The sequence below is a fragment of the Chanos chanos genome, chromosome 1 (genome assembly GCF_902362185.1).
Source record: "Chanos chanos chromosome 1, fChaCha1.1, whole genome shotgun sequence".
Lineage (NCBI taxonomy): Eukaryota > Metazoa > Chordata > Actinopteri > Gonorynchiformes > Chanidae > Chanos > Chanos chanos.
The window spans coordinates 6809711-6860707 of NC_044495.1; the positions used below are offsets into that span (position 1 = coordinate 6809711).

At 40.9% G+C, this 50997-nt stretch overlaps 3 protein-coding genes across 3 annotated transcripts; 2 read left to right on the top strand and 1 right to left on the bottom strand.

The window, feature by feature from the left end:
* Positions 1-10546: 10546 nt before the first annotated feature.
* On the bottom strand, positions 10547-14615 carry exd1 (exonuclease 3'-5' domain containing 1). Its single transcript, XM_030787419.1, has 9 exons — positions 14483-14615; positions 14113-14181; positions 13238-13308; positions 12929-13015; positions 12718-12822; positions 12547-12627; positions 12175-12318; positions 11504-11695; positions 10547-11302 (listed from the first exon to the last, which is right to left on the bottom strand). The coding sequence occupies exons 1-9, from the start codon at positions 14613-14615 to the stop codon at positions 10547-10549; spliced, it is 1638 nt and encodes a 545-aa protein (XP_030643279.1).
* Positions 14616-17819: 3204 nt separating this feature from the next.
* Positions 17820-33935, top strand: LOC115813390 (RAS guanyl-releasing protein 1-like). The gene is made up of 17 exons (XM_030776039.1): positions 17820-17932; positions 18627-18802; positions 23134-23239; positions 25448-25510; positions 25944-26075; positions 26378-26531; positions 26825-26998; positions 27966-28082; positions 28644-28919; positions 29354-29434; positions 29773-29877; positions 30194-30303; positions 31010-31154; positions 31342-31378; positions 32114-32251; positions 33153-33502; positions 33801-33935. The coding sequence occupies exons 1-17, from the start codon at positions 17820-17822 to the stop codon at positions 33933-33935; spliced, it is 2412 nt and encodes an 803-aa protein (XP_030631899.1).
* A 3328-nt stretch (positions 33936-37263) lies between these two features.
* LOC115823390 (synapse differentiation-inducing gene protein 1-like) lies at positions 37264-44699 on the top strand. The gene is made up of 3 exons (XM_030787441.1): positions 37264-37677; positions 42621-42758; positions 44541-44699. Exons 1-3 carry the CDS (start codon positions 37264-37266, stop codon positions 44697-44699), a joined length of 711 nt encoding a protein of 236 aa, XP_030643301.1.
* The last annotated feature ends 6298 nt before the right edge of the window (positions 44700-50997 follow it).

Below are 50997 nucleotides of genomic sequence, written 5' to 3' on the forward strand. Positions count from 1 at the left end.
TGAGTCACCAGCCTTTTAGGATGTTCAGGAAGGGATTTAAAAGCTGGCCCTCAGTCCTGTTCTCCGTCGGCGTCAACCTCCCCTCCCCCTTTCTCCCCGTCCCCTCCCCTCCCTCGATTCTCACCGTGTAGCTCACGTCTGGCCACGCAGAGATGATTAAAAAGCAGGGAGTTATCGAATATCAAAAAGACCTTAATTGCATGTGAGAGCGCACTCAATAAACTCTGAAGTTCAGCTCCCTTTTCAAAGAGAGGGAGAGAGTGAAGCACTTAGATTTTAGCTGATCCATCTGGGAAAGATCCAGGTTGTTTTGTTTTCCCATATAAGTCACTGAAGTTATTGAAACTAGCAGCTCTCTGAGAACAGAGCTGTGTTTTAAATGTAGTTGTGAGGCAGACCAGACCAGCTGTGTCTTTTAATGGCTGTTATGGAAGCAGAACTACATGGGAACCATATTTTATCTACTATTTTCCCTTACCACATCGGGGAACCTCTCTATTGTATAGTACAATGGGACACAGCACAATGGCCTAATGGGACATAGGTTTCCTGTTTGGACCCATACTTTAATGCTGATAAGAGGTAGTATAGTGACTCTTATAGTGGTGACTTCCTAGATACGCTGTGTCATTGGCAGCATTAAACATATACAGCAAATTCCCTCCTTTGCCTCTATGTGTAAGCTGTGATAATGAAAGCCTCATTACAGCTAACAATGTGTTCTCCCATCATCAGAGAGGAAAGTTTGCCCACACAAGTCCTCCCTTAGCGGGCTCACTGGCTCATTTTACATTTTTTCTCTCTCTCTCTCTCTCTCACTCTCTCTCTCTCTCTCTCTCTCTCTCTCTCTCTCTCTCTCTTTTTCTTTTATTCAGAGAGACCATCTGCTCTTTTTGAACAGTTCCCATTAAAAAAAAACCCAAAACAAAATAAAACAAACAAACAACTAAAGAATAAAAAAAAAACAAAAAAAACCCCACTCTGCTCTGGTCAGATGTGCCAGCTTTATCACCAGTGGCCAGGAAGTTGTTAATCAAACATCTCTCCTTTTTCTTCCAGATCTTAGGAGCTTTTATGGAACCGCGTAACACTCGGGATTTCTAAGCCGTGCTTTGTTCCAATGACACGACTGTGTCCAAGCAAAAAAGCTCCTGCCATATTTTTTTTTTTCCCCTTTACGTTTGGCAGGGAAAGAACCGTACCAGTGAAGCAAAACCACTCAGGGATGCTGGAACGATCCGGAGCATTGACACGTCTTGTAAACCAGATTTTACTCCACTTCGTCTCCAGTCAGGCCAGATGTAATGAACATAAAGAAACATTTCGGGATGAAAACGCTTTGGGGGTATCTTATGTTTGGTTTTTTTCCCTCAGATAAAATATTTAAAATCCAATTTCATGTTAATTGTACTCATAGATCTGTACCGTAATGCTTTTACTAGTACTTCATTCACTAGTACTGAGAATATTCCTCTGCTTAAAGGTCACATTCACTTGTATCTGAAGCGAGCAGAGGTTGATCTGTGCAACATTTTCAAGTTTGATCTGTTTACAGTGCAACATTTTTTTCAAGCTATTGCAATTGCAGTTATGCACGTTGTATGTTTTTATTTGACTCCACAAGTCCGAAACGTTCCAGATAAGTGAAGTGATTTGAGTGAGGTCCATTTTTGTTTGAACTTTAGGAGACAGAAACCAGGCTCAGAGCTCACTGAGTCCAGGTCCACATCAGTTATTTTGCTATTGTCTAACACATGGAGCACACATGAACCAAACCTCCAGTGAATGGGCCAGTGTGGAAACCTTGGAAAGCCCTGAATTGATAGTGCACTGCTCTCACTCTCTCTCTCTCTCTCTCTCTCTCTCTCTCTCTCTCTCTCTCTCTGTAGTTTGATCAAGCCATCAAACTCTTAAGAAAGAGACGGTGTTCTACCGACACAACGCGGCGAAGTGGGCCCCGACAGATGTGGTCTTTGAGCCTCAGGCAGCGGCCCGTTCTCGCCGGGCCCTTGGCTGAACCAGGTGGGATTGAACAACAAAAAAAAAAAAAACATGCTTTAATCTGCACCGTGCCATGAATATTCACGCACAACTGTCTGGGCCTGGGAGATAGCAGCTGGCCGCTCGGATCCCGCTGATACACCGGTGCCATCTCTGGACAGGATCCCCTGCATCTGGGGCTGCTCTTAGCCAATGCTGACCTGGCCCTAGCCCAGGACTACACCCCTTCCCCGCCGACCCCCCCCCCAAACACCACCACCACCACCGCTTCCCTCCCGACCCCTTACCCCACCAAAATCAAAGCCTTAAACACAACTTTAGCCCACACTGTTTACATGCCAGGGGTCAAAGACTCAGTTGGCTACGACAGATGTGGAAACCTGCTAGCGAAGATCAGACAATCAAAGACGGTTGTATCTTGGTGATGGGTTTATGTTAATTGTTAGTTTTGTGCTTAGCATGGACCATTATGACTGGACTAGTGTTTTTACAGTAAATCATTTTGTGATGCTGAAGTTGTGGCGTTAGCAGGCTAGGTATAAGGGTGTATATCCCATTTATGAAAATGATAGATGGTAACGTAAGACGAAACAGAAAAGCTGTTGTCAGACAAAGATTTTACGTTATTCATGGGCTTGAAGTAAAGCATCTATCATCAAAGAACATTGAAATGAAGATGAAAGATCAAAAACTAAATGTAATCGTTAAATTCATTCATCTGTTCACACATATGGTTTAAAGACCACGGTTGATTGGCATTTCCTGAATGAGCCTGTCTGTGCGTTGCATGTGTTGTACAGTCACATTTGTCACTATGGGCTAAATGTCACTGAGGCGTACTGTGGCATTTGCATTGGTTTCCCATGTGAGGTCTACCTGATTTGCCCTTTATAATTGCCAAACTTAATCCCACGTTAATCCAATAATATTGCCAAGACAAGAAGAGAAAGAACATTGAAAGGATAAAGAGACAAAGGCCTACAAGAAGGAGAGCGGGCATGAGGGGTCTTTTTTTTGGAGGGGGGGGGGGGGGGTGGTCTGGCACTGGCACACCCCTCAGGCAGCATGCTGGTTGGCCTTGGCAGTCTGGCATGATTGTGCCAGGCTGTCTCTGTGCCAAGATGAGGACGCAGCTGCCAGGCAAAACACAGCAAGCACTAATTCACTGGTCCACGGGGAGCCATCCCACACTCCTCCTCTGCCTAGCGGGAGGCCAGCCTAAATCACCACACAGGCACACACACACACACACGCACACACTCACACACACACACACACAGACACACACACACCAAGCACTATAATTATAATCTGTGCAGGTTGGCCAAACCCAAAATCCAGCATCTCTTTCTGTTTTTTTTTTTTGTTGAGGTTGGGGGGGGGGGGGGGGGGCAGATATTTGTAGCTCAGGATGAAGCCAATGTCCAGATGACTAATTACTGTACCAGATATCCCAGTGAATGAACACATCCCCTGTTGACTATCACCCACGGTGCTCAGCAAAACTCAACGCTCCTCTTCATCTCAACACAATTCTACTGATCCCGCTGATCAAACTGATCAAACAGGATGTGTCTGTGATGAAACTGGACATACCTGTGAAAAGATTTGCTGAAAGATATATTATAGATCATAACCAATAACTCATCAATGACAGAAATGCTGAGCAAACATTTCTTTGTTGATTTTATCCGTTTGAAGTCGCCGATAGTCTATTCCACGATTCCGTATTACAAGTAACATTTTTAACTGTCTTGTTTCAAGTCATTGTTTTCAAACAGATGTCAGAAATTTATCCAGAAGATTTGTTTTTCCATTTATGGTTTTATGATAATTGTTTAGCAAAACCATGTGCTTATTGATAATGCATGACATAGATATAGGTTGGGCGGTGTTCAAGTTGGAATTGGAATTTGAATGGTTTTCAGTTTGAGTTTGAGATTTAGTCTGAGCCGCTGTGCTTTGCTTTGATATTAAATGGTTTTGGGTGGATTGGTTTGGGTGGATGTTTTTGTTTTCTTTGTTGGATAACAGCTTATCTTTTCATAAGATATGACCCTACAACGTATTGTATAATCACAACCAATTACCTTATCTTGCAAATAGTTTTAAAATCATGGCCTTTGTACAGATTTTCACCCTCTCTCTCTCACTCCCTCGCCCTCTCTCTCTCCCTCCCTCTCTCTCTCTCTCTCTCTTTCTCTCTCTCTCTCTCTCTCTTTCTCTCTCTCTCTCTCTCTCTCTCTCACGCATGCATTCCCATTATCATCGTTCATTAACATGCGGTTTTTGTAGTTGAGTAACACAGGCAGGGTCATAATGAGTAAAAATGCCTGACTGTGAAGATACCCTCAAACACCCTGTTTGATGCCAGGGCCACAGATTGGCATTCAGATATTTTGTGTACCCTTCTGTGGGCCTGCCCTCTGTCTAAAACAGCACAGCTCATCTGCTCTCTCACCTGTCACTCAATCTGTTCGTGCCAGATACTGATCCCATCTGCTCGCAGAGGTCACAATATGGCAACATGATCTTGGCTAGCATCGCTGTGAATCCACCAGCGTGATTCTAACCGCGATCTCTGATCTGCTCCTTTTAGATCAAAGATCAATCCATGGCAAAATGACTGCACTGACTCACTGAAGAAAAGGCTGGAAACCTTATCAGTAGATTCGTCGACATCGACACCATTTTCGTGGCTGTGAAGTATTTGTTTGATTCCCGAAAACTGTTTTTCTAATTGTGTTGCAAGTACATAAGAGTGTCAAATTTGAGGTAGATAATATTAAATAATATTTTACAGTGTACGGGAGTGTTTGGGAAGTACCTTGTGACATACATGGGAAATACCCGTGTTGGGAAAGAAGAAAGGCTCCACTTCATCCAAACAAAGTAAAGCCGGATACACAAGCATGTGATGTTAACACCAGATATCGCACATTGCCATAAATTAGAAAGTGCTGATCTGCCCCAGAATTGATTCTTTCATGAATAGAATTTCTCCAGAGACTTAACACCAACGGATAACAAGCCGGTGTCCGACATTCGGTTTTAAAATCATCGTAAATCACGTTTCCTGTTCCTTCAGGGCCTGGTTAATCTGTGTAGCATACAGACCTTGATCCAAGCAAAGTCAACCAGCTCTCTATAATGCCCTTGCTTTTGTGTGCTAGTGTGTGTGTGCGCGCGCGTGAATATGTGTGAGTGTGCGAATTAGAGTATCTGCCATCTGGGTTTCAGTCAAGTTAACATGTTGAATATAAATTGTCAGTATTTTATTTGGATCCAGGCACTGAGAAGTGCATACGCTAGTCAACCACATTATTCCCAAGGGATCCCTTACTGACAGAGAGAAAGAGAAACTGAATGTATGAGGGAGGCTACAGACAGCAGGTCTTTGGATCCAAACAGTAATATAACTTTTAGCACCAGCAAGTGGGTTTCACTTCCATGGCATAAAGGTAAAAGTCTATTAGTCCGGACATGGAAAACTAGAGTTATATAGTCACGTAATCAAACTCTTTGATCTGTATCCAAGGACGTCAGCAAGTCGCATAAGGAAATCTCAACTGTTATTCACAAATTCATTGAAGTTGCTGCTTTGTTAGAAGACAGAGCTCAGGTTCCTTTGTGTAAAATTTGCATTTCTTTCTTTCTTTCTTTCTTTCTTAAACATAAATCGCTATGACAGGAATTTTGTGATCTTTCCAACATTCCAAACTGAGTGGACGTTTGATATTTAGGCGGATTCTCAGAGTTTGAAAATAAACCACGGAACATTCAAAGGGCCACTGGGCGACATTTCAAAATGCTGAAACCCCCTAAATCTATTCTTTTCCTAACTTACAGCATCAGGAACCGTACGTGAAGAACAGACAAAACGTAGTGTCCCTCGTAGAGCACACCGGATCACTGATATACTGATGCTGTGTTTTGTGCTGAATTTGAAGCCCACCTGAGCAGGGACCATCTGGGATACCAAAGGCAGTTCCCATGTTCAAATATTCATTTTCCTCCCAATGTGACAAAGGCTCCTGTGTTTTTAGTATAGGGGGGAAAGTATAATGAGAGAGGTACAGTGCACAGGGTTAGAAAGCCAGATGGGTTATGGTACACACCTGAGTCTTTTACTCTTGTTTCAAACCCCCGCACAAACTGAAACAAGACCATCAGTGTATCAAGGCTATGCGATAAAACTGAATGGTGCTTCTAGCAAACGGATATAGGGGTCATGGATATTCATGAAGAAATCCCTCTTATGACTCCATCCCTACACTGTTTTATTTTTTACCCAGAATAATTCACATGGCCTTTGTTGTAACCGTGAGACAATAAACTTTTATGAGTTGCATCGCCATAAGAAGGTCTCTTAAAGATACATGGAGCAATTGACACGATCATGGTTAACAATGTTGTCCATTTGTGCTGAGGATGATTGCCACACACACCAATGTAAACAACTGTGGTCCATGTTATTTAATCAGATCTCCATGGTTCAATACAGCAAATGCTTCTGCTTGACTGTTGATTCCTAGTGTGGTGACCAAAAACTTATCAGGGCCGTCAAATCCCAGTAGTACAATTAAGTCACCTAGCTAGCAGCTTTAGCTAAATCTGCTGTTGAAAGCAACTGAAATGAGCACAACATGTTAGCAAAGACAATGGACATTAGCAGCCAGATAAACGTACTGAGTCAGGGAGGGATTAAGCAGCGAGGTGCTTACAGCATGACTTTCTGAGTCCCGCTGGTCCGGCGGTTATCCGTCAAATAAACTGCCCAGAAATCCTCTGGGTTTGAGGAATTCGCACGCAAGCGAAACTGTGACCATCAATAAGCCAAGCCCTGCTAATTTCTGCTTCGTGTTTCTTTATTAAATTTGTTTATTGACCGGATCACTGCACACAAGCTGTTGTGTCAGACTTGGATGTGCGTGTTGATGAGCGTAAACAAACAGCCTGATGCTCTGACAGAGGCTAAAGGATTAGGTGTAAGTAAAATATCCCTCGTCAATAATAAATATTTAATGAAACCCTCTATATTATGCACAGATCGGTAATCTAATACTGACTAGTTAAGGAGGATGGTGGTTCCCAAACAACAGTGACACATTTACAATGCCTGCCCAGCTGGACTCAGAAGACCTCCACTAATAATGTACAAATAAAAAAAAAATTACTGTTTTTCTTTTTTTTTTTTTCTGACTTTTTTCAATGAATAAAAAGATATGTAAATTTGGGATGAACTGTTTTATTTTATCTGAGGTGAACAGAAGATTTCAGCTTCTGCTGTTAATATTATAGTTTTTATATCCGCCCTATAATTCATTTATTTTAATATTGAATAATTTGCACACAAAATCAACTCAGCAGGACCCAGTTCGTAAATTTGTTTGGAACCAATGTCCTAGGAAGTCCCGCTGCTGATTTTTCCAAAGCTCCAAAGAAGCAATATCTTTTCTCTCTCTCTCTCTCTCTCTCTCTCTCTCTCTCTCTCTCTCTCTCTCTCTCTGTCCCTGCCTATCTTTCTCTCTCTCTCTCTTTTCCTCTCTCACTGTCCAGAAAACAACACTCTGCTCATCTCTTGTAAACAGCTCTGGCCAAGGTTCTGTTTACGTCCTTGTAATACTTTTCCGACCTGCGGATAAAAATAACCTGGAAGAAAGGATGTATCTGTGGACATATCCTGGCAGAGTGTTAAAGAGTCAGTTGTGTCTTCTCATGGATGTGCGGAGAAGGAGAGGAGTTGAGGAAACCATGACTACCGTGTGACAAGCATTGTTCCTTCCTGCCTGGCCTGAGAAACAGGAAGACCTGCTCAGTGCTGCATTATTGAGACTGGGAGGAAATGCAAAGTCCTCTAAAAAAGGGGCCTACACAGCATCATTCAGCTGTCAAGATGATGTCTTACGGCTCCATGAGGGACAATGCACTGACACGAATTCTCTCTTTGTTAGGGATATAGCTGGTCTGGAGAGTGGGCTGACATTAGGGCAAAAGAGATAAGAGAGAGAATGAGAGACAAAGCTTTTTTTTTTTTTCTTGGTAGGCTTCTTCTAGATTCTACAATGTAAGAATGGATTCTAGAACATGAATGTAATTTTCTGGTTCCCTAGAAACTAAGAATGGATTCTAAGAACATGAATGTAATTTTCTGGTTCGGTAGAGCTTAGTTCATAGGTGATATTTCTCATTGCAAACCAAAATCAAACAAAAACAAACAAACAAGCAAAAACTGGTCGTCTATCAAATTGTGGGAATTCAAAGTTTGGCTTGAGTATAATAAGGCTGTTCTTAGGTGAGTCAGTCATATTTCCCCTGTACCAGGTATTCCACATCATCCATCATGGCATATCTTACCCTTGGGAATTAAAAACAAATATTAGGAACAATTGGTCTTTAGCAGAAAGCGACAAGTTTTTTTTTATGGATGTCTTTGAAACAGAATGTCTTTGTGACAGACAATGGGTGGTGACATGTGATTTACACTGTTTTCATGTGTATCTTTCTGTGGGGAATGTGACAGATCAGGATGAATAAACACTATAGAACCGACCCAAACAAAAAAAGAGAAAAGAAAGTAAATAAAACTCCCGGGCAGCTGTGTTTGCTCTGATGGAAATAATCTCATCGCTGTAAACTCCATCCTAAATATGTATTCTCGTTTTCCAGAAACTCTCTGGGCCTCAGTGAGTCAAACTGACAAAGAAACACTGTTGTTACAAATACTGGACACAAATAACATTTCTGGCCATAAAAACGTGTTTTCTCAGCGTCTTACTTTTTTTTTTTTTTTTTACAATTATACATATTCTGACCAAATAAAAAGTCTTTTGTTTTTATTTTTAGCAGTGCCCGTCTCAGTCTTGAATGATTGGTCATTTGAATCGGAGCTTCTGTGTATCCAGACGCGTCACTAACTACCATCTAATATTCTTCTCACGCAATTCAACAAATCCTGCCGTGGTTCGTGAGTTATGGAAAAAGACGAGGCTAAAATTTCTACACGGGGGTTCAATGATTTCTCTGAAACGCTTCTGTGCTTGGGGGGAGGATGTCGCCCCTGGCTTTATATTTGGCTCGGGAGTCTCTTCGTCTTTATCTCTTAGTTAATTAAAAACCTACTTCATCTGCTTCGTGCTTTCAATTACTGCCCACGGCAAGGGTCCGGCCTTCCATATGAAGATAAACACCACAATAAAACGTGATAAATGAGGCGCTATTAGTCATACCATTCCCACTATTATACATTCTCTCTTTCTTTTAATATCCTGTTTCCATTCTTTAAAAAAAAAGATTCCTCGGGAAAAAAACCCAAAAACCTTTCAGTCCGTTTAACGCGAGTGTAATATCCGTGTCAGTCTATCTCAGGAAGGTGTTTATAGGTTGATGATACAATCTTCTTGTCCCTCGTGAAGCACAGCAGGTGTTGGTGCACTTGATTGTCATTACAAGGACAACAAGGCGTAATTAATCGTGCTGGAGGCTAACATCGGTCTAATAACAAATCTAGACCAGGCCTGCAGTTAACTGCCAACTAAAGTGCCCTCTCAAGTCAAGTTATCTGTGACGGAAAGAGCGTTGCAGAACAACTGTTTTTGTTAAACATACAAGTTTTTTGTTTCCAGCTTTACTAACTCCGACTGTAAGGACATATGAGCGTCCATTCATTTTAACTGATGCATCCTCCCTCTTAGACAGAGTTTCGTGATGAAAGTTCGAATTCTAAATTTAAATAACGGCAGATCAGACGTAAAAGCGTTCTTTAACAACATCTGCAATGGTACTTTCAATTCTGTAACTTGTGTTTACTCTTTCAATGTTCGCCTATCTTAAATTAATATTATGAAACCCCATTTTCCACAAAGAGCATGGCACCTTGCCTAATGGTAGCCATGCATCACTCTAAAAAATGTTTTCCTTAATCTACCAACAACCACAGTCATGGATCATAAACTGTCACACGTAATATGTGTGTGAGGACTTTATTCCCATTTAATTGTAGGAAGTATCTGGATTATAATCATTGCTCATATGCACCCAAATTTCAACAGAACCCCAGTGGAACCAAACTCAAACGTGAGTTTATTGAACAGGTATTAAACAGCAAACACAAGCCAGCACCAACATAAAGTCAACATAAACACATAAGGTCATTATAAAGAAACTGTTTCTCTCCTCTTTCTATCAGTGTGTTACACTGCTGAAAGTAATGATCTGCCATGAAACAACAAAAGATTGAGACAAAAGTGATCCAAAGTGATATGTATTATACATACATACATACATACATATATATATATGTGTGTGTGTGTGTGTGTGTGTGTGTATATCCCCCCCCTTTCTTTTAAGCCAACACCGCCATCTGCTGGTCACTTATACAACATGAACACATATGCTCAAAGGGTCCACAGCCTAAGTAAACTGAAATAAATAACGAACACTGTCGCGTATATGCAGTAATCTTAGCTCAGTAAACATACGATAAAATACACAGGTGAACAAGTTAATCTGTAAAAAAAAAAAAATTATATTCTCTGCTTCCTCCTTATTTGTCATTTCTGAAGGTGCAAAAGGAGAGATTGAGAGGTGAAGTCAAGATTTGAGGTCTCTGGTGGAGCCTGCTTTCAGCAGCTGGCATGGGAGCGAGGCAGACATCCTGTTTGGTCACTCCTTCCATGGTGGAGAGGGGCTTTGAGATAGAGGAGCCCACCATTACCTCTGTCTCTGCCTTCTCTCCCACGCTCCGGGTCTGCACAGGGCCCTGGGCCAGGATGGGGAGGGAGAGTCCTCGTCCTATGCTGGGTAAGGTGGCGAGTTTCGGGGCAAGGGTGAATGTAGAGGTGGGCACGGGTGTGTGGGCGCATGTCGTCTCGTCATCTGATAGTGTTGCGCTCCTCATTGTGTCCATCACTGCCTCCAACAGTCCTGAGCCTCCTGTTGAAGATACTGGTGTGTCTGCCAAGCATGTCTCCTTCCTGGGGCCCACGGTGGTTGCCCCTAGCGATAGGGTTGTGGGTGAAAGATAACCGCTCTGACCTGTGATGTCACTGTTGTTGTCTGCCGACGCCTGTAGTCCTGTCTGTGCTTTGGTTTCCTCTGGCTGGGATCCAGGACTGAGTTGACCATGCTCACTCGGGCCAGAGGTCCGTGAGATCGAAGCCTCTGGGTGGGGTGAGGGTTTTGGGTTGGAGCGGTCCAACAGGCCCTCCTCAGTCATAGGATAGCGCTCCACTGCCCAATCCCGGCGTTCCCGCCAAATCACCAGAAGCTCCTGAAGCTCTTTCGGAAGCTTAAGGCCACTCTGATTCAGAAGGAATACAAAATTGAGACACGTATGAGAAATAACATGTCAACAGCAAGAAACCTGCTATTTCAGCTAACAACTAGCACATGCTATCTTCTTCTCCTCTCCCCCTAGAAAAACGAAATTCAACACAGTATGAAATATTCATTTGTCATGTCTTTATCTCACCTTTTTTCTTTTGCTTAACCTTTACTTTACCTTGCCAATGTACTGCACGTGGACGTACTCATCTTTGCTGCAGCCCAAGTAAGAATCAACCAGACTGGTGTAATCGTACATCAGTGCATCCAGAAGCACCAGACGTAAAGGTTGCAGATGGACAACTGACAAGGACATGACCTTCAACAGGGACACGGGGCAAGGTCGAACATACCACAGCTCTTTGTCCTCCTGTCAGTCAAAGTCATCAAAGGCAACAAAGAGACATGAACTATGAACACTTACATCTTATACTGTTCTTCTCTCAGCCTGGCCAAGGGAGTTTTCAGAGGTCAGTTTTAGACTTTTCATATGCATTTCAAAGACTGATGTAAGGTGAAGATGCGATATAACTAAAAACACTACCCTTCACAGAGTAACTCTCTACTTCTCACAAAGCAGACCACAAAATTTCATACAGACTAATCCTGACCCTTTCGCTGAAGCCCAATTCAAGCAGCTTCAAATAGGTTCAATAAACTTATTTAATATGGGAGTCACCATTAAGCCAAAAGTATAAGGGAGTACATTACAAATGGTAATACTGATGATACCCAAAGAGTCAATTCATATTCATTAGAAGGTACCTGGGAAAAGGAACCATCCAAAATATCCATACAGATGAATGAAGTCCAGGGGCAAAAAAAAACAAACCCTGAATGTGTTTGTACCTTAGTGAGCTGAGACTTGGTTTTCAGAGAGGAGGTGTGACTGGCTGGTATTTTTAAGTAAAGACTGAGGACTTCCTGTAGGGTGCTAAGCCTGTCTGGCAGAAAGCCTCCGGTCTCTGTGTAGAAGTACATCACATCAGCAACCTGTCAGAGAAAACAGGAATCAGGACCCCCACGACAACACTGCAAATCTGAGACGCTTTAAGGAAAGAAACACAAAAAAGTCTAATGTTCTAAGGCTCCATGAAAGAAAAAAGAAAAAAAACCCAAAAAAATCAAAACCTCCCCAAAAAGGGTGCGATTAGAAGACAGTGTTATATTAATCTTATGTTAATGTTCTTGAAATAATGTTCTTGTGGGTTCCTCTGGTACCTGTGTGTCGAACACATTGGTGAGATTCACCCCAAATTGAGCAACGAGACATCTGGCAATACCCCGGCAGTCGTGAACGACCTACAGGCACACCACACATCGGTCAGAAACACTTCATATCTTAAGTCGAGAAAACATCACTTATTTCATTCTAATCTGTACATAACTGACCTTCAATATGTGGTTGTTCTCCAGAATCATGGACAAGCCATTCTTAAAAGCTCTGGCTCCTAGCAACAGGATGTCAAAGAGGTAAACCTTCTTCTTAGTGGCAATCTGTGTGTTAAACCATAAGGTTATACCAAGTCGAGGTGTTTAAAATATGTCACATGTAGTTATTGGTAAGTGGACGTGAGGTCGGACGGATAGTTTGCTTACTGACCTGAAGCCAGCAGAGTCTCTCCTGGTGAAATTCTCCAACACCGTCAGTTCCTATTCCGATAACCTGCTGTTTACGAATATGCATCACCTGAGAAAGGAGACCAGACACATTATGAATGTACTGACGCAGAAGATAATTATCTGCCCTACATTCAAATTACTCAGCTCTTCTTCTTCCCTTTTTTTTTTTTTTTTTAAAAAGGAAATTCAGCCCACATATTTTCTGCACTAATACGTGGTTGGGTATTAACATGAGATAAGATAGTTTTTGATTGGACAGTGCGATTAACCAAAGGTTCAAAGCACTCACAGCAGGTCCAAACATCTCACGGAAATCATCAATGACCGCAAAGCTGACACACTCTTCATCATCGTCAACATCTAGGACAGGAGATGCCACAGTCACTACATCATTTAACCTGATGCGTGAAGACAATCGAGTATTACTTCCAAACTGCGAAGGCTGAAGTAATGTAAAAGAAAAGAAAGGTGGGAGCTGCATTCTGTGTGAATGAATACATCCAAAGAGTGCACGCACACTTGTTTTTCATATTGTTGTAACATTTGAACAACCAACAATGAGGATTAAATCTGCTTCACTGGATGAAAGAGCAGAGTTTCAAGACTCTAATAATTAGCATTCTCGTTTGGGCAGCAGGGCTACAACATGGAGATAAGGTTTGGCCGCTAACTGAAATCTTGTTTTAGTTAGTATGAACTACAAGGCATGTAAAAATGTAAACTGACCAAATATTCTATTCTTTGCGAAGGGTTGACACTCTGGTATGGTGAACTGGCCGTCAAGACAGTAATCACCTGCACAGTCGCTGTCAGAGATCCATTTCAGAGAAAGAAAGGAAGACAGAGAGAAAGACAGAAAATGGATAGACGAATGAGCGAATTAATGGATGGATGGACTTATGTTTGGATGCCTGACTGGATGATGACTGTTAGATGTGCATGCGGTGATCGAACAATACAGATAAGTAATCAGTCTTCAATATGGCCCGTCATGAAAACTTAATTACTTACGGACGTTCCTGGTTAACACCATTAAGCAATTCCACTGTAAACACAAAACACACAAACAAGTCAATAAGTCTGATAGGAGCAAAATGATCACACGTTTTGGTTTAACCCAGGATGGAAACGGGTACGTTTTTAAAAACTTGACTGTCTACTTGCCATTCTGAATTTCGTGTCCAAAGAACAGTTTCACACCTGGGAATTTTCTTCCGCTGTTCACCTCTTCGACTATAACAGACACATATCTAACTGTTAGGCAAATTTCGCAACGATCGGACGATGGCCTGCTTTTCTGACAGGGACAACTTATGACGAAACGTATTTCTTAGTTTTCTCAGATCTGCTTGCTGATTTTTCCTGATTGCTGGATGAGATCAATGCTGCATCTAAATGCTGAGTCTATGCTGCAAAATGCTAATGGCGGGCCTAGTTTAAGTACTATCATTACATTAGTTGACCACTAAAGCAGAATTATCGTTGTGTGGCAGCTAGCCATCACTTGCACTTGATAAACAGGACATGATCTTACCACTTTCTAAAATAATTGTTTTGTTGAGGTTGATTCGTTGAATAATTCCCACGAATGTCGCACTCTTAAGAGTAAGTTTGACACGTTTTCTCTTGAAGCTCTCTAGAAACTGGTGGTCTTCCAGACAATCCATTTTGAGGTAGTCCTACTGAGTTTTTGTTTTTGATCTTGCTGTGAGTGGAGCTGCAGTCGTAACGTATGAGTTAATGTATGTCAAAGCGATTGACGTAACGCTGTATTGGTATTGCGTCCTTACAGCCCATTGTTATATGAAATGCATTTACATCCGTAATATTTACGATAACGGCTTTTAGTAACTTTCGAAAGTTGCATTGCTTTATTTTCCCGACTGATGGATACGACGAATTCGTGCCCATAAAAAGACCGTAAAACCCCTCACACTCATCTCCCCCCTCCCACCAAAAGCTTCTGTCCTAACGGTTAACTGTTGGCTTATTGCATGCTTTTCATATATTTGCTTATTCACTCATCTCATTAAAGTATTCCTATTAGACTAAATAAATATCTTTGCTGTCCGAAAAGCCTGCAAATTGTTTTAAAAAAAAATTAAAGTAAATATTTAAGGCCACCAACACTATGCTACTAAAGCTCTGGACATAAGGTAGAGTATCTTTAAACAAGATAATGAAAATAGAAAGGAAACGGTTATTTAAAAATTGCAAACCTTCATGAATTAATTTACAATGATTCAGAAAACTGATCCACTTATTAAAGGCATTGATTTACCCTGTAGAGGTCCCTGTTGAGCAAATACTGACACAAGTTTGATTTTTGTTTTTAAATCTCAGTTTACAGGACCCTCTTTATAACATCTTGCCGTTCTAACCCAGCAGTAACACACCTTATTTGAATTGTCTGCCTCTAATTAAGCCCTTGGTTAGCACAACCGGGCATATTAATATTGGGATACACAAAATGGGCTTTTCTTTTGCTTTACAACGCTATTTGACTCTCAAGTACATGACAGATAAGTAAATAATTACTTTTCCATACAAGGGAATGTCATACAACACCAAGTGTTAAGTAATTTGCTTAAGTATTTGCTTGAATGGTTTTGTGTGACTGAATTTCTTGCATTCTGAAACAGACACCTGAAAGTTTCTGAAAGAAAAAGCTAAAATGTTATGTTTACTCTGTGCTTTGTGGGCCCAAATGAATTTGCATAGCACAACTTTAGCCTACACTAAGAAGGTGTAGACGTGACTCAGTGCAACCTTCAGTTTTGATGCAGAGGAGGTAGTACCTATTCCCAAACGTTTTTCAAAATGAAACCACAAACGTCACACATTTAAAATGTCAAGACATGAGTGAAAGCAAGCTTGGGAACCATCTTTGCTTGTGAGTGAGGCGTTTTGGATAAATATCGCCTTTACAGGTTGTTGAATTATTGTATGACCACTATGAGAAAAAAAAAAATAAAGGTTTTGATAAAATATATTGAAATCAGAGGACAATTTAATAGACTGCTAATTAAGTAAGGTTTGGATTCAGCCTGGGCTGGCTTTTTCAGAGGTTTGCTCTTACAGTATCCTCCACAGGAAGTCAACGTGTTAGAACGGTTAAAGCAAATGTTTGAATCACATGTTCCATATTAAACAATGATAAGTCATTATGGTATCAGACAAATTTGCCAGGCGTGGTTGTGTCACTAGTGGGACGGACTCTAGCTTTGATTCAGTTACTATGTTCTGCAGTTATGACGCTCAGACATAAAAACCATGTTTGCTTTTCTTCTCAAAGTGGCGAAAAAAGAAGCTTGAAAATACTTTGTCTTTCATCACACAAGGGGTAAGGTGTTTTTCTTTGTTACATTCGACGTGTTTCTATCAGCAAGTAAAAATTGTGCCTTTTAAAAAGGTGTTTGTTTTTGTTTCCCACAGAGCTGTACTGCATTAGGCTGAATGGAAAAACTATATGTAAATACAGTCTGTTCTGGTATTCTGTTGCCTGCTTGATGTGAGCTTTTTGTATATATAGAAATATTTACCACTTATGTCTTAAGAACCAGTCAGTTTTCCGTACTGAGGGTTTCAGTGGGTTTTGAAAATCAAGACATCCCCCTTTGTGGAGATAGTAAGAGTTATTTGAGTAAACAGCCTCAAACAGACATTTTGTATTTCAGTGGCCAGTTTTGGGAGCGTGTTTTGACAACCTGATTTATGTGAACTGTATCGCCATGTATTCACTCATAACTTTCCACCCTTCACAGTCACCTCTCGTCACAGATGTTAAAACAGCCTCTTGTTGAAAATCTTGGAGAATTTTTACGTTAGTATTGATTTACAATTTAGAAATGAGGAAATCTGTGCTATTCGTTGGTCCTGTCTCTGCTTGTGACTTAAGTCCACAAACGCCAGCGTCTGCCATAAGATTGGCTCTTGCATTCCCGTAACACACCCTGCACATTCCATAGTAGGAAGTTTCCACTGGCTCAAGTTAGGACAACAAACAGCGCAGCTTCCAGGTAGAACCCCCCGCCCTGACGTAACTCTAACCACACCTTCAGTGATGGCTTGCTTGGTCTTTAGCAGGCCTAAGATATGATACAATTTCAATGGTAACACGGTGCAGGTTCACTGTTGAAGTCATTGGCGCTCTGAGGAGGTCATGAGAGAAATACAGGAGGAAAGGGACTTGATACTTTCAAGGACTCACCCGTTAACGCGGTTCCCACCCCTTCTCTGGGTCATTCAAAAGGGGCTTTTGTTTAATCCAGATCTCAACCGTATCAGACATACTGACCTTCAGTCATTCAGAAAAGTGACAAAGCACAGTCAGACAAATTCATTTCAGTGCAATGTCATAGCATGATTCATCAAATGTTATGATGTCTAGTTCTAAAAGGCTTAAACAGAGTGGGGGTTGCTTAGGATGGGATTTTCCATGACAACAGGGGTCTTCTTTAAATCAAGACGCATCCTGTATAAATTCCACAGATTTTTTTTTGGAAAAAATGAAATAGAAATGTATGAAGATTTGACTTAATAGCTGATTTATGAGAGGAGTGGGGGTGGGTTTTTTGGCCTCCAAAACTCCTCTGAGTATGACTCATGTGCAGTTCGTATGACATCAAAACAGCGAATAATCAAAAAGAACACATTTTATTGGAGCGCAAATCCTTGTTCGTAGATTGGCAGCGGGCGCACGTTCAAAACAACTTCAGCAGAAGTGTGTAACCGCCCACACTGATGCGTTTTAAATGTGTGTCATCCACTTTGACAAGTCAGAACAATGGTAAGCTCCCCGCAACCACACTGTGACTCGCAGAAAGAAGAAGTGTTCATAATGCGAGGCAGACGTTAGGAGTGGAGCAGAGATGGATAGCTTGGTCGCACCACTTGTTGCTCAGTACCTTTCTATGAGCTACCAGGCTAAAGAAAATGAACAAAATGAACCTGTGGGCTCTAACGCAAAGGAAAGAGAAAATACGTGAGTTCATTTGATTGCTTACAAGTATTGCTTTTTGTCGAGGACATTTTTCCTTTCTCCTTTCAGTTTTGTCGGCACATTTTCAGTGTGATTTATGTTGTATTCAAACGCTCGCTACGTAAATAAGAGATTGGGCACTTTGTTTCGACATTCCGTTATGACACGTAATATTTTGTTCGTTCAATATCGTCAGGAAAACAGAAGTTATTGTCGCTGAAGTAGTCGAGATAAGGATTGTGAAAGAAAAAGATCTATCGATAGTGGTTGCCTGCGCCCAATGATTTACGTTGCATTGAATATTTACGTAGACAATTCAGTTGAGTTCAAATGGTTCACTATCGTATGAGTTTGAATTTCAGATCATGTAGCGAGTTACTTGGTAAATGTGCAATTTACTTGGTAAATCTGCTAATTTAACTATTTTGTTTATCAAACGGTAGTAACCTGGTGCCTGAAGCACCCTATGTGAAAAGCTACGTTAACAGTTGTTTTTATGTTTACTTACGTCTTAACTCATTGAAGTGACAGAAGTTGATGATAGTTAAAAAAAAATTACAGTTGAAATGGTAAGGTACCTTTCTTTCACGTTTAACACCCCTCCCCTCTCACCACACAGCACACACACTCACACTCATACACACTTCACAGCATCTCTCTTACCCTGACACCCTCTCCATTCTTATGTCCGTTTCAGACATGTTACTTCAGGATGTACTAACAGAACCAAAGTGTTCCCCCACTATCTAACCCTGGATCAGAGCCGGCCTCAGCAGGGTCCGGTGAGCCCGAGCAGGGTCATGACCCCACTGGGTCAGTTCACCAAAGGGGCCAGCTGGGAAGAGCTTATTCAGGCCTGTGTCCACTCATTTGGTAAGTCAACCAGTTGGAGTTTTTTGACCACTATGTATGGTATGTCTGGTTAATGGCTGGATACATTTTAAAATGTTGGTGTTTTGAAGGGTGGTGTCTTCATGTATGTTTAGGAAGATAATGGAAAAACAGGCTCTAAAAACAACTCACACTTGTGTTTGAAGGCAGTGATACAGTATATTGTGTTTTGTTGTTGTAAGTTTTAACTTACAGGAATCTTCATAATATGAGCTCTGCATGAGAAGGTTTTTTTTAGTCGTTTGTTTAAAGTTTCCAGGAAGCAGCTTTTTCCTATGCTTCGTTTGAAGAGTTTACGGTGAAGCCAGTATCAGTCACGTTCAATGGTTCTCGCTGTTTCTTGTTTTTAACCCTGTGGCAAAAAAAACTCAGTGTCTCTCTGCCTCTCACAAGTGATTTCGAGTAGAGAAACACAGCGACGTTAAGCTGTTACACGAGGAGAAATGCTTTGGGTCTGTATTATGGAAACTGATCTCTGAACTGCAAAAAAACAGTCATGTTGCGTGGGAATTTCATTTGTATGTGTACGCATGTGTGTGTGTTTGTGTCTGACTTTTTTTGTTTAGTTGTTTGATTTTCTTAAAATGCGTTCTCACTGGTAAATTTGCCTAGCTGTTAACGCGATTCACAAATGTTTAGGTCGGCTTTGTGTTTTTTTCGAAAGTGCCTCTGCATTGTTCGGCATTTACATATTGAAGCTATGGCGGCTTGACACAGCCTCCGTTTAGAAGAGCATCAAGGGTATCATAAAGTAGATGAGAGCACTGTCGAAACGAGTAGGGTTTTTTTTTTTTTTTTTTTTTTTCAGCAGGCAAGCTTTCAAAGGACTGTTGCTTGGAGACAAAAATGAAATGAAGAGGTTGATGAAGAGGTAGCACAATAGACTGAATGCCCAGTAACATCCCATAATTACATTAAGCCGTCACGGTGAAGGGAATGAGAACAATAGCTGACATTTGATTTAAGCAGAAAAGACAGATTTCACTGGGAAGGTACTTGTGATACAGTGGATCTGTAAGGGATGGTTGTGGTCTTGTCTTTTGTATTGTTGGAACCTCGCTCAGGATCTTGTCTGAGGCCCTTTTTCTATGGGTCCAGGTGGTGCTGAATGGTTCTGAATGTTGTTCGCTCTATGCAGGTTAAGTGGTCAGACAGCTAGACCGTGACCACATGAAAGCGTTATATAAAATGGAGGATGCTAGGAGAGAGAGGGTCCAACAGTCCAAGGCTGAAAACCCAGCAGTTGCTATAGCACTTCAGAGACCCAGACCCGGGAGCCTGGGGTTCAGACAGCCTTTTGAAATGTGAGAGCGAACGCAAGGGCTATTTGAAGGATTACCTGGACACCGCTTCGATTCGCGGCAGGCAGAAAGGTCAGCTGCCCAAAAGGGGTTCCTCAGATGATGGTCACCTTTTGAAAACGCAAGGCTCTCTGGAGAGCGGATCAATACGGTTTGACATCATCATTCCCTCTCCAGTGGACACACTGATGCTATCAAACAAAAAAAAGCGCGACCCAAATGTGCTTCTCTGCTGTCCTCAGTGAACGCTTCATGCCATCATTCAGAGGCTGCTTATGACACTTTCATCTTAAAATTTTTTATCAGATGTTCTAAGAATGATATGTTTTTCATGACAGATATTGAAAAGAAAAAAATATGGTTTCGTTTGAGCAAAAATGTGCAGTGACGATATCTCGATTTTAGCGACTTTGACAGACAACCCAATGTTTGTTTTCCATCCTCGTGAAAAAAAAAAAAAAAAGAATAGAATCAGAACAACAATAATAGTAGCAGCAACGCTAATAAATAATAATAATAATAATAATAATATACATGCAGGTAAGAATGTTTCCCATACAGAGGTTGATCAGCAGTTTTTCTTGCTGACAGATTCCATTGGATTCATAACTCATGGTGGTGTAACACAATAGGCGTGAGAACTTTCCTTCAGCAGTAGACCCTGTTCCTTCTTGTGGTTTCATACATTCTGGCCTCCTACTGACCTTATGAAATGAAAGAGTTTTTGCTTTTTATATGTTCGTAGTTCAGTGTACATACGTGCAGGTTTTCGTGCGGCTATACCAGTATGTAAGCGTGGTGGAATAAATGGAAAAGAGGGGACTTTTGACAGAACAGATGAAAAATGATGATAACATCTTCAAAAACAAACCTACTGTAGCATTTCCTGCTCCCAGACAATTGAGTAGTTCAGCTCAGTCCCTACCTTTATGAAAACACATAGAGATGGTTTGATGTGTATAGGGAGCATAACCGTGGAACTTGCCTTTTGTACCATTCCCACTGTGACTGGATGCTCTCTCGACTTTCCTGAATCACCCTGGGAATTTCCACTGTCTGTACTTTTGAGCTTTAACTCTGTTTTGTTCTTACTGTATATCTTGTTCGTTGTTTTCTGTGCTGCATTCACAGGTAGGGCTTTGACAGGAACACTTTTTTAATTAGTTTTAATTAGAATCAAAATTCTCCATTTCGTTGGATTTTGAGCACATGATTGAGCTTGCATAAGTGTGTGTGTGTGTGTGTGTGTGTGTGTGTATGTGTGTCAGTGTATCTGAACTGTTTAGTGAGGTGTTGACCATATAAAAACAAGATAAACAGTACTGCGCAGCAGCCTAGAGAGAACAGACAACACAGATTAAATCGATGCCTTGTTGCCATGGAGTCCCAGGTATTTCAAGGAGATGTTGGACCAGTCTCAAGGACCACAAGAAACCAGACTCCGCCTATGGTCCAAAGACAATGGCAGCTGCTCAGGGTCAAAGGTCAACAGCGCTCTCATCTGCTTTAAAATGCATGTTTATGAGTTTAACGGATGTTCCTTTTTAGAACGACTCATAAAAATCTCACTCTGATATGTTCATTTCTCTTTGTTTTGTGGAGTGTAATTGGTGTTTCTATTTTATGCATGGCTATACTCTGCTTCTATGACAGATGATGTGCATGTAAATAGCTACAGTGTGCAACTTTTAAATATATAAAGCAATGCTGTTTTATGTTGTAAACTGTCCCTCTGTAGAAATTCAGTGGTAGAAGAGGGATTTTGAGGAAAATGCTGTAATGTCCTTTCAGCAATTATTAAGCAACTCTTGAAAGTCAATCTGACCATACTGTAATGTTTGTTCAGTTTGCTTTTGAACAGAATGGAATGGGGTGTGTGTTCCTCAAACTGGGATTTCACAAACTAGCCAGCTAACTTGAGCCAAAAGTCAATGAATTGACTTTTAGTGCAGCTGAGGAACTTTCCTGTTGGACAGTGTGTGACTTAAGGTATCTAACTAATTAAGAAGTCAAAATATGTGGAGTAAAGCCACAGTGATGTGGAACATTCAACAGACGGTAATGAGGGGATTTCATTAGAGGATTTGTGTATCACACTTCTGAAGAAGTTCTATGGAGGAAGAGTAAGTAGAAAAGAGGAAGTTGTGTCCAAAACAGAGTGAGAGAGAGAAAGAGAAAGAGAGAGAGAAGGAGGGAAAGACGAGCATTACAAATATGTGAAGTGTAGAAACAGTCTCGAGTAAAACGAGTTAAGCCCCATGTCTGTGAGATAGTCCAGTGTGTAAGACGCGTGATTGAATTGCCACAGAGCTTCTAAAGCACACGTGAATTAAGATTGGCCAGAATTGTTTGTGTGGAATTTTCACAACGCACAGTAAGCTAAGCTGTTTCCTGTCCTCGACATCTTCCCTTTTCTTTCCCACAGAACGCAATAACTATGCATGGGAATGTGTGATTGGATTATTTATTTACTTATTTATTTACTTATACAAGTGAGATTTACCCCATGCTCTTCGGGCCTTCATATCTCTTTCTTTGTTCTTTCTTTTTGCTTTAAATTTACTCAAGTTGCTGATCGCGGTGACATTTCACAAAATGCTGTTTGTAGCTAATACAAGTATTTACTCTTGAACATGAGATGTTTTTGTTTTTAATCATTTCGATGGTCGTTTTTATTGTTTATAGAAACCACTTACATTTCTATCACAAATGGGATGATCAGAAAAGAACCAGGCCTGGAAACACTTGTGAGAGCGAAAACGGGCAGTATAATCTTTTTCGGACCATCCACCGTTTTCTGTAGAATCCATGCTTCTTTCTTGCAGAACTGCTATGATTTCATCTTCCGCTTCATTCTCACTGAAAACTTAACCATATGCTCCTGCAGCTAACAGGAGAACCCTACATAGGTGGATCCATTCATTATTCTCTGCTGAGATAATAAAATGCGGTGTTTTTCGAAGACTAGGCCTGTTTTGTTGTGTGACTCTTATTTTTGTTTTTCCTTCACAGATGCGGATGGCGGTCTGTGTTGTAGCAGCCATCTTCTGAACATCACCTTGACTATGCATAGACTGCTCCTGTCCTCCAGTGAGCTGCTGGACCGACTCCTCTCTCTATATCCTTTACCGCACGGACATTTACGCCACCTGGAGAGGGTGGCAGGTTCTCTGCTGAAGGGCTGTATCTGTTTCAATCATGCTATCTATCTATCTATCTATCTATCTATCTATCTATCTATCTATCTATCTATCTATCTATCTATCTATCTGTCTATCTATCTGTCTATCTATCTGTCTATCTATCTATCTATCTATCTATCTATCTATCTATAGATCTCGGTCAAAGATAAGTTGAGGATCCTGACAGTCTGTTGCTTCAGTTTGGCAGCTTGGTTGTTATTAGCAACCACCACAGAGGAGAATCATAATGCACGTCGGTTTTGCATCATATCTCGGCCTCTTTGATGAATCATTCTAAGCTACTCAGAATGTTACGTTTCAAGTTGTTGATATTGTTGTCATGTTGTGTTTTGTTTTTTTTCCACCCGTATGTCGTATGATCTCGTAACCACAGGCGCTTAACGGCCCTCCAATTTCAGCTTATCACAACATTGCATGAAATTGCTGGCAATGGTTTTAATACATAAACATCTGCAGACCCGATCGCCTAAAAACAATCTGAAAGAGCAATTAATTTGACCATTATCATCATAATAGCCTTTTTGTCCCATATTTTGCGAGACACTTCTGCATTATTCTACGGTTGCTGTACGTTTGAACATGTTTCAGTTCATCTCCATTTCACACTGTCACGCGCGGAATGGAAACGTGGAAACACGAGTCGTGCTTTTTATTTTTAAAGCAGATGAGATAAAAAAAAAAAAAATAGTAATGTATTCATTCAGAACTGTGATTTCAGAGAACACAGAAATACATGTATGAAGCGACTGTGAAGGTCCCTTTGTCCCGGCTGTTAATTGTGGCTTTTATGAAGTCCTCTTCAGCTCGTATCATTTAACTGAGTAGGGCGCTTTTTTTTTTTTTTTTAACGTCAGAGTACCCCCTTTCCCTCCGTACAGACCCTGCTATTTTAACGCCCTCTGGATCCATTGAGCTGAAAAACCCCCCCATAAGAATACATCAAAACACGTTAAAGTGAGGTTGGGATCAAGGAATAGCACAGGAGCCATTAATGCCCTTTCGTGGTGAACACAGGCTGGCTTTGGGTAGAGTGTGGGAGGCACTTCAGCTCCCATGACGCATTAAGCCCTTTTATGCTCATCACTTCAGCTTGATTTCTGCCAGTAGCCGGCTCCGAGAACCTCAAAGTGTCTGGCTATTTTTAACAGTTATTTTATTACAACGCAAAGAGAATGTGCTGTCGAGTTTTTCTGTGTGTGTGTGTGTGAGTGTGTGTGTGTGAGTGTGTGTGAGGAGTGTTTAATCCCAATGTGGTATTGACTGTATGTTTGAAACATATTATACGGTATTTTGTCTGAGGAAAAAGGTCTACAGATAGCCTGACTGGGTAATGTCCACATCTACCGATATAGCATTCTTGAGATTCGTGTTCCTGTGGTCAGTAGTTGAATCTTTGACGATGGTTGTAGGGTACAGAATACATATTAAACCAGAACTCTCTGGCCCCTGTATCTTTGTAATATCCAGCCAGGTGCAGCCCAATTGAAAAAGTCTGTAGAAGTACTTTACTGTATAAGAATAAAAGACACATTGACTTTTTTGTGGGTAGGTGCTAAGGGCTGTCAACCAGAATCTATTTTTGGGGTTGTTGTGTTTTTGTTTTTTTTTTTATACAACAAATAATCCCTGGAGAATTAGACTATGCAAAATACCTAAAGCTTGTCTACACTCTAGCTGATTCATTTACACATGTACTGTAACAGGCTTCCTACTGTCACCCAGCTCTGTCCACCCACACTCTACAAGCCATTAGTACTGGCCTGCTTGTTTGCCTGTTAACAGATGCACAGATGCGCAAAAAAAAAAAAAAAAAAAGAAACAGAAAAAAAGACAAGAGAAAACGAGACCTTTAGCACAATGTTCCACTGACAGTTCGACGTAATGAGAGGGCGATTAATGTCGGCCCACGAACAGTGTGCGCTGTGCGTCAAGCAAGTCACCTCTCTCTCTCTCTCTCTCTCTCTCTCCCTCCCTCTCTCTCTCTCCCTCTCTCTCTCTCTCTCTCTGTCTCTCTCTCTCTCTCTCTCCCTCTGCATTTGCCAGGAGTTTTATAGGCCACAGAAAGTGGGTCTTTTCTGTGTTTTCCATTTGAGGGGCTTTTGTCCTTAATGTTTATTGTTTACGTTCAAAAGCGCTCTGGAGGATGGAAACTCCATAGACTGTCAAAAGATCTGCTACTTCATCAGGTAAGTATTCCTCCCCTCTCTCCCTGAGCTCTAATCCTGTGGGAGTGGATTAAGTAGGTTTTTAAAGAGCTGCAGATAAGAGAGCAAGTCTCTAACGGATGTCCTATTTTAGAGGGGACTCTCTATAAAGCACAATAAGTCTAAATTATGGCCATTAAATGTCAACTAACTTGTAACTTGTAGTTGGATAGTCTGTACAGTTCATCTGAATGACTCACAGTATATTCAGAGACTATGCTGAGTGCTACCAAATAGCAGTAGTATGAAATTGTTCTAGATTATGGTAGAGATATGTACAGGGATTTCCTGTAGTTTGTTTCATATGGGTGCAAGTCCATACGAATCGCACGCGCGAGCGCTCAGGCGTGTGGTCCGACGGACACATTCCTCTGCGCGGGAAAACATGGGCCGTGTGGCTGTCTTTGTCGTCCAGGTATTGGATCAGGGAGTTTTGGACCATGTTCCGCCTGCACAGCAGTTTGGCTGACTCGCTGGAGCAGTTCAGAGAGCTGATGAGGGAGCGGGGGCAGGAAAGACTGTGTCCCCTTCTGGAGACCAAATGGATGTGAGTCATACGACACCAACACTCGGTCTTCACACGTAAATCAACTACCAGGACGAATAGCGGCTGATAGCCGTTAACATCGCAAAAACTTCCGTCTGTTGGCGCGTCGTTGGCAGCGCATCTATGCACTGTGGTAGTTAACGGTCAACGCCGTATAAAAGCAAGCGCTGTAGCATTTGTGTTGTAAAGGTTTTTTCTTTTTACGTGTGTAGATACTGTATTGGGGTGTTTTTAGAAGGCCTCGTAATGTTAAGAGGGATCTCTGTGTGTTCCCCTGATTTGTTTTTTTTGATCTGGCTCAGAGGGGAAAGAGACTGGTCACGGAAAGCCAGTCAGAGGATTAAAGCCAACAGCAGTAAAAAGAGAAAAGTGTCCCTTCTTTTCGATCACCTGGAGCCTGTGGAGCTAGCTGAGCATCTGACCTACCTGGAGTTCAAGTCTTTCAGCAGAATATCAGTGAGTTGAACTACAAATTGGCGTAAACTCAGAAAAACTGTTTCTTGTGGGTACATATCTGGTTAGTTATGACCTTCAGTGCAATGACAGTTTTGACTTGGGCACACCGATAATCAATGATAACAAGATGTCACTCATCACCATCAGATCAGATAAACCATCCTTTACCTCTTGATTTCCTGTAGCTTTTCTTTCATTATAAACTCACGGTAATCTCGCAGTTTTTCATGATGGTTAATAAGAGGATCTAGGCTTTTTTTTTTTTTCACATATTGGAAATGTTGTGCTGTCAGTTTGCAGATTACCAGAACTACATCCGTAATGGATGCATAAAGGAGAACCCCTTTATGGAGCGTTCCATTGCGCTGTGTAATGGTATCTCCCAGTGGGTGCAACTGATGGTGCTCAGCAGACCCACAGCTCAGCTGCGAGCCGAAGTCTTCACCAAATTCATCCATGTCGCTCAGGTACTGTGAGCTTTGTAACCACAACATACCACCACCACCGTATCCGCCCACTGTTACGCAGTCTGCCGACTGCAGACCTCCGGGTTTAACCGATGCCGACACGTTTGCGTGGAGCGTTGTCTTGCAGTGCAAAAATGCTACGCGGTAGAGGCCCCTAAACTGATGTTATGCAATATGTGCCTGGAGTTGCTATTGATTTTTACACGTTTAGGAGGATGCTTTCAGCGCATTAAAGATGCTCGCTTACAGAGAGAACGAGAGAAAAAAGAAGCGAGAGAAAAAGAAGAGAGAGAGGAAAAGAAAATGAATATTAACGAAGTGAGAACACACACCAGTAGATTCTTTTTGGTACTAATGTTGTCACAAAGGTGCTGTAAACCACAGCAGAACGTACAAAACAGAAGTAGAAAAAAAAAACAAAAAAAAAAAAACACCTTGTGGTTAGAGCAAATTATTCTAGCGCTTTACCGCACCATTCAGCTGCAAAGACAGAACGGGGCGGTGCAGACGTATGCAGCGCCGCTCTGAATGAGAAGCCAGAGTATGTGAACTTCAGCAGACCCTTTTCACGGTTTCACTAATGTACTGGTCTGCAGACCTCTTCTCTACGCGCACTTTCACTGAAAGGCCGGTGCATCCCACACCATGAGTATCATCTGTTGCATAAGCTTGCAAATTACTGGCGTACAGGGAAGTAAGACAAAATAATACGTCCAAGAACTGTGCTTCACCTCCGTCGCTCACTGGTATTTGTTGTGCATGTTGCAGAATCCTGGTGTGTGACGCAAACTTCATACGCTCTGAAAGTCACTTTGTGTGTGTGTGTGTGTGTTTATTTTCGTGTGTGTGTGTATTTTCGTGTTTGTGTGTGTTTGTTTTCCTGTGTGTTTGTGTGTGCGTGCGTGTGTGCGTGCGTGTGTGCGTGCGTGTGTGCGTGCGTGTGTGCGTGCGTGTGTGTGTGAGACAGAATCTCCATCAGATGCATAACTTCAACACACTAATGGCAGTAGTAGGAGGACTCTGTCACAGCTCCATCTCCAGACTAAAAGACACAAGCTCATATGTACCCAGTGAAGTTACCAAGGTACAGTATCCTTACAGCGGTGTGTGTGTGCGCGCGTGTGTGTATGAAATTATATCACTGTAGAGCTGCACAGTTCACCACAGGCTTCTCTTTTTAGTATAATAGCATAAACACTCATTGCCAAACTCAAGAAGTTAGTACAATTAAGCCTACCGCAGCAAGTCAGAGTAACTTCCAAAGAGCTAAAATCCCCACTGGAAGGATGCTGTTCTCTTTTTAAACTGATGTGTTCACAAAACAAAATTGTGTTAGAATACAAATATGAACGTGAATAAAGAGCTTGTGGGCTTGACCTAATAGATTGATGATTTGGGAGACACCTGCAGTTATATGTGCTTTTCTAGCAGTTTTAACAAAATCGAGATATAACGCAGCAGCAGTGTTTCCTCAAAGGCTCTACATACTTTCAGTCCGAGTAGAAAGTTCCTTTCTGCACACCATGTTGACATCCAAATGTTTAGCACTGAAAAATGTTGCATCGTGCTGTGACTGACTCGTTAGGCTCATGTGACCTGACCCGACTCTACTCCTCAGATTAACCAAAGCCTTTCCTCTCTACAGGTCCTGAACGAAATGACGGACCTTCTCTCCTCTTCTAGAAACTATGAAAATTACAGACAGGCCTACAGCCGTTGCTCTGGTTTCAAGATTCCCATCCTGGGGGTCCATCTCAAAGACCTGATCACTGTAAACGAGGCTATGACTGATTATGTAGATGACAGCAAGGTCAACGTTCAGAAGCTCCAAGCTCTCTACCATCATATCAATGAACTGATACAGCTGCAGCAGAACCCTCCTCTCCTTGATGCGAACAAAGATCTCGTCCACTTGCTTACAGTCAGTATTCCCATACTTCAGCCTCTGAAAGTATCCGCTTTCTGGTAGCTAGTTACTTAACGCAGTTCTGCTAGCATTGGTTAAGGCTAGCTAGAGGTTTCTTAGGTAACCAGTAGAGACCTTCACATAGCACAAATGGCATTCCATATTGCGGAGATATGTGTAACTGTGAAACTTGTCTTTTTTGCTTGCTCAATTCGAAACTACAGAGCCATGGAGGTGTCATCTACTACTGGCCCTCATCCTGTTAATACCAGTAGTAAGGTTTTAGCCTAAGACTTCCTATTTGACGTGTAGTTTTGAACTTGTGCTGGGCAGATCCTTTTTTTTCTTTTTCTTTTTCATGGCTTTTCCGCGTTCTAAAGATGCAGAATTCCTAGCTTGTCGAAGAAGTATATCCTGTAAAGCTGATTTGAGTTTCTCCAACTTCACAGTTGTCTCTAGATCTGTACTACACTGAAGATGAAATCTATGAGCTTTCCTACAACAGGGAACCAAGGAATCACAGAGCACCTGTGAGTGAAGCATTTTCACTGTTCCAAAGACTAACACATCCACTGGGTCAAAGGGCTGTTACCTTCCACATGCACAAGAGGGGTTTTACATAGAACTTGGTTGGTTTTTAATGACAGCAGGAAATGAAGAGGAGATACTGTTAATGTTAATGTTTATGACAGAGTCATTAAAACGCCCCCTTGTGCATTGTACCGGTACTACATATGACTTAAGACTTCAGACGCAGAGTGGTTGATCAGACTGAGTTTTTTAGAGAATACAGTCGCAGTTGGCCACAGCGATAGTAACTGTTGTCCATTAGGGCAAATCAGTAATGTTTCGATCCCTTTTTTATCAGCCAGCTACCCCCTCCAGACCTCCTGTGGTGGTGGACTGGGCATCAGGCGTGGCTCCCAAGCCGGATCCCAAGACCATTAGCAAACATGTTCAGAGAATGGTGGATGTGAGTGTCCTGTCGTTCAGTATAAAGTCATTTGGTGTATTCTGTCAGTCTCTCCCCTCTCAGTATGTTCTCACGTGAGTCCTGAGAGCTGGGAATCGGATGATGGATGCTGTTCACTTTTATGTGATAGAGAATTATACCTTAACTTTTTTTCTTTTTTTTTTTCACAATAGTCAAAATGATTTTTCAGCTACACCCCTCTATTATATTTTTCCTGATTAAATGAGTTGCATGTGATTTTTGTACCAAATCCATAATTCTTTTAAGTTAATGAAGATGTTTTAAGACATGTTTCTGCTTTTGTTTTCATGGGCAGTCTGTATTTAAAAACTATGACCATGATGAGAATGGCTTCATCTCCCAGGAGGATTTTGAGAAAATCGCTGCCAGTTTTCCCTTCTCCTTCTGTGTGATGGACAAAGAGAAGTAAGTGTAGTTTTTCTTCTGCTTTCACATGACAAACAGACCTGGTTTGCAATAACACACTCACACACACACATTTATTTATATATGTATATGTGTGTATATATATATACACACATACATATGCTATGTATACATATATACACAAAGCATGTTAGAGACAGAGACAGGAAACTATGTTTGTACGTCATAACTGAGTCTAGTGAAACAGGAAGCTATGAGAGTGAACTATGGCACTAAATATAACCTATTTCCTGAAGCAATAGCTATGTGAAACGTGGACTCTAAAAGTGCGCATTTTAAAACTACAAACGAGTTTTTAGTTCTGTAGGTTCTGTAGGTGCTGGACTGTGTTAATGGTCCTTATGTTCTTCTCTGGAAGACTGCATAAAAAATATTCAATTTCGATGTCCAGTTGTGAACTAATATAGCACTATTAACAAATCTGTTTGTACCCCAGTTGTCAGATATGTTGTAGGTATTTAGCCCTTTTAACAAATCCAGATGTTTTTGGTCCTTGTAAAACCAAGTTCATTTTTTCCAGATTTGGTCAGATTTCTATTTGCTAGCTACCAATCAATAAGTCAGGTTGTCACCATTAAGCTAATCCTAAATGAGTAATTAGTTAATTAGGCCCTTAGAGTTGCTAGACCATAAGCTGAAATCAGCAGAAGCAGTGATACATGTTGTTCTGTGTCTTCACCGTAAGGGAGGGTTTGATCAGCAGAGAGGAGATCACAGCGTATTTCATGCGCGCGAGCGTCATCTGCTCCAAGCTCGGCCTGGGGTTCGTCCACAACTTCCAGGAGACCACTTACATGAAACCGACCTTCTGCGACAACTGCTCAGGATTCGTAAGCCTCAAAGATACTATCACTATCCCTTTTAGTGCCACTGTTTACTGATAACAGCAGTGTTCTGTGTTTTTTTTGTTGTTGTTGTTGTTGTTGTTTTTCTGTTTTTTTCTCTTTTTTTTTTCTTCAGCGTCATAACCATACCATCTACACCGTTCTCACTTCTCATATTTTTCATCTCTTACAGCTGTGGGGAGTAATAAAGCAAGGCTACAGATGCAGAGGTGATTTTTCTCTCACTTTAATGTCCATTTTCTGTTAATCAATCAGTTCACTTTAAATCAAAATAGGGTCCATAAGACAACCACAAATGCAGACAATATTCACTATGCCAGTTATATAGAATCAATAAAAGGTGATAGAAAAAGGGGGGGGTATGGGGGGGGTGGCAGGAGGGGGGGGGCGATCTTAAAAATGACGCACGTATGTTTTCTGGCCAACATTCAAGCTCTACCAGTCATCGCACGATGTTCGGAACTTACGAACCGGTGTTTTTTGGTGCATTTGTAAGCTGGGTTGCGTGCATTGTGGTGGAGGCTTTGAGTTATAAAAAGAGCAGTGGGAACTGAGAGGCTCAGTGAGGTGTGTAGAGAGGGTGACAGGTAAAACGCTAAAAGACAACGCTTTATCTGTGGTTTCTGTAAATGCAGTCTGGAGCCTCTATCGCGCTGCACTTGAAAGACTTTCGAGAGTGCATTCAAAACCGCATTGTAGTTTTCCCCCTCTCTGAAGCTCAAAACTGTCAACAGTCTCGCGTTATAATCGTTTACCATCATCACGGTTTCCCGTATGTGTTTATCCCTTTTACGATTTCAGATGAAAGCTCATTCTGAAAATGATAATAACAGGTGTTAATAATAAAAAAAAAAAAAAACCAAACATAATTTGGTTTTTGTGTTATACTTGTTCAAAACATCTGTGGTGCTAACGCAGTCACCTTGACTTGCCCTTTGTTACAGACTGTGGGATGAACTGTCATAAGTTATGTAAGGACCAGGTTGCATTTGAGTGCAAGAAGAATGCCAAAATCACCAGTAATGTGGACAGTAGTTCAATGCCGAATGCTACAGAGGCTGCAGGACACAGAGGCCATGAAGGTGAGGTGGCACACACTCGTGAGAATGTGTTGCATGTGGTCAGGCAATACACGAACATATCTACCCACACACACACACACAGACAGACATGCAAGTGCAAGCACACACACACGCACACATACAGAGTCAAAGTCAAGGTGAGCTGACAGACATGAAGGTATTTCTGTGGTTTAGGAACTCAACACTGAAATGCGCGTCGGCCCGTCTGTATTGCAATGTCCAACCTGCGTTTACTACACATCACCAGAGGAGGGCATCATTTTTTTCCACTCGAGTCTGCATGTATTAACCGCAGACAGACAGCGCCAGCCACGCCACAAGAAAGATCATTGCCTCCTTTCATACTGGATAACTGCAAAATAGAAATAATCAAAACTAAGATAATTAATCGAAAGTAAGATAATTAATCTGAACGACAAGACGTCATTAAAGTCGGACCTGACTCATCTGACCATAGAAAGCCAAGTGAAAAATTCAGTTTCTATGAGAAAGGGGGGGGGGGGGCAGACCGAGTGGATGCAGGTAGATGGGTGCTAAATGATTTTAAGAGAACAGTGCTGGGTAATTTCCCCCATGTGGGTGTTGTGTAAAGGTCACCCACACTGCCTCACAACAATCAGGGAACAGCCTGTTTTACAGTAACTCATCTGTGAATTTTCAGAAACGATCAAAAATATATTGACAATGACATGAGCTCCAGCACACAGATGTTCTTAAAAGTCTTCCTGTTTAGGCAGGGTTTATATCGTGTGAAAGAATGTTCCAGAAGTGTTTTTTTTTTTTTCCTTCCAAAATTATTTGTCTGACCAAAAAAAAAAAAAACCCAACATAAAATGTCCAGATGAGTTTGATGGCATAGTAGGAAATCAATCTCGTTTACTTGTTTTGTTTCCAGCTGCAGTATCTGAGGAAGCACAGTTCACGTACCCATCTGAGGAACCGACAGATCCCGGTTCTGAACGGCCAAAGCGTCCGAGTCCCGAATCTTCGTCCCCTTCTCACCACAAGCCCCACAACGTGCTGACCAGATTCCTTGGGGTCCACAAAGCGACACAGACAGAGAATCCACCCTCCACCCCTGAGCCCGTTCGACCCCAGGCCTGCCTGCTTTCTCCTGGGCCTTCCTCCCTGACCCCGTGCCCCAGCCCGGTGCCTGTGCGGAAGCGTGCCTACGCCAAGTGGGAGAACAGGGCATCCACAGTTCTCACCCCTCCTGAGGAAAGTAAGCCAACGTATGAGGATTTGGAAAAGGTGAGGTCCACATTTACATGGCGTTTTTTTTTTTTTTTTAATTGCTCTTCCAGGCCTGAATGAGCCCAGAAACAATCATACATAATAAAAGTGTTTTGAACTAATTTTCTCTAATTAGTATTAAAATAGCATTGTTTTGTTTGTCACTGATAATAACATTGCTAATGAATATCGGTTATGCGCATATATTTGGATACACACACCCACATACATACATACATATATATATAAAATGTTACATTACCACTGCCTACTACTTGTCAGAATCCTGACATGTTACATTTGTGTGTATTTTCAGGAGAACAGGTGTTTCCAGAAAAGCAATGAGACACTTCGTCGGAAACTGAAAGAGGCAGAGCGAGAGGTGGAGATCCTGAAGACTCTACTGAAGAGGCAAGCTCTTCATCTTGTCGAGGAAGACTCCTCTTCATAACTGACACTGCAACCTGCAAGCCCAGGCTGTATTAAAACGTCTGTTGTTGTCTTATAGTCCAATTCTCATCCCGTTAGCCCAATGGGGTACAGAACAGAAAAGGCAACCGGGTTATAACTGGTTTCCAGGGACACAGAACTGATAGATGGAACCCATCACCTCGTCTGAAGAAGAGGAGTGTTGAATGTGAGAATGAGACCAACTCACATTCAGGAGGACACAGATGAAAGACAGTTTTCAAGATGTTATCTATTGCATCTGATGATGCCAAGCAAGTCTAATAGTATTTTAAATGTATCCTAATATGTACAATTATATGTAAAATGCTTTAAAATTCGCTACAATTATTTATTGTTGAAACACTACAAGACCGGTCTGATGTAAATTATATCCAGAGTGCTGAACTTTTTTTTTTTTTAATACGCCATTCATTATTTAAGTATGTTTACTGTTGTGAATTTTATTATCCAGATATCAGTGTACAGACTAACGTCTGAAAGCTTCTGCTCAGGTTTTACCGTATTTAAGGATCACCGGGGGGGGGGCTAGCTCAATCAACTTGCATCAAAAATCAGTTCTAACCATGAAATCTGAAATACGGTTTTTTGTTTTTTTTTTTGGACATCTTGTTCGGGGTTGTTTGTTTCTGTGGCCTTTTCTAACTTTGTGGGTACAGAAAGTGCATGGATTCCCACAGTGAAATGTCAAAGTTAAAAATAACGCCATTCCTCCCCTACGTTGTTACTTGCTAGGCGTGACTTTATGGGGCATTTTTCTTAATGTCTACTCGTATAAATGCTGTCGTGATCTATGTACCAGTTAGACACTCAGTGCTTAACATAAAAATAAACCTGTATGGTATTAAACAAGTATGATCCCAGTGTGACAAACTCAGTGAAAGTATCTCTCTTTAAACAATTCATAGGTTCAATTCTACATCTTAACGTTCTCCTGTGTTGAGCTCTCTCTTCCTGCTCTTAAACACTCTTTGTTCACACAACCAAAAACAAACTTGTCAAAAAAGCAACCAAAGAAGATTTAATTGCCAATTCTGAGAACCGATATTTGTCTCGTGGAAACAATATATAAAATATGGCGCGCTTTTGTAAAGTGTCCAAAACCATTTCCCCCCTCCTCCTATTAAGTGTATTATACTTTTGGCACCTAACTGGGGGTGTTGAGGGTCATTAAATTCATTTTCTGAACTGAAACTTTTCTTCACCTTCATCGTCGAGCTCACCAGTAATTGAAACAGAAAACACATTCTGTTCTCAAACAAGAGATTTTATTATGCCTTTTGGCAGGTACACTACACAACTGTAGTGGCGAAGTTTGAGTCACAGTTGCAGTCATCGCACTCGAGCAGTGACCATAGTCCAGACCAACGTTCGCTCCCTACCTCCAAAGAAGCTGTGAGCTGCGGTAAAATTATGTTCAAGTAGGCACAGATTTGAGGACGCGTCAACATCCGAAAGAGCAAGACAAACTCCGGGGATTAATAACCAAATTATCATAGGGGCTCCAACTCGCCCATCTGCCTAGAAAATGCTTTTCCGTGTGCGCTTACTTAAGCGTAATCATATTAATTGTCTACAGGCATATGGTTTGCAGGAGCGATGTTTGTCAGAATGCTAGGCGGCGTTCAGAAATCTGTAAGAAGACGGTGTCCAAGCATTACCTAAATGGATTCTCGTCAGTGGGTAGGTTCTGAAAGTTCCTCCTTATTCTGACATCATGCAATGTGTGATATTTGTCGACATTACAGTATACCACATTCCGTGACAGGCTGCAAGACTGCGTCTCAAAACGTTTCCAAAAATATTTCGAAAGTGCGTTAAAAGTGACGTATTCTGAAAGGTTCCAAATTACATATAAGTGTTACTGCAGCTTCTAACGGTCTCAGAACGCTTAGAGAAAGATAGAGATACAGAATTAAGATTGCTTATTTTCATTCTACATTAAAGTCAGAACGTGTTGCGCTGTTCTAGAGTATCATATAACCCAGACCGACATAGCGATATCAGTAATAACACAGCTTAACAAATCGATAGGTTACTGACGTTTCCGAAGTTCGGTATATATAAAACAAATGCTCATAAAAATTATACCATCATTTGTTGATTGCAGTATTTAAATGGGTGAGTTGTGGAGAGGGTAATTATGATTTAAAAAGATCTCCTCCATGCCTGTGAACCATGTAACCAAATGGAAGTTCTTACAGAGTGGAGCAGACATATTCATATATTGAGATATACATATACACTATATATCGACCTACATTTCTTTGACCTCTGCTGTGGTAATCTTCTGCAGAATCAAATCCTCATAATCATGATCCATTTGATGTAGTTATAACCATATGCTGACATTTGGATGTTTTCTGAGTGTACGGCACAGCACTTTACTGCCTCATCATTTGTTGCTTATTTGTTCTGGGTTACAGAAAATTCACATTAATGCTAGTCCCACCGGTTTAATAATATTACTGGATTAATACTACTGTTACCCCCCCCCCCACAGTACAGTGCAATCTCATGTACAGTCTGGTGTGGTGTGGTCAAAATCAAAACAGCAAAGAGCACAACCCCAACCCAGTTGGACAGATTTAATATGTGATTAAAACGCCAAGTCACGAGTGTCTGAGGATTGTCATGAAATCCTCTCCATAAAATGCTCACCTCGTGATCTGTCAAAAAGCCTGTGACCTCACACATCCTGTTTCAGAAAGTGTTAAGATTATAGCCACACAGCTCAGTTTATACCGCAGAGTCTATTGTAATAACCTAAAAATGCTCTGTTGAGAGTTCCGCTTAATATTTAAAATGGATTATGTGGATATTTGCTTATCTTTAACCTGGTGGACAGATTTGGAAAATGACTCTTCGTTCATCTGGGAAGCCGATAACACGCACCTTCACCGTGTTTTTGCTGGAAGATCATTATACGTCCGCTAAGTCCGGTGCTTTGGCGTGAAAAGGTGGGAAAGGGGAAAAGAAAGTGGGTCAGGTGAGTTATTTAAAACCATCTAACCGGCTGTCGCTCTCATTAAGTTCTGACTTTGATGAACATTCTTTGATAGCTTTTCTGTCAGCTGGAGTTATGCTTTCAATTAGTGCTACATTGCAATACATGCAGCCTTTACCATCTTGGCACTGCTGATGTGTAATTTGATTAATGTCTCATTCAGACATGACAAACACATAGTGACTGTCTTTGTGTCATTCCTTCTGTAAGACTCCTAGCTTCAAGCGTGTACTTCAGTGATTCCGTTCTGGAAACAAGTTTCCCGATCTGATCCCCCGGTGGATTCTGGGTCAGAACGCTTGGAATGGAGACCCTGAATGAACTCCAGAACCCCCTTCTGGACAAGAAGAACCCAAGTGGCGTACATAGCTATGGTTACAATGACAGCCACCCCAACCATGGACAACCCAACAATCTCATTGGCTACTTTGTGACGGGTTGCGGGGGAAAGAACAGGGCTCAGCAGTTCCTTGATGCTAGTTCACTACACGTTGCTATGGAAGTGCTCTACACACCCAATGTCCTGATCTACAAAGATGACACAGACAATGTGAGCAGAATCAACAGCACTGATGAGACCACTTTAGCTGGACTGAGCGAGTCAGACATGGACGTCTCCACATCTGAGGATCCCCAGAGTGAACAGATGGAGAAGATGGATGTGAGCATCCAAACAGTTTGCTGTGAGGTGGAGGAAGCAGAACTCTGTGAATATGAGGTGAGGGGTGAAGGATTGGTCTTTAATTTAACCATTAGGCAAACACTCATTTCCTCCTCTTTTTGGACTGAGCCCAAAAAAAGAGCAAGAAGAAGCCACTGGAACCTTAAGTGGCAGTCTGAAGACCATTCATATACTTTTAAATCAGTTCAGCCTTATTTTAAATACAATTTATGTCCTCTCCCTTAATCCACTCCCTTAACCTTTGAGGTACTGTTACTGACAGTCATTTGATGTAATATCTGGTGCAAAGGTCATATAATTGCGCATAGGTTCCTTCTCCGGGGAAGCTGAAATTTAGCAGTGATGCGTTAGCGCAGTCTCTTTCACCTTTAAACCGGAGCCAAAGAGAAAAGAAAATGATGAAGTGTCAGCCCTCTCTCTGTGATTCTTTTTGAAGCTTCTCGTGTAGGATTAGCTTGAGCCGGATAAGATACTAAAGGTGCAGTGACTGAAAAAGACATTTTAAGATTCTCAAGGAATTTTCTGTAACACTGGAAGCCAATGTTTAAGTTGATTTCAGTCAAATGTAGCATTCTTTTGGCTTCTTTTATGACATCACAATCCACTCAGTTGCTTTGTTCTCTGAAATTGGCTTTGCTCAGGATCCACATGATGGATACACCTCAGAATCTTTGTCATTTTCACCAACGGCAATGCATTGCTCTGAGAGATTCAGGTGCAAAATACAGTGACCCATTTTTTCACCGCAAGGGAACGCATTTGCACCATGATTGTCCCAGTTGTGACAGTCTAAGTTTCTAATCACCTCTAACAATGCTTTGCTTATTCACGTTTCCTGTACATGTTGGTGGGTTTAAAGCAGTTACATAAGAAAAGAACTGTGGAAAGACACACTCTCTGAGTTGCCTTGCAAGTAAACTGTCTTGAGATGCATTGTCTCAGTTGCCTATCAGATAACCTGCTCTTTGTCCCACCCACCATTTGTCCTTTGGTTTTAGGACGTTCAGTATGACGTAAAACAAATGCCCCACTTTATATGACATTTATAATGCTTGTTTATCTCATATGCTAAAAACACCCACCATCCACTTTATCAGAAACACTTGCCTTGCGCATTTACCGGTCACTTTATGAGGTAGACCTACATTATGGGTACACCATAAAGGTGCACAGTTACAGACTGTAGACTGTTGCCATGCACAATTTGTCAGCCACTCTCTACCGTGTTCATCAATGGTCAGTTTCTGACTACAAGGCCGCTATTGACCAAATATTTGGGTATTAGACCATTCTGGACACTGGACACAACAGTGACACTGACATGGTAGTGGGTGTCACACTGGTACAAGTCTATCAGACACAGCACCGTTGCTGGGGTTCTTACACATGTCAGTGTCACTGCTGGGTTGAGAATGGTCCACTGCCCCAAAAATACCGAGCCAACAGTGGTCCTGTGGTCAGAAACTGACCACTGATGAAGAGCTAAGGGATGGGAAACACAAACTGGGCATGGCAGCAGCTGCGACATAGTCTCTAACTAAACACCATCAAGGTGTTACTACAAGGTAGATGTTTCTAGTAAAGTAGCAGGTGAATGTATATTAGTACATATTAGTACATCAGAACTATTGTGTAAGAGCTAATTGTTCCTAAGCATTTGTCAACATGTGTAAGCACCACTATCTGAATATATTACAAATTTAATCTACAATAATCTATACATTATATCTTTAAATACAGAAATACAGTTATGTCACACATATCTTTTCTGTTTGCCGTTGAGTACACATGCAGTATTGACTGACATATGGGATTTGTAGTCTGTAAGGTGAGTTCTTTATTAAACTGGAAAGGTGTCAGTTGTCCTTACCACTGGACTGAATTCCCAATGGAATCCACTGCTGCCAGCAATAAGACTTATGGTCATTATCACCATCTCAGCGGAGGGCCACCATTTTATACACCTCCCATCTACTGCAGCGGTAGGAATAATTGACCAGCTTCCCTAGAGCTTCCTCATAGCTGTTTATTGTACATGCATTATATATGTTTATAAAATATATTATATAGAATGCTTATACGAAATGTAGTACAACACTTCTCTCAGAGCAGTTCAATTTCAAACAACTCAGTTTTAGTCAAGTTCATTTTAAGACAACTATTATGTATTTTATTTGTGTGTGTGTGTGTGTGTGTGTGCATTTGTAGCTGGATATATGTATATGTATATATGTATGTAGATATAGAGCTATATATAGTTGATATATAAGGGAATTATTAATGATAATACCATATTGTGATTAGAGGTCATAATCAGAGTCAGTTCAAAGACATGGTTGGTATTATTCTGTCCAGTTCAACCTGTGGTCAAAGACTTACTCATAACTGATTCCTAATTAGATTTCGAGTATCACCGCATTTAAGATTTAGGTTAATACTTAGCATTAATTGCCATGAGTGGTGTTTAGGTTATCATTTGTATTGCTGTTTTGTTGATCAAGATTTGGGACACAGTATGTGTAACGGACCGGACAGTTTCGAAACTATCCATCACGGTTGGAGAGGCCCAAGTCATTTGGCAAGACACCCTCAGTCATCCATCAGGCAAATGAACACATAATTCAAAGACTTATCAAAATATCAGATGGTTCTGGCAAAAGGGTCCAGCTCTGTGCATAATGTCAAGATGGATTAATGCTTTATTCGGTACATTTCTCAATTTTTAAAGTTAATTGTCAGAAACATTGGTTTTTGTAAGTCATGTATTTCTTCTGTATAGGGTGAGGGGTTTTTTTTTCTCCCTCAGATTGTTAGTGGCTGTGCTTTGCTTGCTCTGTATTCTCACAGATCTGGTGACTAAGAAGGAAGGCCTGCACCCACTTACAGCCACTTTTAGAAACATACTCCTTTTTTTTTCTTTTGTTTGAATGAGTAATGTAGTTGTATTAACACCAAATATTAGTTTTTGTGGTCTATTACGTAACCTCTATTCTGAGTTTGCTGACTCGTTATTCTGACCTCTGGAAATGGTGACGGAGCCTTTTTTCTTTCTTTCTTTCTTTCTTCTTCTCTTTCTTTTTTGTTTTGTTAGGATGCTTTCTGTATCTGTCCGTATTTACAGGGTTTCTCTTCTCCTCTCTAAATGGCCTCAATTACTTTTGGATCAGGGAATCTTTTTTCATTAATCCAGTCCGCCTCCCCCAGGTCCCTCAGGGTTATTTGATCGCAACAGTAACAAGACTAACAAATGAATTCCTCTTTTTTCAATAGGCTTTTCGTTTGAACCACCAACCAAACGAAACTGCACCAACACACATTTGCCCTCTCACTCTCCCTCTCACAAACACCCATGCAAAAATACTCTCTCTCTCTCTGTCGCTCTCTCTCTCTCACACACACACACACGCACACACACACACACACGCCCACACACACATGCCCACACACACACACACACACGGCCACACACACACACACACACAAAGAGCAAGGAGAACTGAGAGCTTTAGTTGTTCCTCTGTAAAGGTCACTTGAGCGATGTTGCCTCACATTTTATGCCACTGACATACGCCCTTAGCAATGTCCGACTTGAGAAAAAGGAAAAAAAAAAAAAAACAGCCATCACTCGCACAGATGATGAAAAACCAGAGTATGTTCCCATATTTACACTCACCCAGAACATTCTGTGTCCCTCAGTAATGTCAGAATAAGGTCCAGATTTCCAGAACCAACCATTCAATCATAATCCTTTTTCTCAATCAGATATTATTGTCCAAGAAATTGATTTTTATGGACAAAAAAAAAAAAAGGTTCATAACTAAGGTTGTGTGATAAAAAGGAATTATGAAACTGCACTTTTCTGCAATGCTATTTTTATGGCAATACACTAAACATTATATTATTCATGTAGCAGTTTTATAACAGTTTGACTGAAGTGGGCCCTTGGGTGTCCTCAGAGCAGAACGAAGGAAAATATGAGAAGAGTCAAAACGAGGGCACCCCCCCCCCCCATCCCGCGCCCCCCCCCCACCCCGCCTCAGTCACATAAAGGGCAATTTAGTTCATAAGTGTCTTTTTTAATGAAGAGGCAATCTCCTGATCCCGTGGAGTCAACTGTCAGAAGGTTCATGGATTTTGACAGAATACCAGTCTTCATTTTCTGGCTGACTACCTCACATCTCTCCTTCTGCTCAACATTACAAGGACAAATTGGCTGCTTATTAGCTTGGATATGTCACCCTAACGGGCAGAAGCGGTTGGTCAACTAAGGACACGTCCTAGCAGGTCTTTACCTGCTGTCAGCAGGATTTATGGTGTCCGTGGGTCCAGTGAAAGTTTTGAGGCAACTGTGCTGTGTTTGGTAATAAAGTTTTTTCACCCCTGCAATGCTAGTCACGGTGGTTGTCACAGCTGTCCTGTTCTCAGACACCAGTGTCGTCTTCATGGTCTGTCGCACTGTCTGCTTTTGGACTGGACTCAAAGAACTAGACTAGAGGTGTCCTCTCTTTTAAGGAAACAGATCTGGACTGGTGATGATAAGCTAGTAGAACAAACTGTTATTTGATATGAATTTAAAAGTAAGTTATTTAGTATTTAGCAGCCTAGCACATCATGTGAAATGCAGTTTCCCTTCTCTAGCCATCAGAGTTCAGACCAGTTCAGTTAGAACTCAGCAAAGGAAAGAATTTCAGTTGAGCTCAGTAGCAAATAGTTTGTTGTGTAATAAAGTTATTCATGCATTCGTTCTTTTTTTTTTTTAACTAGTATTTGGTAGTTTATGGATCGAGCTTTATTTCAATTCCAGGTTGGCTGGCCTAGCCGAAGAAAGAAACAACCTGTGCTTTATGAATAATAAATGATAGACATCTCTCTGTCTCTCTCTCTCTCTCTCTTACTGTCTGTGTGTGTGTGTGTGTGTCTGTGTGTGTGTGTGTGTGTGTGTGACTGCCTTCTCCTCCTCGCCTGCTCTGTTTTCCCAGACTGACAGCCCAAGCGAAAGTGAAAGTGAAGACCACTTCATCACGCAGCCCCCTCAGGACCACCTCAGCCTGGCCATCTTCTCCATGCTCTGCTGCTTCTGGCCGCTGGGCGTGGCTGCCTTCTACTACTCTCATAAGGTAAAGAAACACCACTTCCACCGCCACAGCTACTACTGTCTGTACTACTACCATTACTAATACAACAACTACTACTACTGCTGTCTCTACCACTACCATTACCAATACAACTACTACTACTACCATTAATACTACAATTACTACTACTACTGTCTACTACTACCATTACTAATACAATTACTACAATTATCACTACTACAACTACTACTACTGTCTACTACTACCATTACTAATACAATTACTACTACTGTCTCTACTACTACTATTACCAATACAACTACTACTACTACCATTAATACTACAATTACTACTACTGTCTCTACTACTACCATTGCTAATACAACAACAACTACTACTGTCTCTGTCCATTTCTGCTACTCACAGTAATTTATAGTACATGGTATATGATATATTTATAGTATATGTTATAGTATGATATGTAGCGTACACCTTACACAGTCTTGACTGATATCCTGATCAGTGATTGATTAGTCCTGATGATTGACAGGTTTATGTAACAGTTGCTATTACAGTAGGGTAAAATGAGATGCCGCTCAGCAGTAGCGATGCAATTAGCATTAATTACCTGTGACAGAGAGTCAGAGTGTTCAGAGTGAGCCCAGCCAAGCATTAACAAGAGCAGCGTTGCTACGCTTAGTCTAACATCGTGGTCTACCCAGTCTCCCTTCTCTGTGTGATATCCTTACAAGATCATCGGCTGAAACCGCAACGGTTACTTCACACAATTATACAAATGTTGTTGAAATGTATTTGAATGGTCCACTCATAGTATAAATAAATAGACAAACAGACTGATAGATAGATAGATAGATAGATAGATAGATAGATAGATAGATAGATAGATAGATAGATAGATTAGATTCATACATACATGTGTACATACATAGATGCATACATACATAAATATAGTACAGACATACAAACACACACACATACATGCATACATACATACAAACACACATACATATATACATACATACAAACATACTGACAATGGCTGGCCAAACGCTTGATGAAAGTGTTACCATGAATACCATTATAATGTATTTAGTAAAAAAAAAAAAGTACTATTAGATCTCAATAATATTTATATGAGCACAGTTGATATTTCATTATACCTTGCGATAAAAATAAAGCTTACAGTGGTGGAGGATTATATGTTGCAGGGCTGGTCTGTACCTCCATCAGTCTGATTAAGGCTGACCCCAGATCAGGCTATAAATATAACATGTGACGAAAGCCTTCCCTTCAGTCCTAGCAACCCGCACACTTTTATCACCATTATCATGGTGGGATATCGCTTTAGCTTAACTCATAAACACTGTTATGCGGAGGTACAATAGCACTCTAATAGATTTTTTTTTTTTTTTTGTAAGGCCAGAAATGTCTAGACAACACATCTGTAGCTGTCGTAGCAGCACCGTTTGAAATGTTCACCATGGCAACAGGCTAATGGTTATTGGAAGAAAGCCATCACATTAGTTGTGGATTTGATTTGATATTTGCAATCTGAGAGCATTAAAACATTTAATGGACATGCACGATAAGCAAATATTATCAAATACTGAGAATCAGGAGAGGTACACCTGTCTTCCCTGTTACATACTGAGAGTATTTTTAAAAAAAAACAAAAAACGTTTACACAGACATTTCTCGGTGTTGTCCCAAAAAAAGAAGTATTTATTTGGAAGTAGATATGACTATGTTGTAAGTGATGCAAAATGTGTTGTTTGTTTGTTTGTTTGCTTGCTTGTGTTTCAGACTAGCAAAGCCATCAGCACGGGAGATTTCTCAAAGGCCAGCATGACCTCTAGACGTGTGCTGTTCCTAGCCTCGTTATCCATCCTTCTGGGGGCTGGATTTTACCTGGGGGGTACGATTGCTCTCGTAGCCTACCTTTCACATTCAGGACATGCGTAGTAGTCAACTCAGCATGCTAAAATCGGGGTGGTGGGTGGTGGGACAATGGGTGGAGTTTATAAAATACCAACACTATTGCATGAGAGTGTCACTGCATTTCAACATAGAAATAAATAAATAAATCATTTCTAAATTTATGCATGGGTATCACTGAAATAGTTTTACATCGAATGTATTTCAGAATCAGAAGATTTAACGTAGAGTGAAGAGGGATTGTAAATATGCTGTTGTTATGCATTTAAACCTAGTAAACTTGTTTAATTTCGAGGATGTGGGTATACGTTTTTTCTACGGTTGGAGTGATGAGGTGCTCTTGCTGCCCTGTGCTTCATGTTTACCTGAATCTGAAGTGCTCCCTCCTCTGTGTGTTTGACATTGCTAAAGACCTTACCTTCACTCCACCTCAACAGCTATTAAAGCTAACAGTTAGGAAACAGCTGTAATCTAATCCTTGTTGAAACAGTTTCAACAGGTGTGTATGTGTATGTGTATGTGTGTGTGTGTGTGGGGGGGGGGGGGGGGGGGGCTCCTATTTGGCTGGAGTTAGAGTAGTAGAGGAGAAGTTTTGCTGTTTTCCTCAAAATGAATTTTGGAATGCTAGCACTTCAGGCCCCTTTAAATTTCTGCTCCATGGCTAGCACCACTGTTTCCAGTTCTCCCATTAGCTATGTGAAATGATCAATTAACTCAAGACAGCGGCATTTTGTATTCCATAAACTCCTCTTCTTCAACAGTGCACTGAAATGGCAGGTAATATTAAGAGCAACAGTCTGGTCAAATCTCAAATCATCTCTGGTAACAGGTCAGAAAGACTAAATGAGAATTTGCAACACAACTCTAACTCAGAGTCTGGCTTAATGATGATTTTGTCATGTATCTTACTCCTGGTCAGTTATCTGAAATCTGGTGGAAAGTTCTCGCAGAAGCCCAGCTGTCAACAGTAGCTTTCTGCCTGTGTCTGCTCTGAATTAGTGACTAGTCAGAGGAAAACAGATGAGTTCTGGCAAGAACTGGCATGTGAAATGGCATATTGCCCTAAACAGACTGAGATTCACAATCTTATAAATTCTTTTTTTAAAATGTAATTGCTTTTTTACGAAATGGTATAGTATGGTGTGATAGCATTTTTTATTTTCCAGTAATCCAAGTCATTTTTGTGGAATGAATTAAAGAGGTTACCTACTGGTGGATTTAAGATTGTCCCAACACTTTGAGAGGATTAAAAGTCCCCCAAACTCATCTGCCACAAGCAAACAGCAAAACAAAAGAACACAGAGATTTATCTGAATTCAATTCACTTCAGTTCAGACCAGTTCAATTCAATTTCGTATAATGTATTTGGTACAGCCAAAAAACAATAGCCCTTGTCACAGCACAGCTTCACAGAATAACAAGCAGAGGGCCTAAAAATGAAATTCTGGTTATGAAACTCTGGGTATAAGGCTTCAGTTTTTACTCTGAAACCATCTCTCGTTCAATCTGTCTGTCCCTTCCAGCATAGTCCTTATCGTAACAAAAACTACATTCCTTTGAGCCATAATGGCTGTCCTACACTTCTCACTCAGCTCTAGACATTCGCTTTAGAGCCGGCTTATCTCTTCAAGCCAGGAAGTAATCTGCCGTGGACCGGTTCCAGGTAACTACCTTTATCATTTAATATTTGTAGTGTGCGAGAGCGAGAAAATTATTTTTGAGAAGGTGGATTTTTTTTTTTTTTTGGCGATTCATTTCTCTCGTTCGAATGAGCTTTTAAAATAAAATCTTACTTGTAGTGGAACAACCGCGGCGGTGAATTTTTAACGGTCAGACTTTTCCCCCCTCTGTGAGCAGGAGCTCTGGCAACGTGGAATGACCACAGATGGCCTGCTGAAAATATCAGGATTTGGAGTGAGGGCGGCGATGGTGGTAGTGGGAGGGAAAGAGGCAGGGGAGGGGGAAATGCTGGTAACTTGGCATCTATCATACATCACCCTACCCTGCGCTGTCATTCTTATTTATTAGAGTCGTTTTCTTGATTAAGTTAACAGCAAAGACAAGCTTAATTAATAAAAATAACCTTGCTTTTTTTTCATCAGCGCGGGAGAAGACAAATAGTGGGTTTACAGGCAGTGCATTTGGAAGACGGCTGTAAACCTCATTAATGCGTAAAGACCTACAGCAGCTGAACGTGTGCTAGACTGAGAATTAGCAGAGCGTCTTAATTGTTAGCTCTTTACCATTTACTTATTGGTGGCTGTCAGTTCACGCTTTTCTGGACAAGCATATTTCAAGAAGCAAGCATACTTCCTTATGGTCTCAGGTGATGTGAAATATCATGATTCACATTCTGATATATGATGCAAAAGAAAGAATAGCAAAAAATTCAGGCCCTCACAAAAGCCAGTCACAGCCTGTGTACGGAGGTGGTGTATAGAGACAAAATGTTATTTCCATGTTCTGTGTAGAATCAACAGTCTTCTATCATATTACATAAGTGTACTGCCAGGATGCATATGTGATAGACACGCGAGGGCGCGCACACACACACACAAAAATTAGCAGTGGCAACAATTATGTCTCAACACTGTTGAACTTTTTTGCCGAGGAAAAAGGAGAGGTAAAAATACAAAGACATAATCGAACTGCTACATACTGGATGGATTGGAAGACGCGACATTGATAGCACATCCTTTCTGGCTGGTTTTATGTGTCTTTATAAACGTCACCCTAAACAAGGCCTTTAAATGTTGACATTAATTTATTAAACTCATTTAATTAACTTAGCTAATACCTTATTTGGAAATGCCAGTACAGTACACTGGCTGTCAGCGCTGGCTGGCAAGATGACAAATACTGCTTTACGAGACAAGAATAAAACATCTCGGATCTCATGTTTTCTTTCTTTTCTTTTTTTTTTCTAAAATTTTAAGGATATCATCCCTAAAGCGGATCTTTTGTGTGGTATATGATCAAAACGTATGGGGTGCCTCCCTCATTTTTCTTTTTTCTTTCTTTCAAATGTGTACCAAGAAGCACTGCCTGGATCAATGTGGTGTTTTAACATCCCTAAAATCAAGTGAAATAAGTTATTTAGTTGCAATTCAGGACAGAACGGCAGGTTATAGACACAGAATGAGAGATTATTGCATGGGGCACCTATTCATCAACGGTGATGGGTTTTGGTTGACAAAGATGATGTAAGAGAATATTAACCGTGAAATAATTAATTCAACTCTTATAGTCCAGAGTCGCCACCGTGTGGCCAAACCTCCACCCTCCAATCTTTCACCAATTTTTACAATGGACACATTTTTATTTATTTAATTATTTGTTTGTTTGTTTGAGGGATCATACATATGCTAGATCTCTTGACAGAAGGACATTCAATTAAATAATTAAACAAGTTAAAAGTTAGACAGTTAAGCAATTGACTTTTCATGACTAACTAATAGGTGAATTCCACAGAGCATAAAATGAAACAAGGAATGCACATTTCAAAGAGAAAGATGCTTTCTTTTTTGGAAACAATTTTTTTCCCTTTGTTTTGCTTGCTCTGATTCTATGGTTATGAGGACTGTCAGCGTAAATTCAAATTGTGATTTAAAAATAATGAGGTCCTACCACAGGACACTGAACTGTACAACCACTAGAGGGCAGAATATTACCACTGTAAAATTCGTGACAATGCATAGCTGCGTTGACGTTGCACCTGTTCCGTCTTATACCCTCCATAACGATAACACAAGGCAAAGATACTGACAGCAGTAATATTAAGAGGGGGAGAGAGAGAGAGAGAGGCTAAAAAACTCGAGTTCATATTTAGATACCGTAATGTTGATAAATGCTTAATATGTTTTCATATTTTTGATGGCCAAACGTACTAGGCTTACTTGAAGCCAGTGTCCGATTGAACGAAAAGCATTTGCATCTTAAAGATTTCAAAAGTGACAAAAAAAAATTAAGCAATATAAAGATTCGTGTGAATGTAATGAGCAGATTTAGGTAAACCAGAGTGAAAAGACGAGAAATACTTTCATATGTCATAAATAGACTCTTTAATATGATATTTACAGAGCATGTGCACATGCAAATGTAAAACAAATATTTCCTTCTCTCTAAAAATAGGGTGCAACCTTTGCATTATCTAAATGTGTCTTTTTATCACACTACTTTTTGATATGATGGGATACATGTGCTCAATATACCCCTTATATTGCAACTCATCTTTCATCCTAGTTTTCTTCAGTTTATTTTACATATGGCCTATGATTAATTTCTGCAATGCCACAAGGGGTTTAAGTGGAGAAAGAATATGTGATAATGTTTTATTGACAGACAAGATGACTGACAATCCCCAAATAACTACCACCCCCACCCCCCTCCGCCCCCTTCATTTCTCTTGGCCCTCTCTGATTTACTGGGTTATTGACAGAGGAGTAGAGAACCAGTTGGTTCGTGTTTGACCCCGCTCTAATAGTAACTGCTGTAACACCTGTCAGTAATCAAGACTAATCAATAATCACTAATCAAGACACCAATCAAGATCGTGTACTTCCTGCATCACATGATTTGTGAGGACCTTATTAGCATAGGCGCGTGCCACGTGTCATAGTATGCTTTGTAAATTAGTATGACTAGTAGTGGTAACAGGTGTAGTAACATTAGTACAGTAGTATCATTAGCAGTAGCACACTAGTAGTAATAGTGATCGCAGTACCCATAGGAGTCACAGTGGTGACGGTGGATGTGGTAAGAGTGGTGGTAGAGAGAGCAGTATGGATGGTGGCAGTTTTTATTTCCCTTTCTGTTTTACTCTAGTTACAGTATTTAATCTCCACATTGAAGAATGGCTCTGTTGAAAGCCGGGAAGAGTTTCACTAAACATCTGTCCATCACTTTTTCAATTACCTATAGCCGTTGCTAATGTAAACAGCTTGATCTTCTGCAAATCGGCTCTCTCCGTCACATCTCTCACTCTCAAAACATAACAGAGATTTGCACTTAGACCAATAATCTTCACTCTGCAAGATTTAACCCTAATCATGTTGCTAAGTCCAGTTCACTCCTTATCCCAATGCTTCTCATGGATAGTATTAGAGGCTCCCCAAAGGATTAGTCTGAGTTGCGTTACACCGGTTTAGGGTTCCTCTTAAACCACTGTTGAATTTCTGTTGGGGGGTGGGGGGGGCACTATGATAAGTTGCTAATGCAAGTATCACAAATCCCCACAAATAGCTAAACTGAGCTCTGCTTCCCAGCACTGAGAATCAGCAGAGCAGATCAGAGTAGATGTTAAACTCAAATAGAGGAATCGGGGGTTTCATTAAGAATTTTTCTTTGTTTTCTTTTTCTTCTTCTACTTCTTCTTTTTTTTTTTTAATTCCAAAGAGCTGGACCTTGATTTTTAAGATGTTTTGAAGATTCTGTGAATTGGATTTGTTTGTACTCAGTGCATATCTGAGGTATCAGACTGTAAAATGCCCAAATGACATAAGTAAAACCAAATGCACTGGGGAGGGGGATTTAACATGGTGCACAGTGCGTGAAACCAAATAGAACCAAGCATCTGTAGATAATGTCCACACAGCGTGGACCCAGGATAGAAAGGCGTGTTCGTCGCGGGCAGAAACCTCTGGACGTGTAAAACGTTTTCATGCTTTTAAAAGCCGAGCACAATCATCACACCAGATGTCAACAAATTAATTACACCGACTTTAAGTAAACTGAATTAAATTAGGATTGAATTAACAGTGTGAATCAATAATCTGATGACAGGGACACAAGTTCTACAGACCCTGATAATCACAGCATGCCCAGATCAGCAGAAAGAGAGAGAGAGAGAGAGAGAGAGAGAGTGTGTGTTAGAGAGCGAGAGAGAGAGAGAGAGAGAGAGATTCCAGTACTCTGCAGGGATTGATAATTAACAGACAAAGCTCATCAGCGTACATCCAATCTTAATTAATATTGCCACTTACAGATAAATCCATTGGGGAGGCCTTTGAACTTTACCAGAGAGGGGTGGAAGTGTTATATTTACAGTATCTTAGTCCTGCAGGGTTTTTTTTTTTTATTCACAGTGCTTTTGTATAATAATGTTTAATTATGAATGTTTGCATCTACACTGAAGGTTAATTATCATCCTTTTCCCTGTTCTGGTGTGAGAGCATTTCCATCAAGTCAGCAAACATTGGGCACACTTTCTGATTGTAATCCTCCACTCTCATATCAGCATCCATTTTTTTTTTTTTTTAATTGAGGTATGAAATATAAATTAGCAGTTAATAACTCGTTCATTCATTTAATATTGAGGTAGCTCTTA

Bases quoted from the DNA above. Each gene is read 5' to 3' on its own strand.
- exd1 (XM_030787419.1), bottom strand. From the start codon at position 14,615: ATGGATTGTCTGGAAGACCACCAGTTTCTAGAGAGCTTCAAGAGAAAA. The intron at 14,182-14,482 runs GTAAGATCATGT...TGTCTGTTATAG, and splicing joins AACAATTATTTTAGAAAGTG to TCGAAGAGGTGAACAGCGGA. The intron at 13,309-14,112 runs GCAAGTAGACAG...CTCCTGTCCTAG, and splicing joins TGGACACGAAATTCAGAATG to ATGTTGACGATGATGAAGAG.
- LOC115813390 (XM_030776039.1), top strand. From the start codon at position 17,820: ATGGATAGCTTGGTCGCACCACTTGTTGCTCAGTACCTTTCTATGAGC. The intron at 26,532-26,824 runs GTGAGTTGAACT...TTGTGCTGTCAG, and splicing joins AGTCTTTCAGCAGAATATCA to TTTGCAGATTACCAGAACTA. The intron at 29,435-29,772 runs GTGAGTGAAGCA...CTTTTTTATCAG, and splicing joins CAAGGAATCACAGAGCACCT to CCAGCTACCCCCTCCAGACC.
- LOC115823390 (XM_030787441.1), top strand. From the start codon at position 37,264: ATGGAGACCCTGAATGAACTCCAGAACCCCCTTCTGGACAAGAAGAAC. The intron at 37,678-42,620 runs GTGAGGGGTGAA...CTGTTTTCCCAG, and splicing joins CAGAACTCTGTGAATATGAG to ACTGACAGCCCAAGCGAAAG. The intron at 42,759-44,540 runs GTAAAGAAACAC...CTTGTGTTTCAG, and splicing joins CCTTCTACTACTCTCATAAG to ACTAGCAAAGCCATCAGCAC.